The sequence below is a fragment of the Solanum stenotomum genome, chromosome 2 (genome assembly GCF_019186545.1).
Source record: "Solanum stenotomum isolate F172 chromosome 2, ASM1918654v1, whole genome shotgun sequence".
NCBI classification, from domain to species: Eukaryota; Viridiplantae; Streptophyta; class Magnoliopsida; order Solanales; family Solanaceae; genus Solanum; species Solanum stenotomum.
In genome coordinates this window covers 23,526,304-23,598,392 of record NC_064283.1, presented here as the reverse complement: position 1 = coordinate 23,598,392, position 72,089 = coordinate 23,526,304, and the positions used below count along the sequence as shown (strand labels likewise).

The following is a 72,089-nucleotide window of genomic DNA, read 5'->3' as shown; positions in this document are numbered from 1 at the left end:
AAGGGTTGGGATCGTTCCCAAGAGAGTGGCTTTGAGAATTAATAGAAAAATAAAACTTAGTTCTAACTAGTCGTAGCTAAAGACATTAACGATTAAAAACATTGTAAATTAAAGGGTGACGCAAGAGTGTCAATTAACAATGGGGGGTTTTGTCACTAGTAAGTGAAAACAACAAAATAAACGAGGGTTTCTAAGTAACGAGAGGGGATCCTTGGGATGAGACGGGACTACGGGTTAAGCTAGATTATTTTGTACATGCTTTTGATAGAAGATTCTTCGAATAATTGTGACTAGGCTTGACTTTAAGGGGGATAAGCTCTCTCTCGAGCAACTTACCCCGTTTCAAATGCGTTCCTCTCGAACACCCACTTGCCGTGTGAAGACCAGCCTACCCCTTAACCCACTCACTCTCCCGAGCTGAGTGTGTGGACATGGGACTAGGGTTCACTTTTTCGAGTTGAACCTCATGTCAGCCCACTCGCATTGGCCATCAATTTAGTAGTTTTAGTTTTACGACCTCTCTCTCTCGAGCAAGCTGAAAACACAAATAAACTTGTATTTGCAACTACAAATTCATTAATTTCATCCACAACTACTAAACAAAATCACAATTAAACTACGATTAAACTATCAGCAAGCAAGACCCAACAATTATCTTAACCCATATTCGTTAAATCACACCCCAAAAGTTGGGGTTTTTAGCCACACATGTATAAGAGATAGAAATTTATACCAAATTGAGCTTGCATTCAAATGGGTATGAAGATTTAAGTCTTGGTACATGCAAAAAGTGAAGAATCCAAGAGACCCAAACCCAAATCTTGAAGATGAAACCCTTTGGATCTTCAAGTCTTCAAAGCCCTCTCAAGCTTAGAGAAAAAATATCAAAAAGTACTATTCTATATGAAAATTATAATAATTGTTTGACTCTTAAAACTACAACTCTAACTAGTATTTATAGTTTTCACAGATTTGTGCTGTAACGGATCATTCGGCGTCATTAGTAGGAAATGCCGATCATCTTGGTGATTCACTTTTTGGTGTACTTCCCAGTCGTCTTGCACCAGCCTTCAGCATCGTCATGCTCTGGGTCATTGGGAGACATGGTACTGCTTCGCAGAACTTCTCGGTGATGTGCTGACTGCCCATTTTTTTAGTTGACTTGATCCTTTCCTTCAGGGCTCAGCACACTGGAACAAAAGGCGATACAAGACCCTTCGCGGACTCGCCAAGTGGACTCTGCAATCCTCAGGCCTTCATTTCTTCGTTCTTTTCAGCCTTTTCGTTCCTTTTTGCGACGCAGTGTCCATGCTTTCCTTCAAACTTCAAATACCTGAAACTTAAGGGTTTTCATAAGATATTGAGATAAAGTAAGCATTTGAGGACACAATTTCTGTTAAAATATTGCCCTAAATGAGTCCAATTTGTGGACTCATCAACACCCCCCAACTTAAACTTTTGCTTGTCCTCAAGTAAAACTCAAATTCAGCTGTTCAACAAGGATGTCTCAAACAGTGCTACACACAAATCAATTATGAATGTACACAACAAGACTTAGTTTACTTATGCAAGGATCAATTGTGTACTCATAGATTCAAATTGTGACACACCATTACCAAAGATTCTCAAGCTTGCAATACTTGCTTCAAATGCAAGTTCAAGCTCAACAAAAGCCTTCGAATGCCCTCGCACAAATGATGATTCCATTTTCAGACGCAAAGGTATAATCAATTTAAAGTTCAGGAATCAGATACAACGCTCACACTCACAAAGATGAACACAATGCATTTTTTCACCCATAGGTTTGCCTGTATTTTCCAATCAACATTTGTTTCGACTTTCTCAAGATCACAAAGGTCTTAACACGGCCTATAATGGGGCTGAGTGCAAGGGTATGGTCATTTAGGCTCAGTGACTTTTATCCTCATGAAATGTGGTGCTCTCAATACTTCCTTTCTTTTTCCTTCATCATTTTCATTAGTGCATCATAGGTCATCCTATTATTCACTTCCCATGGATTGTTCGGAACACTATTTCTTTGGTACTTTATTCCACAACTTTCTTTTTTATTCTTTTCTTTTATCTTTTTTTTATATATATATGGAGGGGTTCCATTTTTCTCAACACCGTGGGTTAAATGAGACTTTCCTTGCACTTCTTGACTTCTTCTTTTCTTTTCACCACACCCCCAACTTAGGCTTTTGACCTAATCGTAGCCATACATTCATCTTCGTTCGATTGTAAGCACTATTCAAGTTATCTGTATTGATCGAAACCGAGACTCAAATTTACCAAGGAAAAGTCACATTCAATAGCATATAAAGGGTGGAAAAAAATGTGAATTTTTTGGAACGGTCAAAATCATTTTGCAATTTAAAAATAAAAGGAGCCATAAGCTTAATCATCCACAGAAACAAATAAAATACAATTTTAAACAGAACAGCCCAAATATATACATAAAACACGAACAAAAGTAGCACACAAAAGGTGAGGGCCTCACTCCATCACAAATAAAAAGCAATTTGTCCTCAAATGCAAATAACACAGAATCCGAAAGGTAAAATGAAGAAAGACACAGAAGGAGGTAAAGAGGGAATCTTGTCTAAGTAGTCGCTCCATCTGTCTGGGCATCAGTGCCCGTAGTGACCCCAGAAGGAACAGCTTCACTGGATCCAGCAGCAGGAGTCTTTGCCAAGGAAGCCTGCACAACATCATCTATCATGATTTCTTCAGTCTTGGCTATGTCGTCCACTGCAGCTCCCTCAAATATCTCTTCATCAGTCTCTGCCTCTAATTCAGGATCAAATGTATGCTCCATTCCATCCCCATGTCCTGTAGTGGTCTGAGGCATTTCGGGCACATCTAGAATTTCTACTGTTCCAAAGATAATGGACATTTCGATGGACTTTAGGTAGTCCACATCTTTCCTCAGTTCTGCAATAGCGGCCTTTAAGGCTGTCACCTCCTCTGTGGATTCTTGGTCGCGCTCACACACTATTATCCTGGCCGCTAGAGCATCAATAGTAGTGCTCAGTGGTTTCATAGCATCATTGAGGGTAGCCTAAATCATGCCTCGAATGGATCTTTCTATGTTGGCATCCCGACAATCAGCAGATTGGGCAAGCTGTCCCATCCGGATAAAGGATGCCTGAATGATCGGCTCACAGGAGGCAACAACAACAGTAGGTCTGGGTGGTAACACATTAGCAGAGAGACCTGGAGGGTTAGCAGGAGTGGTAATGACGTCAGATATACCTGAAGGCCCAGGGGCCTGAGTAGGCAAAGATGCCTCTACAAGTATAGATCCAGTAGCCACAACTTCCTTTTGCTTATTTTCCGCTTGGTCCTTAAGATATTCGACTTCGATCTTTTGGATATCGATGGAGGCAGTGGAAACTAGTTCCATATCCTTCTTTGCATTTCTAGGTACCCGAGCTCTTTTGCACAATGTAGTGATTAATACTAGGAAAGAGAGAGATGTCTGGCTCTGCTTTGCACGCATATGGATCTTAGAAGCAATGATCATCCCTAGATTTATCCTGGTTTTCTCTATGATGCATCCAGGGCAAGCTGCCTTAGCAAGGCGAAGGATTGATTCATTCTGTGATGGCATAATTGTGTTGTTGATGAACCCAAACCAGTAACTTACAGCTATGTTCAAATCTTTCTTTGCAATCAAAACTTCTTCTGCTAACTATTTCAGAGTGTTATCATTTGAGATCAACGGGGCTAACCACTTTCTCATCTCATCCAGCTTCTCTGTTCTGATCAAGTGCTGGCAATGATCATTAATCTTATTGGACATACCCAAGGCTGTGTTGATAGCCTCACTGTCACAAGCTACCTTCCTTCCTTTGACAACCACATAGTCAACTATTTTGAAAGAAGATGCTAGTCTCTTCCGTTCAGGTACCAATGCACTGTATGCATTGTAAAATTCTCTGAACCAACTTGGTATCTAAGAGTCACGGGGTTTTGTGAAGATTTGAAATTTGTGATATTTTAGGCACTCCATTATCTCAAGATACCTATCGATCACCCTATCTATGGATAACCATTTTTCCTCAGTGATCGTTCTTAGCTCCTTAGACTTTAGTCTATTCGGTAATTTAGGTGGGGGCCCTTGTACTGGAGGTGCCAGTACTATTGCCTGCTCTGGAATTGGAGGAGTCGGAGTGGTGGATCGAGGACTTCTGATCCAAGATGGGTCATTCAGTTGCTTAGATCATAACTCATTTCTCCGTGCCTCAATCAACTCATCTTCATCAGAACCCATACTCTTACTGTCATATGTTGTTGGGTCATTGGTGTTAAAACCAGTACTGTCGGAACTTGCATCTGATAGCTCAACGGTTTTGTCCTTGCCCTTGCCTTTCCCACGAGTTATGGAAATTTTAGTGGCCTTGTTCCTGGATGCAGTTGCATCCTCATTGATTGTGATCCCTTTTTCTTTGCTTCGAGGTGGTGTGTTACTACCTGTTTTGTTAGGTTTAGTCATATCTGCAAAAGATTGGGAAGAGTTAGGGGAAAAAGCAAAGAAGCACATGCAATCTACTGCAGGAAGACTCGCCAAGTGGATTGGCAAGTCGCTGAACCTCTTTGGCGAACTAACTTGGGCTCACCGTAAGGATTGACTTCAAATTATAACAAGTCAGCGATGGGAAGGTCCTTCGGTGAATCGCCGACTACTTTCGGTGAACATGGGTTTGTCCGCCGAAAGTTACAGTGTATTAAGGGGTTAGAATAACATACAAAGGGCGATCAAGAGTGCTTTCGGTGACCCATGACTTCTCGCCGAAAGTTACAGACTTAAATATCCAATTTGACACGATATTAAAGGTGAGATGGATACATTGGGCGAACCGCCGAACGATTAGGCGAGCTCGACCTAGCTTGCCAAATGGCCCAACATGCCTATTTTCAATCAACCTTCTCGAATTCAATCCCATAAACCTCGAAAACAAAATCAAAGCATGCACTAACGAAATTCAAACAAGACCCGCATTACCCATTGCCCCGGGATACTCTGATTTCTCTTAGATTTGCCTAATTTGGCCATTTGATGATATTTATTCTTAAGAGTGGTGTCATCCGCTCTATCTTTGAGCAAATTTTCGACATTTAGCGCAAACGTGAGCTACTCAAACTTCAACCAGTCAATCTAACGACAAGCAATCACAACTTAATTCATTAAAAAGCACAAAAATTACGCACATTCGACAATCAAACAATATGGGCAAGATTTTCAAATTAAAATAGGCATTTAACCATTCTAATCCTATCAGAGAGACCCATCACACATTAATAAGATACGATCATTGCAAAAGAGTACAAACTATTCGAAAGTGGGTTTGGAGAACTAACCTTATGTGTCGATTAAAATGTGATTGAAAAGAGAGGCAACAAAGAAATCCAACTCCGAGCACAAATCAACCAACCAAAATACTAGTGGAATATGAGAATATTGGAAATACTACCTTGGTGTGAGTTTGTGAAGATTAAAAGCTAGGGAAAGTGAAGGATTTCAAATTCTAGGACCTTTGGCCATTATAAATCGTCTAGTTCGCACCCATTCGGCGACATTAGTCGCACTCGCCGATCCAGTCGGCGACATGCCGAATGGTCATTTACCTCACCGAGTTTTATAGACCTTCAGTCAAAGTGAAGGTCTAAACGACGATATTTATCGGGATCGCCAACCTGTTCTGCGATTCGCTGAATGGAACTATTAGCTTGCCAAACGCATTTTTCACATACTCTCCACATTTTAACCTGTACATTCAACACACCATTATTTCTAAAACAATCAATAAAGCAATAAAGGGTTTTGGGTTACCTCCCAAACAGCGCCTTAGTTAACGTTGTGGCACCACGTAGGTTAACACCTAAACTTCACTTTTGGGGTTAGCCAAAACATCACTTGGCAACCCCTTGCTTTGTGGCAGATGGAGATGAGGCATCACAGGACTCGTAAGGTTCTCAAGCAGCTGAATGGAATGAGAACCAGCCATCTGTTTCATCACTTCGATGCTCTCATTCATCTCTTCCAGCACCCTATCATGCTCACTTACCTTGTTGAAAAATATTGAGAGCATTCATTCGACACGCTTACCCTCATTGTCCTTGGGTTTCCTCGCTCATGAAGGGGACATATTTGTCCTTCCTTTTGCATTGGACTTCAATCTCCACTATCTTTTTGTCCAACTCATCCATTTGAGTCATCATCGCGTCTAACATGAAGTCCTTCTCTACTTCTTGGTTTGATTCAGCCATGAGACCAAGCAGGTGGGATGCATCGCATAAGGCTGTTATGTAATATCACCCGGAATGAGTTGGTCAGCCAATGCTTTGTTTTCGGGACCAAGACTTTTGTAGAAGCAGTCCATGAGGACTATATCAGGAATTTCATGTGTGGGGCATCGAATCAGAAATGATTTAAACCTTGCCCATGCTTCATAAATCTGTTCACCTTCTAATTGTTTGAAGGTTAGAATGTGATCCCTAAACATCATTACTTCTAACGGAGGAAACTTCATTTCCTCACGAGTACTGCTTGGCATACTCACCTTCTCTATTTCAAAGCTCAAACAAGAAAAATATAGAACTAAAAATTAAGTGATCTACGACTAAGAAGAACAAAAATTCTACTAATCTAAGAATTCTCAAATAACACCACTCCCCGATAACGGCGCCATTTTGATGTTTAGGTAATCAAGACATAACTTCCGATGCAAGTGTCTACGATCGTACAATAGTTTAATAACCCAACCAAGGGTTGGGATCATTCCCAAGAGAGTGATTTTGAGAATTAATAGAGAAATAAAACTTAGTTCTAACTAGTCGTACCTAAAGACATTAATGATTAAAAAGATTGTAAATTAAATGGGGACACAATAGTGTCAATTAACAATGGGGGGTTTTGTCACAAGTAAGTGAAAACAACAAGATAAACGAGGGTTTCTATGTAATGAGAGGGGATCCTTGGGATGTGACGGGAATACGGGTTAAGCTAGATTATTGGGTACATGCTTTCGATAGAAGATTCATAGAATAATTGTGACTAGGCTAGACTTTAAGGGGGATAAGCTATCTCTCGGGCAACTTACCCCGTTTCAAATGCATTTCTCTCAGACACACACTTGCAGCATGAAGACCAGCCTACACCTTAACCCACTCACTCTCTCAAGCTGAGTGTGTGGACATGGGACTCGGGTTCACTCTCTCGAGCTGAACCTCATGTCGACCCACTTGCACTGGCCATCAATTTAGTAATCTTAGTTTTACAACCTCTCTCTCGAACAAGCTGAAAACACATAAATAAACTTGTATTTGCAACTACAAATTCATTAATTTCATCCACAACTACTAAACAAAATCACAATTAAACTATCAGCAAGCAAGACCCAACAATTATCTCAACCCATATTCGTTAAATCACACCCCAAGAGTTGGTGTTTTTAGCTACACACGTATAAGATATTGAATTTTTTACCAAATTGAGCTTGCATTCAACTGGGTATGAAGATTTAAGTCTTGATACAGGCCAAAAGTGAAGAATCCAAGAGACCCAAACCCAAATCTTGAAGATGAAACCCTTTGGATCTTCAAGTCTTCAAAGCCCTCTCAAGCTTAGAGAAAAAATATCAAAAAGTACTATTCTATATGAAAATTATAATAATTGTTTGACTCTTAAAACTACAACTCTAACTAGTATTTATAGTTTTCACAGATTTGTGCAGCAGCAGATCATTCGGTGTCGTTAGTTGGAATCGCCGATCAACTCGGTGATTCACTTTTTGGTGTACTTCACCACCGTCTTGCACCAACTTTTAGCATCATCGTGCTCTGGGTCATTGGGCAATATAGTACTGCTTCACGAAACTTCTCGGTGATGCGCCAACTGCTTCCTTTTTCTGCTGACTTGATCTTTTCCTTCAGGGCTCAACACACTGGAACAAAAGGCGAACTAAGACCCTTCGACAACTCACCAAGTGGACTCGGCGATCCTCAGGCCTTTATTTCTTCGTTCTTTTCAGCCTTCTTGTTCCTTTTTGCAATGTAGTGTCCATTCTTCCTTCAAATTTCAAATACCTGAAACTTAAGGGTTTTCATCAGACATTGAGATAAAATAAGCATTTGAAAACACAATTTCTATTAAAATATAGCCCTAAATGAGTCGAATTTATGGACTCATCATAAGGCAAATGTGGTGGCAGATGCTCTTTGCCGATTATCAATGGGTAGTGTTTCCCATATAGAAGAGGGTAAAAGAGAATTGGTATGAGATGTACATAGAGTGGCTCGATTGGGTGTTCGGTTAATGGTCTCCACGAAGGGTTGTTGTTATGGTTCATAATTGTCTTTTGTGACACATGTGAAAGCTAAGTAATATCTTCATCCAACCTTAGTAGAATTGAAAAAAGCGGTGCTAAGAAAGTCCGTTGAGGCTTTCTCCCAAGGGGTAGATGGTGTGTTTCGTTATCAAAGTCGTTTGTGTGTCCCCAATGTAGATGAGTTGAGGGAACAAATCTTATCAGAAGCCTATAGTTCTCGGTATTCATTTCACTCGAGAGTCACCAAGATGCACCGTGATTTACGGGAGGTCTATTGGTGGAATGTGATTAAGAAGAATATTGCAAAATTTATGGCCAGGTGTCTTAATTGTCAACAAGTGAAAGTTGAACATAAAAAACTGATAGGTTTATCCCAAGACATTAGTATTCCTACTTGGAAGTGAGAGGATTTGAATATGGACTTCATAGAAGGGTTGCCTCGTACTCGCGACAATATGATTCGATTTGGTAATAGTAGACCGAATGACAAAATTGACTCATTTTATTCCCACCAAATCTTTTTATACGGCTAAAGACTATGCTAAGTTGTATTTCAGGGTAATAGTAAGATTGCATGGAGTGCCCTTGTCCATTATCTCTGATCTAGGTACTCAGTTTACTTCTCAGTTTTGGAAATCTTTCCATAAGGGTCTTGGTACTCATGTTAAGCTTAGCATGACTTTTCATCCACAAACTGATGTTCAAGCGGAGCACACTATCCAAACTTTGAAAGATATGATGAGAGCATTTATCATTGATTTTAAAGGTAATTGGGATGAGCATTTGCCATTGATTGAGTTTGCTTATAACAATAGTTACATTCGAGTATTGGTATGGATCATTTGAGGCTCTCTATGGTAGGAGGTGTAGATCTCCTATAGGTTGGTTTGAGGTGGGTGAAGTTGCATTTATAGGACCCGAGTTAGTTCATGAGGCTATGGAGAAAGTCCGACTTATTAGAGAAAGGTTGAGAACAGTTCAAAGTCGACAAAATTTATATGCCGATGTTAGAAGAAGAGATCTTGAGTTTGATGTTCAGATTGAATTTACTTGAAAATCTCACCTATGAAGGGTGTAATAAGGTTTGGTAAGAAAGGGAAGCTTAGTCCCCGTTATGTGGGTCCATATAAGATTTTCAGATGTATTGGTAAGGTTGCTTATGAACTTGAATTGCCTAATGATTTGGCATCGGTGCATCCGGTTTTCCATGTCTCTATGTTTAAAAAGTGTGTTGGAGATCCGACATTTATAGTTCCCTTAGAAAATTTGAGAGTTAAGGAGAATCTTTCTTATAAGGAAGTTTCGGTTGAGATTTTAGTCCAGCAAGTCAAGAAGTTGAGAAACAAAAAAGTTGCTTCCATGAAAGTGTTGTGAATGAATCATTTAGTTAAGGGCTTTACTTGGGAGGCCGAGGCCGATATGATGTCCCGATATCCTCATCTTTTTCGTTGTACTCCTACTCTAGCATGAGGTAATTAGTTCCACATTATTTACTCTTTGTTTTGGTGTGATGTGTTTTAGATGATTTCCATGATACCTTATTTTATGCATGTTCACAAAAAAAGATGAATTTTAAAAGAAAATGAGTTTATATGATTGATTTCTTCATGTTGATGTGCATTGAGTATGAATTTCCTATAGACTTCATGAGATGTATTGTTGAACATGCTTTAGCTTGGAGTTGATGTTTCCTCCTTGGATATATGCATTTGAGTATGAGTTGCATATGAGTTTCTTGATGTGATGATATGAGCATGCTTTTAGCTTGGAGATGGTAGTTCCTCCACGGATATGAGTAATCTTATAAATGCATGCATATTGGGATGGTAGGTCTAGTTCATATCTTCCTTATAATGTTTTGGATATGTTTAGCTTGGAGTCGAAGTTTCTCCTTGGTTGTGTGCATTTAGATGAAATTGCATGCATGATGGGTTGCTAGTTTAGAGTCCTTTTCGTTTTGTGATGTCTTGAATCTCATTCGAGGGCAAATGATCCCAAGGGGGAGATAATGTAACACCTTGGATTCGAAAACGATCAATATAACAATTTTTCAGGAATTTCAGGTGCCAGCCACATAGGCCAACCACTACCCATGGATGGGACCACGGACCGTAGCTGCGGTTTGTAGATTGGGCAGCCAGTATTTTCAGAAGCCATGAGACCACAGCCCGTGGTTGAGGGTCTGTGGACCATGACCCAAAATTCCAACTTTCTGACCACGAATGACGGTCGTTCAGGACGGACCTTCGTTCTGTCCACGGTCCGTCGATGGTGGGTTCGCCAGTTAATGGTAGGGGTATTTGGGTCTTTCCCTAATTATTTTATATTGATACTATGTCATTTTACCTATGCCTAGGACCCCTATATAAGTGATTTTAACCCAAATTCAACCCATTAGAGTCATTTGTTAAATTCACCAAAAGAAATTGGGTTGATCCTCTCCAAAATATTTCTCTCTCTAGAACTTGAAGAAGAAGAAGGATTGAAGCTAGCGCTCAAGGTCAAGCCTCCATTCCTCAATTGTTTGTGGGCTTTGATAGCAAGGTATGATAACTTTATTCATCCATGGAATCCTTGCATCCATGGAGCCCCTAAGTTTCCCAAATTGAAAAGTAAAAATTCCGTAATTTGAGTTAGGGTTTTCTTCTAAGTTGTGGGTCTTTATGAATGTTGATCCAATTTAGTGGATTGTGATTGTTTATGCGTGAATTGTGAGGATTCTATGCTTTTCATGGTAAATTTCCATGTTCCCATGCTTAACCCATGTTTCTAGGATGAAATTGATGTGAATGGGTTTTAATCTATGAAAGGAGAATTTATGGGTTTAGGTGTATTCTTATAGGATGAATAAGGTACATTATGAATTGCTTTGTTATTGAAACATATATGATGATTATGATATAGATTACTTTGAGAGTGAAGCGTATGTTATGAATTGTTAATTATTGATGATTATGATATAGATTACTTTGAGAGTGGAGATATAAAGGAAGATTGTCACTTTTCAACTAATGGGAGATGCGAAGTTATGGTGGAGAACATATGTGTCACAATCCAAAAGTCGAGGTCATGATGGTACATATTTTGAGAACCCCAAAATGGTGTGTAAGCTGAAAGAAATAACACAATGAGATTCTCGAAGGGAAGTCAGGCCACAAGTGATAAAAAACAACAAAGAATTTCCCAAAACTTGGTAGCATAAGTATAAAGAGCATCTAATACAATTCTAGAATTTGAAATACATTTCAAGTCTTGAAAGGGAAGTTAAAGACTTAAAATGATAGATGGAGACTAATAGCGATCAGAAAAACAAGATCTCATCATAACTTTTAAAGAGAGAAATCTGTTAGATCCAATCAAATGCTATGAGGATCTAGGATTTGTATCAAAGGAATAACAGAAGCAGGGGGTGAGTACAATCCACATGTACTCAATAGGTTAGACCGACTAAGTATAAGCAACTAAACAGACTTAAGAAATAAACTAAGAAACTCTTCCACCTACACGCAAAAAATCCCATTCCAGCATCAGTGCCACCAATTTATATAGAATGAACTGAATAAAGTAAACACATAAGGGTACAAATAATATTTAAATTAATACATAAACAAGTTACACAATAAATCTGGTCAATGTGGTGCAATGAGATGATGTGGTGTACCAAGGTCATCGCACAATCGGTCGTATAGACCTTGTTGGGCATTTAACTTCCAAACAAGGACCCGAGAGGGGGGGGGGGGGGGNGGGGGGGGGGGGACTCACAATCCATATACCAATCTCATAATCTCAATATCTCATCAACTTTCCACCTTGCTCGTGGTCAATGATATAAGTAAGGTGTCACATTTTTTTTTAAAAAAAGATAGTATTTTTCAACTTTGTCATATTTTCATGAACAATGATATGTTTCTTGGGGAAGAATGCATCACAACATGTACAACACAAGGCAAAATTAGTTCATCAACAGTTTCAAATAGTATCAAGTTCCCAAACTTAACAAGTCATGAACCATACTCAAATGAAAGAGACAGTGGAGAAAACTATTTGAATTCAATCTTTACCACTTAGAAAGCATTTATTTCATTTTAAGATGTTCAAAAATCAACTCAAGCCCCTAACTCGGGCAACTCAAATTCAAATATAAGAATAGGTCACACAATCCCTCGCCAGTGCAATTACTCAAATATCACAAAATTCCTGCAGTAATTAGAAATATCATACAAGCCTCTGCAGTAATTAGAAATATCACACAAGCCTCCGCACAGGCAAAGCATCACAAATAGGTATCATACTAAATAAACAAGGAGGTCAACATTTATCAACTTCTAAGGCCCATGCTAGTACTCATTTCACAGTTGACTTCCAACGAATGGTTAATTACTCATCTCATTGTAAAAGAGGAATAGCCAAACCTACCTCAATGCCGAAACTTCACTTGAACAACCCTATCGAAGAACTTCCTCAACCACACAATTACTGAAACGATCCTCAACTATCAAGACCAGAAAGTGTTTATTAAAAGGAGTCCAATGATACCCATATTGGTAGGATTTGAAACTAGAGGTAAATTAATCCAAAAATCACTTTGAAAATTGAAAGGGTGAAATCAAATTTTAAGTTGAACATCAATTTCTACAAGTTAAGAGGAGGTCATGGTTGAAAATACCATTAAAAACAAGCAAGAAATGAGCTCCAAATCATGAAAATACAATTTTTCAACTTAAGGGAAAAAACCCCAAAACTCACATTGAAATAAAGATTTAAAGTGTTTTGGATGATAAAAATTGATGGAATCAACATGGAGTTGGTAAAAGAAGATTATCCACACTAATTTACATAAAAATTCTCCCAAGAATCAACTCTCCAAATCTCCCAAAGATTGAAAAAAGAGAAAACGAGATAAGTGGGAAAATCCCAAAATGGCAGGCCAAAAAGGGGTCTCATATGTCGCAAAAGTGATTCCCTGTTCGCAAAACCCCAAAATACTTTGGCCTTTGCTAATGTGAAGGCCACGATTTCAAACAGGCATTCGCTAACGTAGAGGTCGCGATCGTGAACATGCCTTCACTTTCATGAAAGTGAACCTCCCGTCACAAATGCGACCCTCACACACCCGATCGTATCAAGAACCACACCAACTATTCCCGAAATACAAACCAAGCATGAAAACACTCAAGAAAAGAGAAAAATGGTCATTTCATAATTAACAACAAGTTTATAAGAAATGTGACATTACAATATAGTTGAGTGCAGGACCATCAATTCATTTCCTTTGACTTGGACGTAGTTTTACTCCATCCTTTTGGATAGATATATTCCTCATACTCTATAAGATAGGAGACACGATGAGATCTCCAACATTGAGAAATGAAACCTATTTTGTCAAAACATATAAGTAGGGGTGGGCATTCGATCGTTTCAGTTTTTCGGTGTTTAATTTAATAAAAGTAAGAACAAAAATCGAATTAAAATTACTTCGGTATGGTTTAGTTTATTTTGGTTTGATTTTTCAGTTTACACTTATCATATTAGAAAATTTAGATATCGGCAAATCATGAAAAAATAGAAAAAAATTACGAAAAAAAGATGAAATGAAAAAATACTTTAAGTATGCAACTAAAACTATATGAATCTAAAATAAGCAGCTAAACTCTAAGTAGTACGGAATATATAAAATCTTGTTGTTTATGAAAGAAAATAATATATCTTTTAAAAAATTAAGAAGGTAAAAAAAATAATTAACTGATGATATCATTGATCTTGACTGCGGTAGAAAAACACATTTTGTTTTGGTCTTACCTATGTGGATTTGTTGGACATGAAGGAATTGGTAATGGGGAAAATGAAATTTGTCTTTCCGGTTAACCGATTTTTTTTATTAAAAGCCAAAAACGGAACCGAGTTACTGAAATTTTAAAATTAAAAACTAAAACCAACCAGTTAAATCAAATTCAAAATTTTTTAAAAAAAAATTCGGTCAATTTTTTCGATTTGAGCCAAATTATTCCCAGCCCTACATATAAGGCATGTCTTCACTCCTTATCCGGATATTCTCTGTAGTTATTGCCCATAGAAGATTTTAGGATCAAACGGTTTTCTAAGGGTATGAATGTGGGGCATCAACTTACGACTCTACAGATTGTAACTTTGGGTAAGTAATTTCAAGAAGTGGTTGAGCATGGTTAGACTTTAGAAGGTGTAAAGCGGGATTTTTATGTTGTCATTGGAGAAGAAGGCCGAGTAGGGAGGTGGTTTTAGTGGGTCCTTTATTAAGAGACCAATTCTTTGGCATTAGTTTCTCAGGATTATTCTGGATGCCATATTCAATCGACCATGTAGGTATCATCTAGGGTTCCATTTGGGACCAGTCAATACCATCAAGGAAGAGAGGGCATTCTACTTCGTTTACTTTAGCAAAGAGGCTGACTTTGGACTGAAACTTCTAAGTGTGTGGTTAGCTAGGTCACATTCATAAATGGTGTTCCAAGTTTAGACAGACTAGATAGAGAGTTCCACAGCAGCAACAATCTTCTTAGGCTATTGTTCCAGCAAGAAAAAAAGTGTTTATTCTGCAAGGATCATATTCAACTTGGGTAAGGTGGCCCCACGATTGATACTTGGTAGGGGTGTTATTGAGCCTAACAAGGGTAGTGATTAGGCAGGTAGAGTCAGTATTCAGCCTAGTGGAGGCGATACTTAGACGGGGAAATGACTCATTTCTATGCTTTCTTGGGTAGACATGAGACAGAGACATCCAACGCAACGTGGTTCACAGTCTCTTCCAAACCCTCGATTCTAGTGTGTTCCAACATATTTTTGACCCACGGATGAGCACTTCATTTTAGGCTACCATGGATCTTCATATCAGTCCATCCCTTTTCAGACAATGAGACACTCTATATTTATTTTAGTTTTGGGGATTTCTATTAGATTTGGTTTAGTTAGAAGTTTACATACGATGAATTTCAGTTCTTGGAGTTTTATTTAGATGTTTATTCATTCCGCATTAAATTAAATTATTGGCTTTTATTTATAAATATAAAATTAGTTGAATTTAAATATCGTTTCACCTTTGGATTGTTTTAAATTAGCTAAGTCTTATTTATGTTCAATGGTTCTTCAACCAGAGGATTAGTAAGGGTGCCACCTCATGATCATTGCTAGGTCGCATTAGAAGAAATAATCCATGTATTATGTATGGTATTATTTAGTACTATGTTTTGTAGGAATTTGGGCTTATGTATAACTAATCCACAGATTAGTTATAAATCCTACATGGTATTATAGGATGTATTACTAATATCTTCCATTTGGAGGTATAAGTAATACTTAGGATATAATATCATGGGATAAGTCTATGTAAAGACAAAAATATCCCTCAGATTATTTTAATTATTTTGTTTCCTTTCTTAATTTTAAGTTTTGTACATGCACTAGTAAATTTATTTAAATAAATCAGCTCACAAATTATTTGAGAGAGTTGTTTGTTACTAAATAAATCCAGTGCAAATCAATACAAATTTGAAACATGTTTAGCATTTACTAATTAAAAAGGTGAAAATATCACTCATGACGTTTGTGATCTTAATTGAATGTGTGTGTGTCTTTTTATGTATTTTTATATATATAAATTTATATGTGTGTGTGTGATTTTCTAATTATTTTTGTTTTGAACAATTTAAAAAATTGCCTACATATTAAAGCTACAGCTTGCAATTCTTATGTGTAAATGTAGATGGTTAATTCAATTTTACCATTGTTGACCATTTTTTCGATTTAAAAAAAAGATGGTTTATATTTTTAAATTGAAAATTGGCATTTTGTGAGTGATCAATTTATATGACAATTATTTATCCTCAAATAATTCAAGTGAAAAAATAGCAAACATGAAAACAAAATTGTTCTCATAGCTAGTTAGAAGACCATACAAAAATAACATTATCCAAGGGTATGATTGGATAAAGGCTTTTTATAGTTAATCCAAACATAATATGAGGTGTGAAACAATGAATGTAACACCCCGGATTCGAAAGAGGACAAAATAGCAAAATTTGAGAAGTTGCAGGTGCCAGCCACGAGGGCCAACCACGGCCCGTGGGTAGGACCACAGACCATAGGTGGGGGTCCGTGGACTAGCACCCAAAACTTTTCCAAAGGTCTAGGAACCACGGCCTGACCAACAAATCGTTGGTTAGACCATGGTCAGTGGTCCAAGATCCCAAATTCCAACTTTCTGACCCCAAACGACGAACCACCAAGATGGACCATTGGTTAGACCACGGTCCTTCAACCAGGGTCGTGGGTTAGGGTCGGTAGTTAAGTTTTAGGGGTAGTTGGGTCTTTTCTTAATTATCTTATGTTGATACTACATCATTTTGCTTATGTCTAGGACCCTATATAAGTGATTTTAAGCCCTAAATTAGTTCATTCAATTCATTCTCCTAAAATTCTAAAAGAAGACCGAAGCTCTTCCTCTCCAAATATTCCTCTCTCTAGAATTTGAAGAAGAAAGGTGAAGCTAGGGCTCAAGGTCAAGTATCCATTCTCCAATTGCTAGCGGTCTTTGATGGCAAGGTATGATAGCTTTATTCATCCACGGAGCCCCTAAGAATCCCCAATTGAAAAGGTAGAATTCCCCTATTTGAGTTAGGGTTTTCTTCTAAGTTGTGGGTTTTGATGTATCCAATTGATTGGGTAGTGATTGTTTATGCATTAATTGAAGAGAATACATGTTTTTAGGATGAATTTACATGTACCTAGATTAACCCATGTTTCTAAGATGAATTTGATATAAATGGGTTTCATCCATGAAATGAGAATTTATGGGTTAGATGTATTCTTATAGGATGAATTAGATACATTACTAATTGCTTTGAGAGTGAAGCATGCACGAAGATTATGAGATGTATTGCTTTGAGAGTGAAACATGTGTTATGAATTGTTGATTATTGATGTGATTGTTGTGGAAGGGATAGTTCCCACATGATTTGCTTATATATGAATGTAAAAGGCTTTCTCACATTGAATGATTCTAAGTTGAAATGATTGCTCACCTAAAATGAATCTAGGCTAAAAGACTAAGAAATTGATGAGGCTAGAGGCGATTACCCTTGACCTCTAAATAAGAAAGATATGAGGCGACTACCTATACTCCTTAGAATAGGATAAGAGGCGACCACCCTTATTCCTTAATGTTGAACAAGAGGCAACTACCCATGTTCCTATAATGATGATTGGACATAGAGGCGAGTACCCGTGATCCTTATATAATGATATGTAGGTGAGTACCCGTGCCATGTGATGTTGGGCTTGGAGGCGAGTACCCATGATCCCATAAATTGGACATGGAGGCGAGTACCCATGATCCTTTATGTAAGGCAAGAGGCTACTAACCATGAGCCTTTATAGGAAGGCAAGAGGTGATACCTCATGTCTATAAAAGATACACTAAAAATGTTATGATAGGTGATGAGCTTGGATTGTTGGTTGAGATTGCCATCCATGATGAGTAAGATTAGTGGAGGATTACCCATGTCTTGGCTAAGTATGCTTTAAGGTTACTTCAAGAAGAATTTATTTCATGTTGAAATGATCTATTATGTGCATTGATTATGCTTATGACTTATATTGTCTAACTCTTATGCTTACGTTGATGTTTATGCAAGCTATCATATTTAGTATATTCTTGTACTAATGCATACTCTTGCCTACATTTCTTATCCAAATGTAGTGTCCGGCATTCCCGACTCTTATCCCCGTGGCTAGGATCCATAGTAGAGGCAAGGTTGAAGATTGGTGAGTCGTCATAGCATTCGAGGATTTGGCCACCGTTTATCTTATATTCTTTAATTCTATGCATTATATATTGTTGTATGGGCTGTGTCCCAAGATTCTATTGTACTAGATAGTTTTTAACACAAGATGTAGAGACTTCTACTTCATTTTATGAAACTTTGATACTGTTAAAAATGTTTTAATTCTTACCATTTTTTTTTTTATCTTAAATAGGAAAGCTAAATGGCTTATATGAGGCCTCTCGGGGTCTTGTATGTCATGTTACATCTAGGGGGTACCCCTCGCTCGTGACAAACTTAGTATTAGAGCATAAGATTTAGAATGGTTCTAGGATGTCTAAAAACCACGTCAAATAGAGTCTCGTTCATGGGTGTGTAGCGCACCACATTTATGAAAGAGAGGCTACAAGATGTTTAGGAAACCTCACTTCTTTACTACTCTAAGTCATACGATAGAGTTTAACTCTATAAGGTCTTTCTCCTAATCCTTATCCGATGGTCTACAAGATATGATTACTGAAAGAGTTTTTGCTAGAAGGACTGAGGGAGAAGAAGTTGGTCAAAGAGCTTCTCCTCAAGCTCTGGTTGACCCTTTGGCCGAGAAATTGACTAATGCGGAATTTAGGACTGTTTTCCAGTGTTGGCTCAAGCCATGATGGCCCAAGCCAATAGGGAGGTTGTGATTCTCGTTAACCCAAATGTGGGTACGACGGCATCTAGAGTGAGGGACTTCACCAGGATGAATCATCTGAAATTTCTTGGTTCTAAGGTTGAGGAAGATCCTCAAGAGTTCATTGATGAGGTTTACAATATCTTGACTATTATGGGAGTGCTCCGGTGGAAAAGGCAGAATTGGCCAATTATCAACTAGAGGATGTTGCTCAAATTTGGCTTAACCAATGGAAGGAAGCAAGACCGGTAGATGCAGGTCACTTAGAGTAGGAAAGGTTCAAGTCCGCTTTTCTTGATAGGTTCTTTTCTCTTGAGATGAGGAAGGCAAAAGTGCTTGAGATTATCAATTTCCGACAAGGCAATATGAGTGTGAAAGAATATGCTTTGAGGATCACTCAATTGTTTTAATATGCTCTATCTATAGTTGGCGACTCTAGGTCAATGATGAGCAAGTTCATTTCGGGTATGTTCGAATTAGTAGTGAAAGGGTGTCGTACAACTATGCTTGTCCATGACATGGATATTTCTTGCATTATGGTTCATGCCCAATAGATGGAAGAGGAGAAACTTAAGAAAAGGTCTAGGGAGTTCAAGAGGGCTAGAAACAGTGGTGGTAACTTCTTTTATGCAAGGTCCAATGGACATGGTCGTCCTATATATCGACAAAGGTCTTCCGGGCAAGGTTCCTCCAATGCTCCTAAGTTCAACAAATAGTAGGTGTCTAACCCTAAGCCTCAAGGTGGAAATGGTAGTGAGTCTTCATTGCCAAATTGTGTTAAGTGTGGAAGAAACCATGAAGGTAATTGTCTAGCGGGTTCCAATGCTTGTTTTGGTTGTGGTAAGAGGACCACAAGATAATAAATTGTCCTTCATTTGCTAAGAATGAGGGAGATAGTTGTCGTAGGGATCAACCCTATCCTTCATCTGGTCCAAGTGGTTCGGGTACTAATTCTCCTAAGTAAAACAAGTTCTATGCACTTCAAACTTGTGGCGAACAAGAGGGTTATCCCGATGTGGTTACTGGTATGTTGAAAGTATTTCAACTTGATATTTATAATTTACTTTATCCCGGTGCTACCTTGTCTTTTGTGATGCCATATGTGTCTATGAGGTTTGATGTGCTTCCTGATGTATTGTTAGATCCTTTTTCTGTCTCTACTCCTATTGGTGATTCGGTGACGGCCGAGAAGGTGTATAGAAAGTGTCCCGTCCCTTATCCCATAGAGCTACTCTTGTTGATTTGGTAGACCTTGATATGCTAGATTTTGATGTTATTCTTGGTATGGATTTTCTACAGTCTTGGTATGCTTCTATTGATTGTAGAAACTGTGTAGTCAAGTTTCAGTTCCCGAATGAGCCAATCCTAGAGTGAAAGGGGGGAAATTCTATGCCTAAGAGTCAATTTGTCTCTTGTCTATAAGCTATGAGGATGATTTCTAAGGTTTGCATGTACCATCTAGTTAGGGTGAGGGATATGGATTCCAAAATCCCTATTCTTGAGTTGGTCCCCATTGTTAATGTGTTTCCAAAAGTGTTCCTAGATGATCTACCTGGTATTCCTCCAAAAAGGGAAATAGACTTCGCTATTAACCTTCTTCCAGATACGCAACCTAACTCTATTCCTTCTTATCAAATGGCTCCGTTAAAACTTAAGGAATAAAAGGAGCAATTGAAAGATTTGTTGGATAAGGGTTTCATCCGTCGAGTATCTCTCCATGTGGTACTCCAGTTTTTTTTGTTAAAAAGATGAATAGTTCACTTCGTATGTGTATTGACTACTGGAAATTGAATAAGGTGACCATTAAGAATAAGTATCCTCTTCCAAGAATAGATGATTTGCCTGACCAACTCCAAGGAACGAGTTACTTCTCTAAGATTTACCTTATGTCGAGTTATCACCAATTGAGGGTGAAGTATGATGACATTCTGAAAATGACTTTTAGAACTTGGTATGGTCATTATGAGTTTTTGGTGATGTCGTTTGGTTTGACTAATGCTCCGGCGGTATTTATGGATTTGATGAATAGGGTGTTTAGACAATACCTAGATATGTTCATAATTGTGTTCATTAATGATATATAGATTTATTCAAAAAGTGATAATGAGCATATTGATCATTTGAGGATTGTGTTGAAAATTCTCAACGACCAACAACTCTTTTCCAAGTTTAGTAAGTGTGAGTTCTGGCTAATATCCATAGCTTTTCTTGGCAATATTGCTTCAAGTAAGGGTATTGAGGTAGATTCTAAGAAGATGGATGCGGTCAAGAGTTGGTCTAGACCTCTAACTCCTTCAGATATTAGAAATTTATTGGGTTTGGCTTGTTATTATAGAAGATTTGTTGAGAGGTTTTCTTCGATTGCCTCTCTATTGACAGCTTTGACTCAAAAGAAGGACAAGTTCATATGGTCTGAAACATGTGAAAAGAGTTTTCAAGAATTGAAAGATAGACTTACCTCAGCTCCGATATTGACTTTACCGAAAAGAACGATGGTTTTGTTGTTTATTGTGATGCCTCGATAGTTAGGTTAGGATGTGTGCTTATGCAAAATGGGAAGGTTATTGCTTATGCCTCAAGGCAACTGAAGGTTCATGAGAAGAATTATCCTACCCATCTTGAATTAGCGGCGGTGGTTTTTTGCATTAAAGATATGTAGGCATTATTTGTACGGTGTTCATGTAGATGTGTTCACCGACCACAACAGCCTACAATATGTATTTAATTAGAAGGATCTTAATCTTCACCAAAAAAGGTGGCTTGAGTTACTTAAGGATTATGATATAAGTGTTCTCTATCACCCCGCTAAGGCAAATGTTGTGGCAGATGCCCTTAGCCGACTATGAATGGGTAGTTTTATCCATATAGAGGAAGATAAGAAATAATTGGAATGAGAGGTACATAGATTGGCCCGATTGGGTGTTCGGTTGATGGAATCCACCAAGGGTGGTGTTATGGTTCATAATGGTTCATAATCGTCTTTTGTGACCGATGTGAAAGCTAAGCAATGTCTTGATCCGACCTTAGTAGAATTGAAAGAAGCGGTACTTAGAAAGTCTACTGAGGCTTTCTCCCAAGGGGAGGTGGTGTGTTTCGTTATCAAGGTCCTTTGTGTGTTCCGAATGTTGATGACTTGAAAGAACAAATCTTATCAGAAGCTCATAGTTCTCGGTATTCCATTCACCCGGGAGCCACCAAGATGTACCATGACTTGCGGGATATCTATTGGTAGAATGGGATGAAGAAGGATATTGCAGGATTTGTGGCTAAGTGTCCAAATTGCCAACAAGTGAAAGTTGAGCATCAGAAATTGGAAGGTTTATCCGAAGACATTAGCATTCGTACTTGGAAGTGGGAAGATTTGAATACGGACTTCATAGTTGGGTTACCTCATACACGGCGACAATTTGATTCAATTTAGGTAGTAGTAGACCGAATGACAAAATCAGCCCATTTTATTCTCGTCAAAGTTTTTTACTCGATGGAAGACTATGTTAAGTTATATTTGAGGGAAATGGTAAGGTTGCATGGAGTGCCCTTGTCCATTATCTCCGATAGAAGTACTTAGTTTACTTCTCAATTTTGGAAATCTTTCCAAAAGGGTCTTGGCACTAAAGTTAATCTTAGCACAACTTTCAATCCACAAATCGATGGGCAAGCAAAATGAACTATCCAAACTTTGGAAGACACGTTCAGAGCATGTGTCATCGATTTCAAGGGAAATTGGGATGATCAGTTGCCATTGATTGAATTTGTGTATAACAATAGTTACCATTCGAGTATTGATATGGCTCCATTTGAGGCTCGTTATGCTAGGAGGTGTAGATCTCCTATAGGTTTGTTTGAGGTAGGTGAAGTTGCCTTGATAGGACCCGAGTTAGTTCATGAGGCTATGGAAAAGTTCCAGCTTATTAAAGAGAGGTTGAGAGCATCCCAAAGTCGACATAAGTCCTATGCCAATATTAGAAGAAGGGATCTTGAGTTTGATGTTCATGATTGAGTTTAGTTGAGAGTCTTACCCCTGAAGGGTGTAATTAGATTTGGGAAGAAAGGAAAGCTTACTCCCCGTTGTGTAGGCCCATATCAGATTTTGAGACATGTTGGTAAAGTTACTTATGAGATTGATTTGCCTAATGATTTGGCATCCGTGCATTTGGTTTCCCATGTCTCTATGTTGAAAAAGTGTGTTGGAGATCCGACATCTATAGTCCCCATAGAAGGTTTAGGTATTGATGAAAATCTTTCTTATGAGGAAGTTCCAGTTAAGATTTTAGACTGGCATGTCAAGAAGTTGAGAAACAAGGAAGTTGTTTTCGTGAAAGTATTGTGGAGGAATCATTTAGTTGAGGGTGCTACTTGGGAAGCCAAGGCCGACATGATGTCCCGATATCATCATTTTTTTCCTTCTACTTCTACTCTAGCTTGAGGTAATGAGTTCCTCATAGTTTACTCTTTGTTTTGGTGTCATGTGTTTTTAGATGACTTCCATGATTTCCATATTATGCATGTTCATGAAAAACTTATGTTTTAAAAAGAAAATGAGTTTATATGATTGACTTTCCTCATGTTGTTATGCATTGAGTATGACTTGCCTATAGACTTCATGAGATGAATTATTGAACATGCTTTAGATTGGAGTTGATATATCCTCCTTGAATATATACTTTTGAGTATGAATTACACATAGGCTCCATGAGATTGTGTTGAGCATGCTTTTAGCTTGGAGATGGTAGTTCCTCCTTGAATATGAGTAATCTAGAATGTACATACATATTGGGCTGCTAGGTCTAGTTCCTACCTTCCTTATAATGCATTCAGTATGTTTAGCTTAGAGTCGATGTTTTCTCCTTGGTGGTGTGAATTTTAATGAAATTGCATACATGATGGATTTCTAAATTAAAGTCCTTTTCATTTTGTGGTGTCTTGAATTTCATTCGAGAACAAATGATCCCGGGGGAGATAATGTAACACTACAGATTCGAAAGAGGGCAAAATAGAAAAATTTGAGAAGTTGAAGGTGCCAGCCATAAGAGCCAACCACGACCTATGGGTAGGGCCATGAACCGTAGATGGGGGTCCGTGGACTAGCACCCAAAACATGTCCAAAGGTCTAGGAATGACGGCCTGACCAATAGACCGTCGGTCAGACCACAGTCCGTGGTCTAGGGTCCATGGCCTAAGACCCCAAATTCCAAATTTCTGACCCCAAATGACGGACCACCAGGATGGACCGTCGGTCAGACCACGATCCATCGACCAGGGTTGTGGGTCAGGGTCGGTAGTTAAGTTTTAGGGGTAGTTGGGTCTTTTCCTAAATATTTTATATTGATACTACATCATTTTGCCTATGTCTAGGACCCCTATATATGTCATTTTAACCCCTAAATTTGTTCATTCAATTCATTCTCCTAAAATTCTAAAAGAAGACCAAAGCTCTTCCTCTTTAAATATTTCTCTCTCGAGAAGTTGAAGAAGAAAGGTGAAGCTAGGGCTCAAGGTCATGTCTACATTCTCCAATTTCTTGTGGGATTTGATAACAAGGTATGATAGCTTTATTCATCCATGTAATCCTTTCATCCATGGAGCCCCTAAGAATCCCCAATTGGAAAGGTAGAATTCCCCAATATGAGTTAGGGTTTTCTTATAAGTTGTGAGTATTGATGGATGTTGATCCAATTGATTGGGTAGTGATTGTTTAAGCATGAACTGAGTATAATACATGTTTTTAGGATGAATTTACAAGTACCCATGCTTAACCCATGTTTCTAAGATGAATGTGATATAAATGGGTTAGACCCATGAAAGGAGAATTTATGGGTTAGATGTATTCTTATAGGATGAATAAGATACATTATGAATTGCTTTGAGAGAGAAATATCTATGAAGATTATGAGATGTATTGCTTTGAGAGTGAAGCTTATGTTATGAATTGTTGATTATTGATGTGTTTGTTGTAGAAGGGATAGTTCCCACATGATTTCCTTATATATGAATGTGAAAGGCTTTCTCACATTGAATGATTCTAGGTTGAAAGGATTTCTCACCTAAAATGAATCTAGGCTAAAAGACTAAGAAATTGATGAGGCTAGAGGAGATTACCCCTGACCTCTAAATGGGAAGGATATGAGGCGACTACCCATACTCCTTAGAATAGAATAAGAGGCAATCACCCTTATTCCTTAATGTTGAACAAGAGACGACTGTCCATGTTCCTATAATGATGATTGGACATAGAGGCGAGAACCCGTGATCATTATATAATGATATGTAGGCGAGTACCCGTGTCATGTGATGTTGGGCTTGGAGGCGAGTACCCATGATCCCATAAATTAGACATGGAGGCGAGTACCCATGATCCTTTATGTAAGGCAAGAGGCTACTAACCATGAGCCTTTATAGGAAGGCAAGAGGTGATACCTCATGTCTATAAAAGATACACTAAAAATGTTATGATAGGTGATGAGCTTGGATTGTTGGTTGAGATTGCCATCCATGATGAGTAAGATTAGTGGAGGATTACCCATGTCTTGGCTAAGTATGCTTTGAGGTTACTTCAAGAAGAATTTATTTCATGTTGAAATGATCTATTATGTGCATTGATTATGCTTATAACTTATATTGTCTAACTCTTATGCTTACGTTGATATTTATGCAAGCTATCATATTTTGTACATTCTAGTACTAATGCATACTCTTGCCTACATTTCTTATCCAAATGTAGGGTCCGGCATTCCTGACTCTCATTAGCATTTGAGGATTTGGCCACCATTTCTCTTATGTTCTTTCATTTTATGGTTTGGATATTGTTGTATGGGTTGTGTCCTAAGATTCTATTGTACTAGATGGTTTTTGAGACAAGTTGTATGAGACTTCCGCTTAATTTTATGAAACTTTGATACTGTTAAAAATGTTTTAATTCTTACCATATTTCTAGTATCCTGACTATGAAAGCTAAGTGGTTTATTTGAGGCCTCTCGGGGTCTTGTATGTCATGTTACATCTAGTGGGTACCCCTAGGTCGTGACAATGAACCAAACACTTGATAAAAATAAACCTTCCATTACTAATTCCTGCACTACTAGTCTCTGTGTTACTAATCGCTACGTTTTTAATCTTTATACCAAACGACCCCTTAGTCTCTTAAAGCCTCTTGACCCAATTAAGAGAATATTACCCTTAAGCCTAATTAATTTGTTCATTCATCATATGCCTCAAGTTAGCTATCATATCTCTAGATCAAGCTATTAGATGGAAGTTGGTAGCCCCAAATCTATATTAATGACTTTTTTTTTCTAATCTTTACTTCTTTTGTAAAGCAAGTTAGAATACATGCTAGTTGTTAATGTTTGCAACCATTAAAAATCCAATATTTACAAAAGAATATTAATACACAATGATCACCCCTTCATGAGAAGATTTTAATGTAAAGAATCTTTTATCTTTATCCTTATCCTAAGTTTCATCACCTACTCATAACTAGATGCAAATAATGATAAAAGTACTTTAAACAACTAATGAACATAAATATAAAATAAAATAAATAAACTTTTGATTAATGTAGCTCTTGCAAGAATATCTAGTTCGTTCCACAATAATCTTCTATGAAAGCAGAATTAACCCTAAAAACTAAGAATGATGAGAACTCTATTCTAATGGTAATCCTTAACTTCTATTTAAAATCTGTCACCTCAAAAGGCCGTCTTAATGACCTATTTATAATAGCAAGGTTGAAATCCTAGTTTTGACTGGACTGTGCTTTTACTTGATCAATTTTGGTCCGTCAAACTGGGGGTCACGACATGAGGCCCATCGATAAGGCTGGAGTCCATGTCGCAGGCTTCATCTCGCCTGTCAGTTCTACTTTGCAAGTTCATTACAAGAAAATCTCTCCACTTAATCTGAATCCTCAACAAGTCCGATGCAAGAAAATCACGTGGCATGTGCCCCGCGATGTGGACTCCATTTCTACTGTATTTTTTACTTCGTTTTAGTCTAGGACACTTTGTTTTGCATTTCAATCCATTGTTTGGGTCATTTCTTATTATTTCTAGTCTGAAGTTGATTTTATCATATTTATTAGTTCATCACAACAATTATACATAAAATACCTAAATATACATAAGTTTATCCTCAAAACATAGCTAAATTATGATAAATGGTGATTGAATATGTAAATACGACCTAAATCACTAAGGCACTTGATAGGATACCAGAAGTTGTTCTTATATATAATGCTAAAAAGAATTTAAAAAGGACTTATAAACTTAAATATTAATACCTTAATGAAGTAATATCAAATCACTATAACAACCACCACCGATTGATCAATTAAATACTCAAATTAACAATAAGATGTAGTGAAATTTTCTATAAACACATGTTCATCCATGTTTCAGTTCTAATTCTCCAACAAGCATTATTGAGACCCGAAGTATTTCTCTATCCAAGATCATATTCTAGTGACTCCCATGACTAAAACAAAGTAATATAAAATTAATTCAAACAAAACATTTCCAGTTGCATATTATATACGAAGTGAAGAGAAGCTAACAATGAGGAAATTAAAGGGAAAATGAAAAAAACTTGTATCTTATTACAAATTGAACACTATAATGAAAATAAATTTATAAGAAGAATGATGGACTTTTATAGATTTTTTTCAATAATAGTATGAACCTTACAACTTGTGTGACGGACATGTCGTCGTTATTCGAAGGCACCTCGTGTGGAATTTCAAAAAATTTTAAAATACATTGCCAATTTAAAATTTCGGGGTACAAGAAAAAAATTTAATAATTTGAATCGATTCGGACTGACGTCAGTCCATCATAGTTGAAGTCTTCCCGCCATGGCAGCACTGTTATATCTCTTGCATATTTTCTATAGCACGTGAGTTCTTATATTTTTTCTCCCACTTTTAATTGGTAAAATAGAAAGAAGGTTACCCCCCCCCCCTTAAGCATCTATAAGTTGGGGAACCACGGAGTGGAGGAATTTTAACGCAAGAAAAGCTAAACCCCATGGATTTTGGCCTATGTCTATCAGAATTTGCATCCACGAAGCTAGAAGTTCGTATTCACAGTTCTTCAATAGTTGTTTGGTGCCCACGTAGGTTAGGCCTCCTTACCTGAGTTAGAGTTGTCTTTACTTATATAAGATCTTGTAATTTGTTGAGGGACTTCATGCATAGGCCTTTGGGCATGGAGTCTGGATGGTTGAATATGTGGCTAGTTGTGATTTAGGCCGAGGATAGACTTAATGAGTTAACATTGACCTTATGATAATTGTTGGGTGCTATCCTAGGAAAGGGCATTGTGAGCTAATTGAATTATGATCTAAAACATTCAAAAAAGAATCCTTTCAAGTAGGTGATGGTTATTTGTTTTCCCATTTATGTTATATGTGATTGTCAACTGCGTCATTAGTATTGCATACATAATCAGGGAAACATGACAGCATGATTTGGAATGTTAAAAACTTGTCAATCACATGTATTTACTTGGGTGTATAAGTGTATTTGTTATTCATTTTGTTTGTGATTGTGATTGATGGTTTTCTCGGGTACCACGCATAGTACAAGATATCCCTCGATTAGCTCGGGTACAATGCCTGGTACAAGATATCCCATGGTTGGCTCGGGTACCACGCCTGGTACAAAATATCCCTTGATTGGATCGGGTACCACGCCCGGTACAAGATATCCCATGGTTGTCTCGGGTACCACGCCTGGTACAAGGATATCTATATATGGTTGGCTCGAGTACCACACCGGTACAATTAACTTATGGTTAATTTGGGTACCATATCGGTACACTAACACTTGGTATGTAGATTCCATGAATGAATCTTCTTTATTTACTATGTTATGTCTATCACATGTTGGTCCATGAGTGGCTAAATTGATGTATTTAAATGCTAGAGTGGTTTTTGAGTAGATCAGGGTTGCATGTTAAATACAATAGATGACGTCTTAAGGATCTTTGGTGGTCTGGGTTACATTAAAGGTATAATGAATCAAGTATGACTCATTGTAATGTTGTGGATCATGTGATTTGTGAATGTTAAGTCAGGATGTTGACCGAGAGTTTCGCTTATTCACTAGCTTGCACTGTATTGTCAGTTTGGGTGGTTTGGGACATAACTAGGGATTTGAGTAAAAAATCTCTAGTAGGAATATGGTCAACTAAATTGGTCAAGGGCCAATGTATTGGTATGAGTGCTTGATGGAGAGTAGTAAACCAGTTAACAAAGTTAGTGGTGGACTTGTATTTAGGAATGAAAATAGTAGAGGAATTTTGGTGTTGGTAAAATGAGTGATTCAGAAAGTATTATATGATAGAAATGTTAGTTTATGATATGATATGAGAGTGGAATGTCCTAGATAGTAGAGTTGGCAAGGGTTGGCTTTGGTACACATTTGGTTCAAGGATATCCATATATAGTTGACTAGGATACCACACTAGTACAATTAACTTACGATTGACTCACGTACTATGATGGTTCACTAATAATTTTGGTGTGGGGCTCCCTGAGTAAACCATATTTATTTATTTATTGTGTCGTATTTATTATATGTTGGTCCTTAAGTGACTGAATTAGTGTATTTAAATGCTAGAGTGGTTCTTGAGTAGACCGAAATTACATGTTAAATATTGTAGATGAGTCTTAAGGATCCTTGGTGGTCCGAATTACTTGAAAGGTGTGATGATTCAGGTATGACTTATTGAAATGATATGGATCATGTGATTTGTGAATGTTAAGTCAGGACATTGACTGGGCATTTTGCTTATTCACTAGCTTACACTGTATTGTCAGTCATGGGTGGTCTAGGACATATCTGATAAGGAAAATTTGAGTCAAGAAAGTTTAGTAAGAGTCTCACATGTGGTCAACTAAATTGTTCAAAGGTTATTGTATTGACATGAGAGTCTGAGGGAGAGTAATAGATCAGTTAACAAAGTTAGTGGTGGACTTGTACTTACGAATGGAAAAAGTAGAGGAATTCTGATGTTGATAAAGTGGTGATTGAAGGGCGGGGGTTCTAATCATGTCTCTAAGTTTCACATTTCTTTGGTTAATTGCATGATATTATGTGGTGGATTCAAGTTTATCGATGATACCTACCAGTACGTATTATTTGTACTGATACTACTCTTGCACCTATGCCACTTGGCATAGTCTGGTTGCAAGATCAGTGATGTTTCTTAGGTGAAGACAAAGAGGATCTCCGACAACTTCTACATCTCTTTCCTTATGATGGGAGATGCGTCTTATTATTTTAAACCTTGTAAATTCTTATAAGCTCTTCTACCTATTGTAACATTCCGGAAACTAGTAGGCTAAACTAGAGCTTGAAGTGAAGGTTAGAGCTTTGAATGTACCTCTCTGTACCGTAAAATAAGTATTCACATGTTAGAACATCAAGGTTCAAACCCCAAGGACTAACCATGGGTCCTTGAGAAATGCACCAAAAACATACCCGGGCAGTGACCCACGAGGGGCCACTCACGCCCCGTAGGCCCCCCTACACCTCGTGGGTGAGGGGCCGTAAATGGAACCTGCAGAATCTGGTCTTAGGCCTCGACCCACGCTTTGCTAGCACGGACCGTGGGTCAAACCACGGTCCGTCTGTGAGGGGGCAGTAGGTGATGACTGGAAATCGTTTTTTTGGGATTGGTTAAGAGGTACTTTGGGGTTTTCCATTTTAAGTTCATATTAAGTGAAGTCGTTTTGTATTAATTTAGACTAACTATATATAGTTTTAAGATCCCAAATCAAGTCATCTTCTTCATAATTCCAAATTCCCAAATCACAACCAACTTTTCCCCCAAAACTCTCTCTAGAACTCCAAGGAAGAAGAAGAAGAAGAAAGTTGAAGCTAGGGTTTGAAGGAGCAAGCTTTTCCACTCAATTTCATTGGAATTAAAAGCTAAGGTATGGTAGCTCTTCATCCATGGATAGTATTCATCCATGGAGCCCCTTCAAAACCCCCAATTTCCAAGCTAGAAATCTCAAAAGTTAGGATTTGACTTCAATCTCATAAATTCCTTTCAAATTCATTTTTAATGATTGAATTATGTTTTATTATGGATATAGTGATGATTTTTTTATGGTTTTATGTTGAATCCTCCAAGAATTCATGAATTTCCCTATTTTCCCAATTTGGATCTCAAAGTGTGTGTATTGATTGATCCAAGTAGAATATGATAGAATTATGCATGTAGTAATTCAACCACTTGAATTGTGTTATCATCCATGACTAATGTAGTAATTCTAGATGTATTGATGGATTGTGATTTATGGTCCTTGAAGGGCAAAGTATGAGAATTATGCATGATTATGAAGTTTATGTACATGCTTTTTGAACACTTTGAGAGTAAAGTGATTGCGCTTATGATCTAGTTGTTGTGTTGTTGGATGATTATCCTCATGTACATATTTATGTATGAATATGGTATGATGTGAGAGGTGTTCTCACAATATTATGATTCTAGGGTTGAAAGGCTATTCTTACCTATTGAATCTATGAGCTATAATATGATTTATGTTGGATTGAGTGTCAAAACATTCTTCCATGAATATGAACTTAAGTCAAGACTTAAATATGTAATCTATTGGAATTAATGCTTAGCACCGAGTAGATATGAATATGAGATTGAAGATTTTACACTAGTTGAGTCCGGCTTTCCAAATGGGTTCCTTTTACCTTAGTTAAGTCCGGGTTCCCAAAAGTATGTATCTCATGAGATGGAAACCTTCTACCATAGTTGAGTTCGGGTTTCTAGTAGCAATCTCGTTATCCCATAACTATATGCATCTTTAGCTAATGGATCCACCTAATCTAAGAGTATGGTTCTACCTTAGGCAAGTAGAACAACCCCTTTTCGTTGTGGGGTAGACACCAGATTCCATGTTAGCTCACATGGTCTATGTCGGTTAAAGCTTATTCCCACTAGTAAAATAATATGAACAAGAATATGAAATATGGACTATGGTTACTTAAGAATCTTTACTTAGTATGGGTGAGATTATGGGATCTTACTAATGCATTGCACAAGTATGCTTTGAGGGTATCTATGGTATGTCCCTTTTATGATGTGATGATCTATGAGTTGTATGCTTATGACTTATGCTTTTCTACTATCTTCAAAATGATGCTTTGACTAAGCAAATTGCATGCATTCAACCAAAATGTCCCTTTTAACATGTTTTCATGATTTTTGTGCATGACTATCATACTTAGTGCATTTTTGTACTAACTTATATTTTCCTACATTTTCCCCCAAGTGTAGGGTCTGGTTCTCAAGGTGGTCCCCATTGTGGCTAGAGCTTGGAATTGATCATTCTCCTTGCTTGTTTGGTGAGTCCTCATGATTTGAGGATGAATAATCATTATAGTTTCATTCTTGTATTTTCACTTTCGAATTATGTTGTTTTGGGCTGTGACCCTATTTTGACTTAAGTATTGTAATAGATGACTAATTGAGACAAGTCTAGACTTCAGCTTTCCTTTATGAAAATTTTGGACTTGAAATGCGTTTTTACTTGTTATTGTTCTATGCTTATGTTATGATATGCTAAGTGACTTACATGACGCCTTTCAAGGTTCTATGTGCCTTGTTACGTCTAGGGGGCACCCTTGGGTCGTGATACCTATTTAGCCTAGTTCCTAGGAAGGGTTCAATGTATTTCTTGATAAAAGTACCTTACTTTAATCAAGTTTGAGAGTAATTATGTATTTGAAATAGGGTGTTCATATTTACTAATAGGAGAAGCAGTGCATAGCGACATACACTATCTCTGCTTCACATGTCCAAATCATTAGAATCTTGCTTGTCGTGTTCACCATGGAGCCACTCCTATCTTATCCCCAACAACCTTATTCCTAATCTTATTGCTCTTAGAATGTTCACACATCCATCCCTACATCCTCATTCCCGCAATATGCATTTTCTGAACATGATAGTTTTTATCTGACCATCACTTTGCCCCGTACAACATTGGTCTAACCACCACTATATAGAACTTACTTTTAAGTTGTTGTGATATCCTTTTATCACATAAAACTCCAAACACAAGCCTTCACTTCATCCACACCACACCAATACAATATGTAATATCATCTTCAATGTCCCACTTCCCTGGATTACAACTATTAAGTACTTGAAATTATGGGGATATTATTATTTCCCATTTAAATTTTTGAAAGGTTCAAATTTCAAAAAAAAATATATTTGTGATCTATTTTACTCAAACAAAAGTTTTCAACAAAAATAGATATCATCTTTCTTAAATTTTATAAAATTAAATGCATAAATTCAGCAATTGTACTTTAATTATAATAAATACCTAGTGACAAATATATCTTAGATTTTTCAAATTTGAGTATTTGACACCATAGTAAAATGAAAATATCACCAAGTTAATATTTCATCAAAGTTCAAAGTTAAAAAATTAATATTATTTAGACATACAAAAATTAAATCTTGTTTGATTCTTAATTTTTTATTTATATACTTGGATCTTTTAAACTATCATGACACACTTCAATGGGAAGTGAAGTTCTTCAATTCCTCACTTCCCCTGCTCTTTTCAATCCCTTATCCTCTCCTTTACGCTACAGATTCCCACTGAACAATTCTACTTCATATCCCACACGCTGTGTCTCTACCAGCTCCGGCGGTCGGGGAGGTGCCGGCGGCCGATGGTACAGCAATAGCAAGCGCCCAAAGGACTACCAGGGCTTTAGCTGGGATGATGAAATTAGGGCAAATGATAAGGGAGAAGAGTTTGGTTTTGGAGGCTCCACGAAGCAGCGGATTTGGTGGTCCGGTGATCCATCTACTTGGGGAGATGAGTATGATGTTGAAGATGAAGAAGCTGGAATTGATGGTTTTGGGAATATGGAGGGTTCCATTGGTTTATCCTGGGTGATGAAGGTAATTTTTTTATCATGTTTAAAGGGAAATTTTTTGGTGGTTAAGCGTTTATATTTGTAGAAATTTGATAAGTTAAAGCAATTTCACCACTACAAACAACTACTCAACCTTTCAGGATTGAAAAAACTTAATATGTGTCTGAGGAATTGTGTGATAGTTTGAATTTTGTGGAGTCTCTGTTTATATGAACTTGAAAGGCGACTGTTTGGATGTTTACTGTAATTGATATGGGAATTACTTGAGTTTGGTAAATTTATGTATCAACTACTGGGACCAAGGAACTGAAATGCTACACACTCTATTTGATGCTACATAACTCCTTTATGATCAGTAATCACTTTTAGGGTTTCCACCAAATACTTTAACTCTTTAATTTCTCAAATGTGTCATTTATTTTTTCTTATTAGATAAATACAAGTATCAACATGTTAAAGACTTTTGAGTTGATTATTGTGAGATTATTAGTTAGTGTAGATATGAATTGATATTTTTGGCAATAGAATCCTAATAAAAGACTACAGAGAAATTTATTAAATTAGATTATTGGTGATCTTTAAAGAATCTGCCATTGTTATTTGATATGGATTATAACATGCTAATCTTTAACATAAACCTTCTTGTAATGTAAACCTTCTTGTAATATTGAGTGCAACTAAGTTAATGCCATTTCGCGTTGAAGTTAAAAAGACATAATCATGAGTATGAATAAAGCTTCTACGTAGAGAAGTGGTGAATCAATTTTGACACCTTTATATTGAGAGCAAACTCCCATTCTGATCCAAGTTTGTAATTAACTCAAAATAGTGAGAAAAACTTGTTGCATAATTCTTTTTTCTTTTTTTCCAACTGTTGTTGCATAATTCTTGATTAAGAAAAATATGGTGCAGAATTGGTATCTTCCAGTGCTCTGTGAAGTATAATAATATACTGTGTTTCACTAGGTTGGTATAGCTCCACTCCACCTGCTGACATTCTTTTCAAATTTCTATGTTACTGGGTTCTAAATGGCTGTATCTATACTCACTAAAGTGAGTGCAATTACACTTTGTCCTTAACCCCCACCAATCTTGAACCTTATTTATGGTTTCCTCCTGTGATAACACTGGCTTAAAAGTTATAGAAGTCAATAGAGCATAAGATTAAGCATTTAAGAAGACGAGGGTATAATTTGAAGGTTTCACCGTGAGATCTATGTTGTGACTTGCAACTGTGTTGTGGTTTCTGTAGTGGAAAAGATGTCACAAAATTTAGGCTTTTTCTGGAGTTTCATTTGGGTAAAGCTGACGATAAGGATTTGCTTTTTGCTGCCAGTGCCATTCCCATGATGCTAACATGTAAACAATGATTTATTATTGCATGTGAAACAGAGTTCATCCAACCTTTTATAGGAAAAGAAACTTTGAATGCAAGTGATCATGAGGCTCCACCTACAAATGATAGATGCAACAACGACAATACTTTATTTACAGACTGGAAAAAATTTCTCCACCCTTCTCTTCTTCTCTTATTATCATTATAATTGTAGGTTAAGCTAGTGATTTGTGATACAACTACAGTTTTTAAGTCAACCATTGGTCTCTGTTAGGTTTATGCTATTGGACAAGTCTGACTGCTTGGGAACACAAGGTTCAGGAGGCTGAACTCTGATGCAGAATGGTTGAATATGACTGGTATTTTTCTGAATGGGAAGGGAGGTGCATAGGTTCAAATTATAGAAATTTTGATGAAGGAAGATGAGTGATCTGGTTTGATTTAGGGTGAGTCCTGGCAGTTGACTGCAGTAGATGAGAAATAAGAGAGGAAGAGGATCTGTTATTTTTATACTTCTTGGGAATTGCGAGTGACCAAGACTAAGGGCTTGTCGTTGGCTGCAGGAAACAAAATAATCCCATTATATTATATTGTGCACAACTAACTTAACGTTTGCCTTGCATTGTAAAAATTCCTCATTTCTGATATAGGTAACTAATAAAATATTTGGTTTCCTGTGTAAATTTTGTATAGCTAATTCAATGTTTGTTTAAATTGTTTTCATGTATTAAACTCTGCATGCCGACATAACTTATGTGAGAATTTATTTATTATTTTATGCGGAATAGAATGTGCAAAAATTGTATAGTAGTATACCTTGATTAGAAAATGTATAGACAAAACTCCCTCAGAAGTAGGCTAACTCTGCATAAAAATCTTTGTATTATTTTTCACCAGTAGCAGTACCTACAATGTTATTCACCGTATAGCTATCTCTATTTATAATCTTTTGAGTAACTGGTTATGAACTATACTACTCCTAAGTGTATTAACTTTCTCTGTTGAGAAATTATTTTGTTGAATTCACATAAACTAAGTTTCCTTAGTGCTTGAATATGCAAGGATTGCAATGTTGATAGGGGATGGGTGTCTATGGACATAAAAAACTTAGTTAAACCACTTGGTATTGCTTCTAATGGAATATGAACCTTGGTTCCTAAGGTTGTCACTTTACTTCGTTGATTGCTAGACCAGTAGACCGTCCACTTGAGGTACTCTCTGAATTATTCTGAAAGAAGAAATGAGTCCATTTCTATACCAAGTTGAATATTGCCTTGGTATATCTATTATTCCAAACCAAATAACATGGCTCTTACTTCTGCTAGATGACTACTACCTTTATCCAGAGGAATAACAAAGTCCCTGATCATTTTCTTCTATATCCCTCGGAACTCCGTTCCTGCACAACTGAGAGGTAAAATTTCACTGGATCTGCTTAGGCCTTAGGGTGCTTTTAATCGCGGCAAAAGCTTGCTATTTGCTACCAGTTGGAAGTCATTTGATATCGAGGAAGATGGTCCCAATTGGTATGGGTGGATTGAAAGTAGAAGAGGATTCATGACAAGCATACACATTAGTCATAATATACTTTTGTGGATTGGTCATATTATGTGCTTAGCTTAAGAAGGTACAGGGGAAATCAATGACAAATGGGTGAAGGTGGTCATATGAATACTCCATATATGAGAACAGTCAGGGTAGATACATCAGAATAGTTGTGGTACAAGGAAGAAGGAAGAGACAACTTATTGTTCCTGAGTTCAAGGAGAACAAAGGATGGGATGATATTGCAGGGAAAATCCAAAGGTTTGCAGAGAAACGAAATAATAAACCATTTGGAAAGTCGACAACAAATCCGCAAGGGTTGGTTGAGCAGGTGATCTCCCAAAGGTGGGTCTCAGGTTTGAAGCCCCTGCATGTAGTGTTATCAAAGGCGCGCTTTAAGCGCGCTTAATCCCCGAAGCGAGGCTCAAAACGTGTTGAGTGCTTTGCCTCGCTTTTTGTGCGCTTCAGTGTCGTCATCAAGGTTCTAAGGCAAAAGTTTCCTTGTCAATGAGCCTCTTATGAAGAAGTGAAACTAAATAATTGATATTTCACTTTATTATAAAAAATATTCAACTTCTTTGTTCATATATTTGTCATTCATATTTATAATTATTAGTCTTGGACTAAACATACATATTTGTATTCTTTTCTCCCTTTGGGTCTTTTTTCATTAAAGTCTACGCTTTATTTGCGCTTGAAGCCCCCACGGACCTTAGAGCTTTTTTGCGCTTTTCGCCTTTGATAACACTGCCTGCATGTTTTCTTGGTCAAGTTCGTCGCAGTTTACCTCTCCTGTATGATTTGCAGGTTATTACACTAAAGGACCGGGGTATATCCTGTGTGCACCCAAAGGGTAGCAACTGTGGTTTTCCTTGTCAACAAAAAAAGTTGATAACAAATCATATGCTACCATAATCCAAAATTGATCTAACTCGAAGACTAAATACTAGCTGTGATAAGGGGGTGTTGTGGATATTAGGTCATTAGTACAACAACAAAGTTGTATGAGCAAATGCCTAATATCTAAATAAGATAGGAACATAGAGCTATGTCTAAAATGTTTTACTCCTTTGGTGGAAAGGCAACAATAAAGGAGAGTTCAAAGTGCATTCAGCTTACAGGCTGATGGATCAATCAAGCCAGCAGAGTCCCATCTGGCCCTGGAAACAAATATGGAAGTGTAGAATCCCACACAAAGTCTCATGCTTTATTTGGCTGCTAGCTAAGGAAGCTGCCCTGACTCAGGATAATGTAATGAAAAGGGGGATAACCTTATGCTCTAGGTGTTTCCTATGTGGGGAAACCTTAGAAACTGTAAACCATCTATTTCTACACTGCAAATACACTCGGCAGCTTTGGAGGATTTTCTTGAGTCTTGAAGGCATATCCTGGACTATGCTTAGGAGAGTTACTGAGACATTGTACAGCTGGGAGGAGGCAGGTGCCCTTGCAAAAGACAGAACTAGATGGAGAATTATCCCTGCTTCAATATGGTGGGCAATCTGGAAAGAAAGGAATTCCAGATGTTTTGAAGGCATAGAAAATAGTGTGCAGGATGTTAAACTAAACTGCATTTTGTTGTTATGTTTTTGGTGTAATCAATTATACTCAAATGACACTGCCTCTATAGTTGATGTTTTAGACTCAATATAGAAATAGAGTAGGAGTGTCTAGAGTGCATCTGTATATAATGTTTGAGTACAACCCATGTACTCTTGTGATATAATACATCGTTACCATTTTCAAAAAAAAAAATGTTTTACTCCTTTGTCCTAATTTATGTGATGGTACTTGGCTTGGTCTGAAGTTTAAGAAATAAAGTAAGACTTTTGAAACTTGTGGTCTAAAATAAGCCATAGATATTTGTGTGGCTATAAATGATCTCATTAAAGGTAAAATGGGCATTTTAAAGTTAAATAATTACAAAATATAGAAATGTGTTATTCGTTTTAGAACTGACTAAAAAGGAAAGAGTGTCACATAAAAATTGGGGTAGAGCGTATGATTTAATATATGGGCTACGAAGAACTGGAACTTGGTGGCAGAACCTGGAGTGATGGAGATGGTTGGTAAAAGATTTCTCATTGAATTTCCATCAAATTATGAAGCAACTAGGGCTCTAGTGAGTGTTTTGAGATGAAGGGGTTTTACAACCAATCTTTTTGTTTGGACATTGCCTAATGCTTGAAGAATAATATTGCTGACCACATATGGATTCGATAGAACAACTTCCTGGCACATATTTTGTGGGGAGACACTATCAGAGCTATTGGAAAGCACTGTCGGGGGTTTGTGAGTCTAGATGACGAGACATGTACAAGAGCCCATTTAAAATGGGCGATAATTCAAGTTCGATCCTCATCGGCCAAAACATAGTAGTACATTTTTCTTCAACACGGGGAGTGCAGAATTAAAATTCAGGTGGATTTAGAGAAGGCTGTACAACTATTATGGAAAATCTTTTTCTCGAAGCGATGGTAATGGCCAGAGGTCCTGTGGAAGAATTGATATTGAAAAGGGAGGTGCATCAGTAATTCCACGCACCAGTGAAGTCATTGAGGGTTTCCCAGCGCTACCGCAGCTTTAATTCAAAATTTCAATTGGTGCAAAATCAGTCATGTGGTCCACATGCAAATACAAATGGAAATTAAAAAGCAAAAGCCGAATAATGGTTTGAGTCCAATTGCCTCGAAGTAAAAGGTGATTTAACCATATTTTATTTTGTCCATTGACACCTTTCTCTCGGAATTATCAGCAGTTCAACATAAAGCTCGAAATCGTGATATAATTTCTCCAGAATCGTTGGTGATTGCAGAGAAGCAAAGGATAAAATTACAGAAAAACAAGAATTTTCTGTGAGGCTGGTAATACCTCTTCAATGACCCATTCGGCAGATATTAATGGGCTCAAATCAGACCCTTTTCTCGTGGAATTATCAGCAGCCCAACATAAAACTCGAAATCGTTTCTCCAGAATCTTTGGTGATTGCCGAGCAGCTATCATCCGAAGTCAACCAAATTTCTTCTCTTAGGTAGGAAACATATGCAAAGGTTCGATCTGGGGGCTATGATGGGGCAGAAGAGCTTGAAAGTGGCAGAAGATTAGAAGCTACTTTTGCAGAGGAAGGTTCTCTGTCTTCTTCTGACGAAATTCTGGCATTACCATGAAAGGAGACGACGTCCGACATGTAACAGTGCATACAATTTTCTTGTCCTTCTATTAAATTTGGTTGCGTTTCTAAATGGGTTCAAAGACGTATAACCAAGGTGGGTAAACAAATGGGTTGGGCTTTGAGGGCTGTGAAGAGAAAGCTTTGACTTTATCCATCAGAATCTAATGCAAAATCTTCTGTAAGCTCGACATTGAAGAAGTCGGGGTGCTTAATGAAGAGCAGTTAATAGAGAGGGCTGGTACCATGATGGAATGACATGAGATGATAAAGTTCGAACAAGTTTTATGTAGACAAAGATCTAGATTTTTGTGGATAAGAGTGGGGGACAAAAAATACAGTTTTACACAAACAAAAGGTTTAATGTGATTGAAAAGTTGAAAATCAACGGAGTATCATGATTGAAAAGCCGAAAGTTAGCGGAGTAGAGGTGGATAAACATGGAGTAATTAATGAGGAGATACTTAGTTACATGAACTTGGGCAGGGAAAATGAAAATTGGAGGTCCTCTTTCCAAGCCAATTGTTCCAGATTATCAGCAGAAGATAGTGAATGGCTTCATAGACCATTTCCAGAAGAGAAGTGGAGTATATCATTGAAAGTTGTTAAGTGAGAAGGCTCCTGACCCTAAACATTGTTGGTCCGTGGTGAAAAGCGATGGTATGGCTGCTGTACATTTCTTCTATCACTCTGGCAAATTTGAAAGAAGATTTTATGCCTCTTTTATGTCTGTAATCCCTAAGAAGGCAAAGTGCAGAGGAATTGAAGGACTTCAGGCCAATTAGCTTATTGGAAAGCTACTATAAAATCATTTCCAAGTTGTTGATAGAAAGATAAGAAGGTTTTGAAATGCTTGGTACTTGGTAGTAGATACACAAAAGGCCTTCATATAAAGAAGGCACCCAGTGCTCATTGCAATTGAATGCTTAGTTAGCAGGAAACATGGTGAAGTGGTATTCTATCATCTATGTAAGTTGGACATAGAAAAGGCATTTGATATGTGAATTGGTTTTACCTACTTAATCTGTTAAAATATATGGCATTTGGCAAAAAATGGATTGGGTGTATTAAATGGTGCATTTCCAGTGTTATGTAATCTGTGATTATTAATGGAACTCTAGAAGACTGTAGGGATTAAGACAGGGGGATCCTCTATCCCCTTCTTATTCATTCCTTCTATGGAAGGAATCAGTCTAATGCTACACAGAGTGATGACTTTGAATTGGATTAAATGGTTCAAAACTGGGACAACAAGACTTGATAGAGTGAAGGTTTCCTACGTGCTATATGCCATTGATATTCTTATTTCTTGTGGAGCTAAGGAGAAGTTTAGATATTTAAGAGCCATCTTGCTGTTGTTTGAATCAGTCTCAGTTTGAAGATCAACTTGTGAAAGAGCTCGCTATTTACCGTTAATGACGTGGATGACTTGCACGTACTAGTGAGAATTTGGGGTGTCTAATAGGTGAGCTTCCAACCTTTTTTTGGGCATGTCGTTAGGAGCAACAATATAAGGCAAAGATTGAAGAAATATTTGAAAAGAAACTTGCAACTTGGAAGAGACAATACCTATATCTGGGGGGGGGGGGGGNGGGTAGGGTCCTTGATTCCTTGCCAACTTACCTTATGTTGCTCTTTCCTATGCCTTTCAGTGTGAAGAATATGTTGGACAAGATCAGAAGGAATTTTGTGGAATGATAACAAAGAAAAAAGATCCTTCAATTTGGTAAGGTGGTAAATGGTGATACAAGACAACTACATGGGGGGATTTAATCAGGTATAAGATAAAGTCATCAGGTAAATAAGATCCTTCATAGTGCATCTTATAAGCAGTCAGATATAAGTTAAAGTCATGTTGACGTGATATAAGGTCAAGACTTCCTAAATTAAGAGAATGTATCGGAGTTTCTCTTTGATATTTATGGACAAGATGACTTCTTTATTTCTTGAGAAGTGTTAGACGAATTTGTTAAAAAGCATTAGTCTATTCAGTAAAAAGCCTAAACACTTAATTTATGGTTCTTTCACTTCCTTGCCACTGGCATGCAGATGATGAACGTAAAACAAAATATTCAGGATCAGTTCCTGCTTGGTACAAAAGTTTCTCCAGTTATATATGTGTGAGAATCTGAGCATTCGGATTCACAATCTAAGGCAATAGCTTGAGTAGTTCAAGACCTTTATAAACTGATTTAGAAGCTCTTAAACAACTCATGTGGAACAACCATATGACTTAACACCCCTTCTATACGTGTATCCAGATTTTATGGTTCACACGTGGACTTTTATGTGGTGAAAGAATTTAGCATCCAGCCTAGTGCCGGCAAAATGAGCCCATATTTTGGTAACCCGCCCATATTTTAATGGGTTGGGTGAGTGACTTTTTACATGGGTAAACTATGGGTTGATACCCATAATCAACCCATACAAATATGGGTAAAATATGGATTAGCCAAATGGGTTAAGCTTCTAACTTTTATTCACTCAAAATTTATGATATCACTAAAAATATTGTAACTTCTCTTCCTTTTATGTTCTTCTATAGAACTAAATATTTTTCTCTATAATTGAAAAGGTGAAGTCTTTGGTCCTCCAAAAATATATATTTTAAATCTACATTTCTTTTTTTAATTATAATTATATTTTTTTATTTGTTTAATTTTATATTGGATAATAAATACTATTGACATTGCTTAAAGTGCATTAAGCATGTTTTAGTCCTAAAATGCAAATATTCATTTACTTTGAAATTAAAAATATTTTCCCCTTGTTATTACATAAATTTATTTTATCTTGAAAAGTTATAGGATTTTTTTTTTTGACTTTTATGATACAATAAAACTAAATGAAGTATTTTCAAAAAAATTCATTTAAGAAAAGACTAAAATATTTTCTCCATGTTGAATTCTTAAGTAGAGTACTATTTACTCATGAAAATATGAGTAAATATGGGTAAACTAGTATTTTACCCAACCCATTTGTTACCCAATCCATTTTTACCCATATCAAATATGGGCGGGTTGAATTATTACCCATTTTATATTGACCCATTTTCAACCCATCCATTTGCCACCACTAATCCAACCCAAGACCTTAAGGCAACTGGTGGAGTAATTCAAGACCGTTGAACTGCTGTGGAAGCCCTTAGATAATAACCCATGTGGAACTACTATATAACTCAACATAGGACTCTACATGGGTCCAATTTGTTTCATGGGTTTTTCATCAGTGTTTGTTTCTCCTTTCCGCAATTTTATGTCTAAGTTGAGTTGTTTGCTATTGGGTCTTAAATCTTCCAGACTAAGCCAATTCCATCTAGGTAAGAGGTGTAGTTGCTCCTCGTGCTTCCTAATTGTCCTTGAACTCTTTTTTTCTTTTGGAAAATGCATAACTTGCACCTCAAACTTGCTTGGAGAACTCGGCTACACACTTAAACTTTACGGGCGTTTCTTTACCCCCCCACCCCCACCCCCACCCCCCACATTCTAGTCTAAAATGAAATTTATACCCCCTTAACAGGTGGAATTAAACACAAAATGTCATCAACTTTCGGGAAGCGCATGAAAAGGAAAAAATAACATCTAAAAAATGCTCAAAAGGTACATTTGTCATCTTCTTATTGGATGATATACAATTAGTTATACTTAATTATATATTCTTAGTATTTTTCATTTTAGATTTCCTTTTTCTTTCTTTTTTCTTTTTTCTTTATTATTCTTTTCTCCCTTTTCTCTTTCTTGCTTCCCAGAATTTCCTGACGCGGACCATCTCCCTCATTATCTTTTCCCTCATCTACGTCATTCTCTTTTTCTTTGTAGATAAATTTGATTAATGGGTTTAATATTATACATTATAAATGGGAGTTCAAATTTGTTTCTTAGACAAATTAGATGTGGGTTTGGTTGGCTAGAAAAGTTGTTCGCTGGCACCATTTTTTCCGATAAAGTGGACCATGTTTATGTTTCCTTTCTAAGACACTGATTAAATCACCTTCCTCAAATCTTACCCCTTGTGAATTGGAATCCAAGATCCAAAAGTAGAGATTGAAACCGTACAACCTTCACGGGAAAATTGAATTCCAATGACCTTGATTTCCTATATACAATGGTCTATCTTGTTGAGAAGCCCTTTGAATTGTGGGCAGTGTGTGTGTGTTATGGATTTGATAACTGAAAAAAACTACGCCATGAAAATGCAACTTATAGCCATGGATGTGGAGAAAAAGAGTAGGGAAAGAAGGAAGAAGGAAGAAGGGAAAAACTAAAATAAAAATAAAATAAAATGAACAATAGTAAAAATAATTTTAAAAATGGTGTTATACACGTGGCTCATGTTTCACACGTGTATATCACTCTTGTACATTAATCTGGGTTTGTTTCAAGAAAGGGGTATTAGCTTCACTTCAAATTAGAATATGGGTAAAGAAACAACCGTAAAGTTAAAGCGTGTTAACCGAGTTCTCCAAACAAGATTGAGGTGCAACTTATGTATTTTCCCTTTTTCTTTTGATAAAGCTAGTTTTCATTGAACTCATTTGCAGCCCTGCCACGTGTACCTTATATATTTTCTGCTCTATCTAGATAAGCGTCACTAAAAGAATATGAAACTCTTTTATGTCATATCTACTGGAAAAGATGATGACACTGAGATCACATAACTTAGCATTTTCTATCTACATGCGAGATATTTGACTGGATTAAAGTAGAAATATTTCTGGGGATCACCTGGTAACCGCAAAATTTCAGCCTTTTCTGTTCATTAGGTTTCAAAGATCATCTAAATATGTGAAATATATTGAGTGTTTTAATCTGTTGGCTTGTACTTTTGTGACCGGTGGAAAATTTGGTTTATTAAGGCTTGCTTATAAAACCTCCATTTTTGCAGACTATTGTAAGTATAATTGTCTTATGGTCTGGTGCAGGTGCTCAGAGCCTTTGGTTGGATGTTTCCAGCTATTATTATGTCAGTGGTACTTGGAACAGGTACAAATACTATTATCATGGCATTAGCACTTCCTTTGGCACAGTCTGCTCTTTCATTAGTGATGGATGCCATCTGGGGATGGTCTGATGAAGGTCCACGATCCAATTACAAGAAAAAGAAAAGACGCTATGCTAGAGAAGCGAGCAACCCTGGAACAAGAATGGGAAAAGGAGAAAATACTCGAAATGGCAAGGTTAGAGATTATCAGTCCTCAAATGGTGCACCAGATAGAAAAAAGTCAGGAAGCACTCTAAATTTTGGTGGTTGGGATGAACTAGACAATCATAGGATGGAAGGACAGCAGGAAAAGGCCCTTAATCGAAGACCAGCTGAACCAAAACAATTGACTGATGGTAAATTGAGCAAGAGAATCGGAAGGAGAGAAACTCCATTTGTATTGAGACTGCTAATTGCTGTTTTCCCATTCTTGGGATCCTGGACCAAGCTACTGTAATTTTGTAATGGACTCCGGGTGTTGAAGTCCTTTGTAGAGCCAAAATCCCCTGCTGTTTGGCAGCAAGCAATCTTTTATTTGGTCCTTGTTGTTTTTCTCAAAGCTTGACTTGGAACCCTAATCATATAGCTGTACAGATTAAACATAGTTTAGATGAGCTTGTGTTCATTCTTACTCATCTCGAGCTCACTGTTGTCCCAAACTAATGCCAGACAAAAAGGTATTGCGATAGACCTTGATTGCTTTGTTTTACTATCGTTTCAGAAGGATTTGTCTTTCATTTCTTCTAGCACTCGGGAAATGATATGTATGAAGATATCTATATAGTGTTAAGCAGTACATGAACTGAATTTTTATTTTGGATTGAAGTTAACTGGTGACAAAGGTAATTTAGTGCTTAATTATGATGATCAGTCATTGGTTTTGTTAGAAAAAATGTTCTGGTTAGAGATATGATAATTAAAGAGAGATTTACACTCAGTCATTCATAGACTTTGTCAAACAAATAACTCTCATATTGTCATTGTCACATTTTTGTTTTACTGAAAATGGTCATATTTATCTTTCAATATCACCGATTATTAAAGTAAAAATTATAGGAATCACATAGTGTAAGATCTAAATTATATCCTATCTCCACTCTTTACTATTCTACAAAAAATTCATAAATAAAAGTCATTTGGATACATAAGTTTCGTCTGGATACATTAGGTGTGATACATCATGAAAGTTGACTATTGCGCTTAATAAGGAAAATTAATGTAAAGTTGATTTTAATTCTCACGATTCATGCATAATTGATTGTCAATCTGTAATAGATTCACAAAATTTCAAAATTCAACTTCCCATTATCTCCATCAAGCTGTCATCGTTGCCCCAAATTGTGAAAAATTCAAATTACTCAACAAAATTGGTTGATACAATATGAATATATTGATTTTGTTGAGACATTCAGGAATTTGGGTAAGTGAGGGGAGTTATGAAGGTTATGAAAGTGATGGAATTGTTGTTGGACAATTGATTTCATTTATGAATCTCAAAGCCGCTATTTCAGCCGAGTTGGAGATTGATGTGATTAGGAAATACTTGAAAATCATATACATCATAGAAAGTAGCTCATCTCCATTGAAAATTAAGAACGACATGGTGTAAAACTGTATTTGGAGGTGAAACAAATGAGCCTAAATTTGCAACGTATCCCCTATGTATTGATACAATAGAGAATAATGGTGGAGAGACATAACTTTGATGCTACATCCGGAGAAATTACGTGTGTCGAAGGTGCAGAAAAGGATACCGAAGCTTTTGTTGTGGTTGAATCAAGAATTTGTTATTCATATTATATTTCAGAACTAGAAGTTACAAATTACATAAGTGATTCAAAGAATACAGAGGTGAAGACAAGACAATTGTATAAGGATAAAACAATGCTCATAGTTGTAATAAAGAAATATATAAAGAGATCTGATAGAAAAAGGTATGAGAGTATTTGATCTCTATTTCTAATCTTTTATGATATATTATTATTATTAGCAGATGTATCATGGTGATATATATATTTTTTTATGATTATTTGATATTGATATGATATTCATGATATATTAGTTGTAAATTGTTAATAATGTAAAATTAATTTTGTATCTGGTATCTCTACAATTTTTTTGGCGGTATGACATGAGTTATTATGAGCGAATATGTATCTATCTGTTAAGCATGAAAAAGTAGTAAATAAATGTAATGAATTGTATGTGATACATACAAAAAATGAGTAAGAAGTATCATATATCAAATACATTTTGTATCTCTAATGTGAGAGTATCATTGATTTATATAACGTGTATCAGGCTGGTGCTGTGAATATGACACATACAACAATCTAATAATTAAGATATATCGAATAGTTGTGGTGATCATTGACATGGATGTTACATTAATATATATCATTCTTTGAGATATTGTGAATCACTGTAGCATTATATATTTCAAATGTATCTGGTGTATGCATTAATATGATCAAAACAACTGTATTGCTATGTGTTAGTGTGCTTTTCGAATGACTGTGACTGGAATATGAAGGCCTTGTATAGGAAAAAATAAGATGTATTCAATGTGAGATACTTCAATAGTGAACATACTTGTCCATTGCGGGAGAGGATACTAACCAAAGTCCAAGAAACAGTCGGGTTTGTTAGTAGTGTGACTGCTCCTAAAGGTAAGAGAATTCATACTCCGAAAGATGTTATTAAGGATGTTAGAGAATTCTATGGGATTGAGATACCTTACCAGCAAGCATGACGTGCTAAGGAACATACAATAGGAATGCTAAGGGGCAAACCATCAGATGGATATAGGCAGATGCCTAGATACATATACATGGTAAATATTATATATCCAAATTTATATATAAGGATGCACAAATCGGAGAAATATGAATTCATGTATCTGTTCATAGCCTTGAGACCATTGATGAGGGGGTTCAAGTTCTACAGATCGATAGTTGTTGTCGATGGTGCACATTTTAGTGGAGCTTACAAAGGGACATTTGTATCAGCAAGCACACTGGATGAGACAGGTATGCATTTTTGTAATAGGGAACTTGCTTTTTTTTGTATAATAACTGATACACAGTGTAACTATTATACTAAAAAAATTCATGTGTATTCGTTTGTGATTAGGTTGCATATTGCCATTGACATATGGGGTTGTAGACACAGAAAATGACTATTCATAGACATGGTTCTTTGAACAATTCAAAAATGCATTTGGCAAGAGTGAAAAAAGTTGTGCTGTATTAGATAGAAATTAAAGCATTATGAAGAGTGTAAGCATTGTGTTTCCAAATGTACCTCATTATGCATGCATATGACATCTTTGGAAGAATGTCTATACAAACTTCAACACACTTCAAGAGGAGAAGAACCACCCTAAGTGATATACTATACTGTATGGCCAAGGCTTATCGAGGATTTTGATAAATCAATGGCTAAGGTGGAAAATATTGATCATAGAGTTAAGGAGTACCTTGAGGATGCTAGGTATTAGAAGTGGTTGAGAGCTCATTTAACAATAAACAGAGGTAGAATGATGACTTCGAACATCGTGGAATATATCAATGCCTACCTTGTTGAGGCACGTCTGTTGTCTATATTAGAATTCTTGGAAGAGGCTAGAATTTTATTTGGTTCTTGAAACTGTAAAAACAGAGAAATAGCCTTATATACAAAGGATACACTGGGGACAAGATTTTAGGAGGTATTGATTGTAAACGCATCTAAATGTTAAAAAATGAGGGTATGTATAAAGATACATAACTATATATTTTATGTATCTGATGTGGTGTATCATTTGGCTATTTGATCAACATTACTTGAAAAAAAAATACAAAATAGTGGCCTTTTATGCAATGTATCAGTAACTTTTTAATGTTTACAGGTTGTTCCATTGTCTAAATTTATTTTCTCAGTTTATGAAGCTGGAAGAAATATATTGTTTTCCTTGAGCGGAAAGTATGTACTTGTGGAAGATTTCAACTAGACGAGATACCTTCCGCAGATACAATTGTTGTTTTAAAGAGCAAGAATGTTATATGCATCCCTATTGCTTTGATTACTACATGATGCATTAGCAAAAACCTATGAGGTTTCAATGGTTCCAATGCTAGATAAGGAGGTTTGGTCGGTTCCAAACAATGTTTTAGATACAAAAAGATGTCTGGAAGATCAATGAAGCGAAGAAAAAAAAGCGCAGATGCAAAGATAACAACAAACACAAATTATTGTGGGCGCTGTGGACAAGAAGGTCACAACAGAAGAACTTGTACTTTCTTCCCCAAAGAGAAGTGAAACATATTTTTTATAAGACATTTATGTTCACGTTGAATAATTTTTCACTTATAAATTTTTCACTTTTATATTTACATCAAATATATTGTAATTTTCACATGGGTTATTTTGATATAATATATATGGGTGTTGCTGTTCAATATAAGAATTTGTTAAGATTTATGTGCCAATGTTGTATCTGTTAGACAATTAGTGATACAAACATTGTTATAAATAAAAACAAATTCTGAATGTATCAACTAAAAATAAGAGATATTCAGTATCTACTGCATAACTGCTTAATTATATGATACATAATTTACACTATCAAATGTCTCAAAAGTTTAATTATTACATAAGTGTGAAATATGTATCATATACATTATATCCATTGTATCATATATATTATATGTAGTGTATCAAGCATATAGGTATAAATCATGTATCATATACATTATATACAGTGTATCGTATACATTATTACATCACTAAATCAACTAGTTACAATATGATTTAAGTAAATAAGTTATGTGTCTGAAGCTTAATTTTGTGGAACCAAAATGTATAATGTGAAAGATTTAAGTATCATGTAGTGTGTTGTGTATCAAGAGCAATATATTGAAAACACAAAATATAAGAAATTACAAAATAATGTAATAAGAATTATTTTTAGAGAAATACTCTAAAACTCAAGTAAAATTGTCTTAAAAACAAAAAAAATATCGAAAGGTGTCTATGTATTGATACATAATCACTATGATGTATGAACCAAATCATCTTGGGATGGTGGTGTGAATTCATGCTTAGGATTTGGTGGATCATAATTCTCACTAACGTATCCAAGAATGGCTTTGTCACTAGTGTATCTTCATAATAATGTTGCATATCTATTACAGAGATAATTACATCGAAAACCATCAGATGGAACATAGATTTCGTCACTCAGAAGCTCAGCAAACGCAACTACAAATAGACCGCAGTACCTACAAATTACAGAATATACATTATAAAAATGAATTACGCATATGATTTAGTACAAAAATATACAATACTTACAAGCATTCACTTCGTTGTTGCATAAGATCTTGAACACAATCAACAACAAAAGGATATTGTGGCTCCAAAAAGGTACCAATTTCCTTATCCTTATAAGCATCAAGTTCTGACTAGTTGGTTCGCTATGATTTTCAAAGAATTCACTATCCAGAAGGTAAAAAGGTAGCATTACCGCCAATATTTTTATCTCACCAGAATGGATTTTTTCCCTGAGCTTAATGCAGAGTTATACACATGTATTAACCTCTGTTTCAAATCATAGCCAATACACAATGGAGCTGTCTATCAGAGAATGTAAACATCATCTAAAAGATGTCATGGTAATTCAGATGGGATGAAAAATTCTTTAATGATGTTAGTGATTGACCTTTGTATACATATACAACTACCGCAAGGTCAACGTGATCGTGAATACTAATATTATCTTCAGAATGACTGAAATAGTACCTTGTGTGAGTATTGTTGATGTATATTTTGAACAAACAATTAACTGTTGTGTATCTGTATTGATTCATACGGCAGAGTTTTAATTTTTTACGAAGATAGCAAAAAACAACATCAATGTGCTACCAAAATAAATAAGAAAAAAAATTATACATTAATCATAAAATATGATAAAAACAAGTGATACATGAATACATAATGTCAAACAAATACTACTTTGAGATTTAGATAATTGATTGGAATGTATCTGATACAGTATCTTATGTATCAAAGACATACATGTACGCACACACGCATACGCGCGCGCGTGCACGCGCACACACACACACACACATATATATAGTAATTAACTACTATACCTCATCCGTCCAATATTTATTTAGCTAGGACATAACGTAGAACCAATTTTTATAATTGGAAAATGCAACAAAAAAATCCATCTTCTCAAAAATGAATAAAGAGGCTTTTGCTATGTACTTATCATATTTTGGTTTCCTGCATAATTGTTTGTATTCAAAATAGGTTAATTGAAAATAAATCAACTAGAAAAAGAAAAATAAAAATTGATAGAAAACTTACTTATTTGTATGAGTTTTGAGAAGACCCATGTTGATCCATTGGCAATACCCATCGATTAGATATGATGGAGCTTGATATGTAATAGCACAACCTTCAAATGATTAATTCAGTTGAATATCATCATCCATTTTCTCTTTCCCTTCTTGCTAGACCCAAAAGTAGTCAAATATGGAGATTGCCGTTTTTTTTGAAGGAATCCTATTTCGTGGAACAAGAGTCTTTGCATCGGGATGAGTTACAATCTCTATGATTGAAATATCGATGGGTAATTGACCGTCCGATAATCTATCTTGGCTACCAGTTAACTCCCGTGGAATATTCGCATTCAATGATTTTGCATAAATAGGAGCTGAAAGACCAGATAAGTGCACATATGGCTTCTTGAGTTCCGGATGATATTGAAGCCGATGTGGTAGAATCTTATAATGTGAGATTACAATTTTTTTTCGTAAAATTCAATAAACAAAAGATGTTGTGTTGAACTGTATCAGAGCCATCTTCATTCATTGTTACTTCATTAAAATCTTGAGGGCCTTGATGTGGTGCATCATCCTAAAGAAAAGCATGTGATATGAAATAGGTATACATTAAAATGATAAATGTATCATATACATAATTTTTTAACATACTAATACCTTCTTATGCACACCTACTTCTGTAATAACATGAATATGCTCAACTGTGGGTGGAAGTTCATAAACATCCTCCTTTACTTGTTGATTCTTGAAAGTATCATCAATCTGTGCTTATAGTTTTAAAATAAAAAATAAACAGTTAAAAATTATGTTAATGATACATTGTTAAATTTGATGAATCAATAAAAAATTGAAGTATGTATGTAATTAGTAATGTATCATATAAATATAATTGGTTATTGGATGTGAAGATTCAATGTATCATGTATTATATATATATATATATAATGTTGTTGACTGATACATTTCAGTTTCAGATTGATACAATTATTATGTAATGTATCAAAGAAGTCTGTGTGATAACATTGAATATTTGGTTTTATCTAAAAAATTATGTATCAAATATATAATGAACTATAAAGACTGTTATAATCAATGTATCAGATACATACCTCTACAACTTGTTATTGAGTAGCATGGAACTGATCTTCAACCTCAACAACAGATACATCGATGTTTTGGTCATTATTAGCAAAATCCATTTGTATTGGTAAAGTTGGTTGTTGACCAAACTGATCAGTACTTGATTGAGGATCAAGACGGTCCTTTTAGTCGGAAACTTCAATCGTGAACTACATAGGTTTACCAACAACATCCTTCATCAATGAAAACAAGAACATAACACTCTATGCAACTTAATACACTCTAAAAAAACTACATATGTAACCTACTACCTTATCGGCTTGATTATCTTCATTGAAAATAACTTCCATCAACCGAGAGTGGTTTTCCTTTATTAAAGCCTCAAGATAATCAAAAAATTTGTCAACCTAGAAATAAAAAAAAATATGTAAATCATAATTTAAAGCCAATACATAGAAAAATAAAATATAATGAGTGTAATTACTTACATGATCCTTCCGATATTCTTTAAGTTCTTCAATATTTGGATTTACAGACTTAACTTTTGGAACAAGTGAATAAATAGGGACAAAAGATACATTAGCAGCCGGGGTCAGTGGTTCATTTGGAATTGGAAATGGAAGATTTAGTAGTAAATTCAAATGTTCTAGTTGTCTATATTTCAGAACATTTATTTTAGGTGGGGTGGGCATTCTTTCTTTTTAGTCAAAACTTAATCGATAATGAAGCTTTCAACTCAACTTTGTGCAAAAGGGTTCTTGTGACCTTAATTCATACCCAAAACAATTTCCACACTAAAATATTGGCCTTAACACCTAAGAACAATTTAAGAATCACCCGATACGACTTTACATGTAAATGAAGAATAGTTAAGATTTTAATTTAGAAATATTTTGGGTGTTACAATATCTCTCCCTTGGGATCATTCGTCCTTGAATGATGGTTATACTGAGCATGGAAGTGAAAAGAGTTACTCTTACTATCTTTTTTAACTTCTGAACTTATCTACTAATATAAGCGGAAGTAATTCATACTGAGAATTTCGAAACTGGACTCGATCACGCTTGGTGTGAAACTCACATAAGATTTCAAGATTACAACCATGACATGAAACAAGGTATCAGGGTACGAAGTAAGAATATGACTACTATGCCTTAAGTGATATGACTGGTAGCTTTTAAGCTTAGCAACACTTCTCAACTTTGCTCTCTTTTTTAATTACTACACTTCATTAGCTGCAACACATAGCTCCCAACTAATGTATATGACTACTCTTACAAACATCTATGTCAAATCAATTGCTCCTATTATGCTCAAGCCTAATCTCTAATTTACAAGGTTCTAAACATGAGATGGTAATACTCATCTAAACCATATGATTCAGGTTCTATACCTCTATAGGGAATCTCTCCAAGAATACTTATTCAATCAACCTTGAGCCCATATCAAGAAACACCTAATGCATCATGTATTTGTCCACATGTTAACAACACAACATTTAAGCCTAGTATTATAACTACTACATGGACTCCTACTAACCAATCCTTTTAGTATTTTCTCATTCTCTCATCATTTGTATCAACTGAAATTTCACACATTACTACTAGAAACCGACTTATTGCTATCATTTAACTATTACTCATAGTAAAACACCATCCTATTCCTCCTCCACATTATAACTTTAGAAGAAAACCACCAGTACCACAATAAGAAGCAGCAACCCTCTTCTTCTATCATTGCTCAACCACCATCGATAACATTGTTATCAAAACTGAAAAAGATCACTAAAAGAGCTTAGGGTGAAAGATCATAAATATGATTCATTCAATATACCTGATATAAGAATATGCATGACATAATATTATGTTGCTAGCCATTGAAAGTAAATCATAAACTCATAAGACTAAGCATACTATAAGGTATGAGTATTTATATGAATAGGGTCATATGATGAGGCTGATATCCATAACTTTATGGAGTAAGATCGAGATCAATGGTCTAAAGTCTTTACCCTTCGTTCTATGAACTAAGCATAGATGTAAATCTCTCTGAAGTGTATAAGCACAACTCATCAACACAATTTTGATATTAGAGACATCAAGATGATGTTGTAATGACTAAACTTTAAGGAATACACAAGATTATGAATGGTTTTATATAAAACTATAACTCTTTCTGAACACATCAATATCTGATTCTTAACACTTGACTTGATTTCTCATCTTATCATCTGCCCCTTAGGTCTGAAGCTGATACTTTAAATCTGTGGATCTATTCCATCATCTCTAAACTAGTCAATATTTGCTCTACTCTAATACTCAGAAAATACTAATCCCATGGTTGCTGAACTCTCTATATGCAGGTACTAAGATTCCTTCTAAGACCTCTTTCTAAGATGCTTCTCTTAATCTCTTCTCATTGTCTTATAAGGTCGTTTCATCTAACTGTTAAGGAGAAAATAATAATGCTTACATCAGCCTATTCCTTACTGACAGCTCAAATATACTATCTTGCCACACATGAAAAATCATTAACATAATTGGAACCTCGTCTAACTACATATAATCTCAGGTACACCTTTTAATGCCTTGCTAATCTAATGACTTAGCCACACTCCCTTGCACCTCTCATGTAAGAGTCATAATACCACACTTGTACCACTCACACTTATCAAAATGTAACTCCTTAATTTCTCGCCTAATTTATGTCAAACCTACTAGATCAGATCTCGAACTAACATCATCACCCTTATGTTGCCATCCTTTTGATCACAATACTCATCTCATATTTAAGATTAGTATCTATTACTAAACTAGAATATAAATATAATTTCTCGCTTACTATACTAACTTACAACTACTAGATAATAAGATTAAGAAACACTCACCCACTAAGATCGCATGACAAGTAGTCAATTTTTATCTCTCACTCTACGTACTTACAGATCACCGTCACATTCCTTTCACAACTTAAGTACTATTTACCTATTTACTATACATCATTACTTAATTAGCTCTATAATCCTCTAAATACCATGTGACCCTCATTTAAAAGAAATCATAAGCTTAGCTTAGATCTGTCGTTTCTCGAATACTCGACTCTTCTATTCAACACATATACTTGGTCGATACTAAAGCATTAACACCTCATCATAAACTCATTTCTGGTTAAAGTATACTCTAACTCATCCTGACTAGTAACTATTACTCTACCTTTTATCATGAAATCTACACAAAATCATCACTTCTTGGTTTACCCATAAGGGAAAACTCCTCATTAATAACTTATTGGGTGCATGACTACAACAACATAATTTACCTTATCACTATCTCCCTTTCTTAAATTACTATACCTCTACATGCACTCTTCTAACACTGGGCTTTTCTACTACTACTAACTCATAATATCTCAAATTATACTAGCTTCCGGGTGGAAATACTACCCAATCATTCTAAAACACACTCCCTTCTTATAAAGGGTATCACTTGAAACAAGGCTAAGAGAACACAGTCCTGGAGTACATCTCGCTTTTAGCTCAAACACACTATTCATATGAATAAGAGAGTTCTTTCGAATCTGAACACTTAAGCTCACTCACGGGCTTCTATCAAGCCCCTCCGCAATTTCATGACTTCCTCAATTTTTTTACTGAGAGTAACTCATTGATTAGCATGTGTGTTTTTCTTTTCAACTACCTTGAGTATGAGGGGGGTAGTCAAATGGATTTGAGAAACACATGCGTTAAAATAAGTTCCTTATGAAAAAATTCTATGGCATGATTTAGAGTGAAAGAAAGGAAAGTTTTCTTAAATGTCTGTAGTCCCTCATTTATAGAAGTGGGCCCCTCACAACTATAAATAAAATCACACTGACACAGATTCATATACATCCTAGGAGACTTGAACTCCATTATCTAATACCAAGTTTTTCACGACCCGAGCCTACACCCTAGACGTGGCCAACACTTGAGAGATATTCCTAGCCCCAAGCGAACCCTCATCCTTGTTAACTAAAAGCGAAAGACTAAATCATGAATACTCAAACATCAAACTGATCAAAATGTTAAATCAACAACATAATAAATCTCAAAACTCTCTGAATATATTGTGTATGATACATAAGTTTTAAATAAATCATCTAAAACTGAAAGATTCTCCAAAACTGTCTATTTATAAAGCCTCTATTATACAAAAATGAGTGTTGGGACAAGATTCACGACTCCTCAAGGGAACTACTACTAACAACTCATAAAACATGAGTCCTCCAGAAGCAATGGGGTCTTACTCAATAGTTGATGAGAAGATGAAGTGATCTTAACAAACTCTTGTTGAGGATCCTAAAAACCAATATCTGGATTATTAAAAGATGTATGTCGAATGACATCAGTACATTGAATGTACGAGTATGTAATATAGTTGAATAACAAATAACTGAATGAAATGATTGTAATAAACATGGATATATACTCAACTAAATGTAAAGAAATAAAGAAGTGAAATCATTTTAACTTTACAAGAGTACTTACTCATCTCTAAACTCAACATATTAAGTGATATAATAAAGATACACTTTTAACTCTATTTGGGAGATTCTCTAATCAACAACCATCACTATGAGGTACATGATGATATAACGTCTTGCCTACACCGCCAAAACTGTCATATATCGTGCTGGGGTATAGAACTTTTAACTATGTGGATCCACTAAGAAATAAGGATTCATTTAAAAAGTATGATCTTTTACCCATGTTGGCATACATGATTTATGAGGATTTTCAGTTTTCTGAACTCATCCGCATATCGCTGCTCAATATTACTCCCAATAATGCATATGCTCATGCTCAAATGTATAGAACATACTCTTTCTTTGGTTTGAGATAATTACTCAAACTATCCTCTTAAAAGAGGTATCTGCTCTGAAATATCTCTGAACTCATAAACTCATTTAGAAATCAAAGTTTCTCTTTTCTCAATGTAACTAAATGATACATTTTGGGACTATTTAGTTCCCTTATACTCTTTCTCAAATCATTTTTTTCAAACTCCTTAAGACTCCTCTTTGCTTTCTTATAACTCAGTTTAAGACAAAAATATTGGCTTTAAAAGATTCTCAAAAATTATAATTTCAAAATAGGGTTCAGTTGAAATATAGAAATGAACAAATCAACTAAAGTATCTCAATAACAATATAGAAAAAACTAGATACTTAGAACTCAAGAACTCAAAACTCAACGATACTACTTATCTCTAGGATACTCAAATAATACAACTAAACAAGGATCTCAATGTATAATAATATATACAACAACTCATGATCAAGGACTTAGAACTCAGAATCAATAACATAACTCATATCAAGAATTCTTGAAACTAAGGGTATAACCCTAGATTAGACTTTTACAGTCTGAATTGAGATGTAGGGTGGGAGGACGAACTCAGTCCATCACTATGAATAGCCTTACATACCTAGAAAGAGCAAAGTTCTTGGAGAAATCAATGAAATTTGAAGAACACTTGAAAACCCTAGCTTTTCTCCTCTTGAATCCTTGCTCTAAGTCTTTGAAGTGTTAAAGAATATAAAAGATTGCCTTCACACTATTTAGACCCTTAACTAGGTGAAAAAGGGTCGGCATTTAGACTTAGAAGGGATGGGAAAAGACTAAACTACCCTCCTTAAAACTGACGAAAAACTTTCAAAGGGTCCATCTATGGTTCGTGGTTTATTCTACGGACCCTAGATCCCATCTGTGGAATTTTTATTGAATTTTGAAGGCTCAAAAGCCCATTTACGGTTCCAAACGATGACTCGTAGCAGTTCTTACGGCTCGTAGGATGGATCTGTAGGAATTGGTTCCCAATATTTGACTCCAAGTACTTTTCCGACGACTTGTTAGGATGGGTCATCATTTAACCTTCGGCCCATAGGTAGTATCCGTTGTTCACAAGCTTATCAAACTCTAATATGGTAGTCTCCGGTAAAGTGGCCATAACTTTTTACTCCAAACTCGAACTAAGGTAAACATGGTGACATTGGAAAGAGGACTCAAAGTCCTTTAATTTAAAGGTTATGTGCCACCTAATTCATTATGTGTTGGGAGATATGATCATTTGAAGTTGACCTAAGTAGAATCTTATGTCAAAACTTAATTGATAATGAAGCTTTCAACTCAACTTTGTGCTAGGGGATTCTTGTGACCTTAATTCATACCCAAAACCGTTCCCACACTAAAGATTTGACCTTAACACCTAAGAAAAATTTAAGAATCACCCAATACGACCTTACATGTATATGAAAAATAGTTCAGGTCATAACTTAGAATTTTTTGGGGTGTTACAAAAATAACTCCGCCACAACTATTGTAAACAACAAGGCGGCACCAACAAAAACCTACACGCCTAGTATCAGTGGCAAACATTGTTATGGACTATGGGTGCTTAAGCACCTACTGCCTTTTGTGATAAACATTATTATTTGTGTACATCATCTAATAATTCATTCAAATTTATTAACTAAGCGCCCATTCTATACAACGATTTTAAACAAAAAATAATTGAGCACCCATTATATAAAATTTCTGGATCTGCCATTGCCTAGTATCCCCCCTAAAAGAACCTCTACCTTATCTATTGCAGTAACTCCTATGTCACCATCACAATCTACTAAAGCTACACTTTTACACAATAAAAATCTTTTCAAAATCTTATGAAAAGATAATCTCAAATTATTACTATCCACAATCTCTCCCTCATCAAAAAGTCTTAACCACATGGTCTCTTTTTAACCTCAGCTAATGACAACTGCAACAATTATAAAAACAATCAAAGATAATTTCAAGACTTTCTCTTTTTAGGCCAACAAATATTGAACTCAATGAGACAAACACTCTTTCCCCATATCACACAAACCCAAACGAACAATAATCCTCTATCCACCGTGAACTCACAAATTCCCTTCCCATTTTTATTCCCCCCTCTCCTAACATTTCCAGTCACAATAGGGGAGAACACCTTTTAAACTACCCATGCCCCGACCCCAAAATTCACTCCATAGTCATGAATAGAGTTGGCATTATAGCGTCAAACCCTATCTTTCACTACCCTAGAGAACAATATGAAAGTTGCAATAGTTTTCCAAAACCAAACCTTCCTTGCTCAGGTAGTATCAGAAGGGATGAGGCTAGAAATGGAGACGTACAACAACCAATTAAAGTTGTTGATCATTATTCAACCATTCTCTGAACCTATCCATCCCTCTGGATCCCATTTTACCACTTCCCCACTTGGCAGAACCCACTTTTAAACCCATTAGGCTAGTTTTGAACCAATAATATCTTATTTTCCCACCATTCTTCCCCCCACCCCACAGGTATCCGAGGTGGCCTTTAACTAGGAGAGAAGTTAAATGACTTCTTAAGAAAACACACAAGTGTTCTCCAGAGTAATCCACACCAGCATTGAGGAGGGTCCAAGTGCTCCAACCGCTAGCAGTGTAGCGTCATCATCCTAGGTAGCATTGAGGGCTCTAACTCACTACCCCCCAAGTAGCCCCAAAATTGGAGGAAAATGTAGACATTCAAAACTTAGAAGACAATCTACAAATAATGAGGGAAACTTGGATGAAAATAACTGTCTTAAAGGAAGTAAAGGTGATGATCTCCAAAGAATATTTCATAAATGATATATCCTTATTTTCCTACCGACCTTACTGAAATTCTCTCTTGATATAAGAACTACATCTGCTTCAAACATAGGAAACAACGTAGTCATAATGAATGTGACCTTGGGAAATGGAAACCTTGAGAGCATCAAGTCATTCTCCATTGTCAGTCCCACCCCTCACAATTAGATCAATAAATATAATGATATTGAATTGTTGAGGTAGCAATGGGATGGAGTTTAGAAGAAACTTTCAGGCTATCTTGGACTGGCATTGGCCACCACTTGTTGCCCTTATAAAGACCACAATGCAATACCACCAAGACCTTCTTGACAAATATCCCTTAAATTAAATGGCCCAAGTTCCTGCGAGGGAAAACACTGGTGGTCTAGTTTTCCTATGAGATGACTCTATCTTGGAGTTGGATGACACTGCAAAAACTGATCCAGTAATCCATGCAATTGGCAAGGTATGTACTACTAATAAGTATTGACTTTCTAGTATCATTTATGTTAGTACACATTGTAATGTATGAAAACAATTGAGGGAAAACTTAAAAACACTTAAAAATAATCATTAAGTTGTTTGGCTAATATGGATGATATTAACAAACTACTAATCAATACATATAAAGCTGGAGGTAGGCCAATTATCAATTCTCACGTAAATGACTTTTGGGATGTGATTAGTTACTGTGAGATGATTGATATAGGTTTATAAGGAAGTAAATACACGTGGTTAAATAAGCGCTACAAAAATAGATTGAGTCTAATTTTTGAAAGACTAGACCAATTTTCAGCAAATGAGAAGTGTTTTTGTAGTTATCAAGATGCGCAAGCACACCACCTACCTCGTAGGCATTCAGATCACTGTCCCATTCTAATATCATTATTCCCACACAAAATTAAGCATAAAAATAAAATATTTACATGTGGAAATCACACCCCGAGTTACCAAATCTACTCTCCTTCAATTAGCTTAATTGACCAAACATATCTAACATATTCTCTTCTTTTGAATGAAATGTTACCATCTGGAATAAGCAAACTTTTGGCAACATTTGTTATTTAAAAAAATAAAAGATTCCTCTAAAGAATTGAGGGTATCCAAAATCATCAAATTATAGCTCCAACTCCTTCCTATCAAAATTGGAGGTTGACCTAATTGAAGAATACAACCTTATACTTAGATTAAAGGAAGATTTCTGGAAACTAAAATCTAGAGTTAATAGGTCTAGTGAGGGTGACTCCAACACTAAGTTCTTCCATACAATACTCTCAATCAAAGTAAAAGAAATAAAATTGACTAAACACGGACGGATCATTCAATATAGAATCAGGAAAATGAGTCATATGTGGAGTCATTCGGGACGCAGAAGGGAATTAGATAGCTGGATTCATGGGAATATCTTCAAAGCTAGAACGATCCAAACAAGCTATGTGGCCTATTACAGGGGCTAAAAATGTACTAGACAATATGTTAATGACATTACAGATTGATATATATATATATATATGTGTGTGTGTGTGTGTGTGTGTGTGTTCCTGCTCTATCTAGCATCTTAAATGATTGCAGGGCACTACTTTTCTAGCCAGGGAACCCCCTTAGCCAGCGTAGATATCGAGAAGAGAACCAAGTGGCATACACTCTAGCTAAGGAGGCGGTCTAATATATCAACAATCATTTTCTCTTGTGCATTGGATAGTTCCACTTTTGTTTGTGTCCAAGAAATTGGAAGCAGACAAAGAGGGAACTTTGTTTTAGGCTAACTAAGTCATGTACTACTTGTGTCTTTTGTAATACGTATTGTACTACCCCCTCTACCCACATACTAAACAATGGTTCCACCGCAATCCATGTTATGATGCATATTAATATAATATTTTGTTTTTACAAACAAATAGAAAAGAAAGAAACTCTCATATAATAGAATATATGATTAGTTTAAATAATACTAGGTGTCTCGTTATAATTTAATTATTTTATTATTACCCAAATAGTAGTATAGCTTTATATATATATCAAGTGGATGATTACTCATGACAATGAAGTTAGTTTTTTTCTAAATATATTGATTTGTGTTGAAAATGAAGTTAAATTCTCTAAATTCTAATTTTCTCCTTAGATCTAAGAAAGCCCTTTTAATTTAAAGTAAATGCTAAATTTATTAATTAGTAATAGAAATATGATCTAGTCTTCCTAATCTGCAAAGAGGTATCTATTCATCTTTAGTAAAATATTTATTTTTAAATCATCTATATCTTAAGAAATAATAGGAGGTAGCATCACACTATGTATAATCAATAGATTGAATATGTTTTTAAATGTAAAACTATATATTTTAAAATTATAAATGCACATGATTTTAAACTTATAAATGCATAAAAATACTAGTCCCAAACTTATAAAGTAGAGGCATTAGTCTAATGTTCTTTAAATAGCATCCTCTCTTACCCAACTCTTGTGATTGTGATTTTTTTGTACTGAATTATCATTGTTTTCATTTCAACTTTTGATAGATTATTATACTCCTTCACCTCTGAAGAAGTGCAACAATGTTTTCCATCTTGTGTAACCATAAACAGGGTAACACAAATCTAGATAATCCAAATGATATGCTTATGTGAAATTCTTTCATATGAATCTTTGATTCATTTTATGAAAGTATTTTTTAAGCCTCTTAACGAACAAATTCCACATAAGCTTAGCCTTTGGGTTGGCCGGATTTCTGTTATCCTTTTATGGTGACATGGGATTGAAAATGTTGTCGGTAATCTACGTAAAACTAAAATAAAAAGAATAAAATGATAATTGTACAAAATGTTTTTTATAAGATATAGGTGAGAGAAGGTTTCTGTGAGGAATATTAAACTTATGTCTTCAAATTTAGTTGGAATGTTAGCAACAATGACATCTTTTCTTGCTCTACTGCATTCGATGACTTTAGAAATAAAGGTACCACCTCTCCTATCCTTAATTATATATGGTTCAAGGAGTTTTGTTTTGACACATCCTTTCTTATGTAAAATTTCTTGGCAAAAAATATTTGCCTCTGAATAATTCTAGATTTAACTCTTTTTTAAAGTTGTTTTTGTCGCATGAATACACAATAGAAAAATACAAAAGAAACTTACTTTATATCTCTCTGCTTCTTTTAAATAATCTTCTACTTACAAGAGTAAAAAATTACAAATGCTTGGACTAGTAATATTATAATTTGTGAATATATATGATGATAATAATGTCTTAAATTCCAACAACTAGGTTTTACGTTTGATTTCTCATCCAAAGCTTAGTACCTTAGTTATCAATGTAAATTTTCACCTGGTGAGAATTCAATCTCTCACGATGTAATCGCTTCCCCATTTCTTATTCCCTTACCCTAAAAAAAAACATGAACTAGGTGACCAATGGATTTGGTTAAAAATAGACTGCCCATATTGATACATATTTCATGAATATATCACAATCTATTTTAGAAGTTCATATTATAAAACACTTAGGTTGTTTTTTTTTTTTGGAAGAGGAATGTGATTTGATTAAAAAACATGAGACAATATACTCATTCTATTCCACATTAATTGAATTTTTGAACCTTTTTTCTTTGTTTAAAATAGTTGAATTATTCAAAATTTAAGATAGATGCTTGAAACTTTTTCCATATTTGCCCTTTCCTTTATTGAAGTTTAATATTTTCTAGGAGATGAGTTCATTACTTACAAAGTTATATTTATAATTTCATAAAGGGCAATAGTGGAAATTATGATTTAAAGTATGTCCTTAAATAATTTTCTTAATAGGTGCATATTGCATAAAAAATTACACTTAATAGGGAATATAGGAAGTATCATGAAAAGATTATAGAATAATATTATGTGTATGAATAATATAACTCTTTATGTTTACTCTTTTTTCTTTTCTACTTGAGACGGTGTTTTCACTATATAGTCATGCTTTCATTAATTAGATTGAGATTAGATTCTACAATCCAATCTTATAGAAATATAACTATTCTTAAGCTACGTCAGTGTTTAAATGCTAATCTTAAGCTTAAGGCTCCACCCCCTACATGTTCTTTTTAACATGAAGTTCAATTATTTTTGTCTGACTTGAATTATCTTTATTTTAACTTCGGTGATATCTGCATGAATTTTGGAAAACAATTTTGAAAGACCATATTATAAGGAAAGGTTGTCATTAAGAAAATATTTTGTTTGAGAATTTTGGTTATTCTTGACATGATTGAGATGCTTCATCACAAATTAAGGTTCGTTGAACAATGTCATCCAAGACTTCAAAACACATTTGAATCGAAAGAGAGCCTACCGAGGATTTCCGTAATTATCTCTTCATCCAAGTTAATTTGACCGTAGCGCAAGGGAAGATGCGCTCTAGTCCTATAACCAAGCGAAAGAGCATTCATGGGCAGAAGAATCCCTAGTGCAAGAGAATCCCCTCTTTCGCTTGGTTATAGGACTAGATCAATCTATGTGTCAAAGAGCAAATTCTCTTGCAGCGGATACGGGGCATGCCCCTTAGCCTATTGATTCAATTCCTAGCAAGTCCTGTTTCTCTCCTTCACTTAAAACACAATTTATGATGATTCAAGTCTGACAAAAGTAACTAAAATTTATGATTAAAAGATGATGTAGGGTGTAGAGCCTAAAGTTTAGGATTAGTATTTAAACATTGATGTAGCTTAAGAATGATTATATTATAACTATAAGATTGTATTGTAGTCTATAATCTCAATCTGACTAAAGAAAGCATGCTATATATATATATACACTAATTTTCTGACACGTGCGTTGCACGTGATTTCCAATTTCAAAAATATATGTTATAGTAAATAGTATTGCTTATTTAAGTGAAGATTTGAATAATAAGATTGGCAAAAAAATAATATTGCAGATTCTTTTGTGAATGTTCAATGTGGATCATCATATATATCTCTTATTCATGCAAACCTATGAAGATGGTCAATGAAAACTTTTATTAGTTAAATGCAATTATGTATATATTTATTTTAATTTGATGAGGTTCAATCATGTAATTAGTCTTACCTCACTAATATTACCTTATAGACAATATTTGTTTTGTATTTTTCTTGTCATCTAACCAGATGTGCTTTGCATGTGTATTGTTAAATTGTTTAGATGTCATATGAAAATGTGAAGAGAACAACTAGATTTTATATATTCACATATTTTCATATTTGTTGTGATTTTTTTTTTTAAAAAAAAAAACTCGGAACATTTTAAAATAATATATTTTCTAGTTAGAAGATGTTGTTAACTTGATAATACATTGTGACATATATAATACTTTAGTTTAAATACAAATACCTACCTAAATATAAATATATATTTGCATTAATTAAAATATTTATCTCATAAAATTAGCTATTAAATAAATAATAAAAATTAAACTAATACAAACTTCAACTGGAGTTATTACAAGTCATATGAACTTTTCTTCGTCTAAAATACTAAAATATTAAGAAATAGTAAATAAGTAAAACAAAAGCGCAATGTTTATTTAGTAATAACTATTTTGAAGCAAACTTTCTGGGAGTCTAAATCACATAAGTAACATTGATAAATAAAGTCATTCTTTTGTCTTGAGCATCAAAAATAAATCGTGAAAACTCTCTAAATTTTGGAAAAAGTTATTCAGAGGCATATATTTACATCACAAAAGAAATTGTTAACAAAAACAAATTAATTTAGACTACATCATGTTAACTTCGTATATTGGAACATTACATACTAATGTGTATATTAAGCAAAAAAATAATTATTATATTATTAAAATTAAATTATTTTCCTCAAGTACTCGAGGTTATGAAATATACCCCCTTAGGATAGAACGACTTACTTCATCAGAATAGTGGTACCTCATATTTCGCTAAACTTCGAACTCACTCAACAACAATAAATTACACAAAAAAATTTAAAATGCATGAAGAAGAAGAGTAGAAGATTAGAAAAAATTATGGTTGGAAAATGAGAGGAAGTCCCTCTATTTATAGTAACAAAGGGTAGTATGAACAAATATTTTTTGTGTTTTATCTGAAAAATCACGACCTTTCCGAGAAGTCACAACACTTTGGAAAAGTCACAACTTAATGAAAAAATCACAACTCTTTGGAAAAGTCACAACTTATTGATAAAGTCACAACACTTAGGAAAAGTTACAACTTATTGAAAAAGTCACAACTCTTTGGAAAAGTCACAAGTTATCGAAAAATCACAACCCTTTGAAAAAGGTCACTACTTATCGGAAAAGTCACAACTCATCGAAAAAAGTCAATACCTAAGTTAGGGATATTATTGTAATTTAACATTCAAGTTAGGAGTTCATGCTTTTAAAGTAATATATAAATATATATATATATATATATAATGTAGAGTGAAAATTTAAAGCTGGATTTTTGGACAACATGACTTTTGTGTTAGTAAATTAAGTGGATATTTTCTGATTACTTTTAATGAATTAGCCATAGTTAGGTGATTTTAGTGGGAAAAGTCATATTTATATGACTATTTATGAAATTAACCACATCTTTATTTTTTTAAAGTTATGTATTGATCTTAAAGTTGCCGTTCATCCTTGATTAGCTATGTCTGGTCTAAAAGTACATTAGTCTACCAAAAAACATGGAATTACGAAGGATTAAATTTCATAGCTAAAAAATAAAGTTTCATGCTAATTCCATTTAGCTACAGATTAGTGCGACAAATTATAAGAAAATTTATGAATTAGCTAAGAACTTTTTAGTGACAAATTAGTTAGGAATTACTGATAAATTCCATAGCTAATTTCATATTTTAAGTAATATCGATCACTCAATTTTTATTTATTTTTAGTTTTTTTCCTAAAAGCAATTTTTGGCCCAAGGCCCAAAATAACATTTAAGTTCCTAAAATCAACTTATGTCTATCTCTATTAGGAAAGTATTAGTTCAGTGAGCTCTCCACCTCCTTTTCCTCAAGTGACGTTCTTTTGCCTAAAACCCTTTTTTTTTTCTCCTTCTTCTCTTCAAGCTCGATCTTGTCTTGCCACGGTAGAAGCTGATATCTGATATCTCTTTTCCCCTCATTTTTAAGTTGTTGTCATTTTGTTTTCCCCTAATCAATTCTTCTTCTGATAGATGATCTGGGTTTACTCGCAATGGATCACTCAATTAATGATCTCTATTTGGTTTTTTCTCAAAATAATTTCATAAAGGCCTTTCATCTGAGTATAAACAAGAAATATTAGGATTTACCAATTTTATTCATGCTTCTTTTTGTGTGTTGATGAAACATGTGCTTGTGCTGAAGTTAATATTTTCCATAAAACCGTGTGATGATTACATTTGTCAAATCTTATCAGCGGAAGAAATTAATATATAGATATATGAAACTCTAATTAAGATAAAATCACTTTTTAGAATGTGACATCTTTTTTTTTTACCGATATTAACCTAAATGTTCAATACTTAAAATTGTGACATTGAATTAAATGTCTGTAAATAAATTGTGATATTTAAGAGGCATGGTACGATATTTCTATAATTAATGTTGTTATATTTTTATTATTTTGTAGTGATAGATATTTATAATGAACAATAATTTATATGTTTTGATAAAACAAAAACACAATAAATAATCATCATATCATATTATACTAAAAGTGGGAAGGTTATAAATTTAAAGTTGAATTACGAAAATATCCTTCACTAACTTTTATAGTTTATAATTAAATAAATAATGACATCTTAAGCAGACCAAGTGCATAATTAGATGATACAACTTACCATTTTATATTTCTTAATGAGCTATAATTGTTGGTCCTCTTAACTTCTGTCCGCTAAACTCATTCCAGCAACACTTTAATGCTTCACTCTAAATTCAATATATTAAGGTTGAACATGGACATTCATAATCTCCTTAATTACAATCCAAAACGTTTCTAAATATAATTTCCTTATTTATTGTTGATTAATGTTAATATTTTTCTGCATTAATAATTTTCTCCCACAACCTTTCCTATTCTTTACGTTACAATACTGTATAAAGTATATAATAAGTGATCTTTTCCCTATCTTCCAGCCATTTTTGTTCCATATATATATATATATATATGTTTGACCCAATTGCATTTTAGGTACTGGTCAAAAAATGATATATGTACCAACATGGGTTATGGTGTACTGGTGAGAGTGTTTAACCCTTAACTAGAGGTTTCGTGTTCAAGCCCTGGGTATGAAGAAAATCGTGTTGGGAGCACCACCCCCGAATGGGCCCTGTAGAGTGCGATCCGAAATTAGTTGGAGCTCTAATGTGGACTCCGGATACAAGGTGGGAAACCAAAAAAACTGATATATGTATGGCCAACGTGGTATTGGAAATTATTGACCAGCGAGATTAATGTTCATCAAAATCTTTCTTTTTTTTCATTTAAAATAATAGTATTATTAAAAGAGCAATGTAATTTATTAAGCTCAAATTTTGAAAAATATTTTTATATTTGTTATTTCATCAATTACTAGAATTAAATCAAATTTGGTATTCGTAAATATTCAAAATTTAAATAAGTTATCCTACCTTTGAATGTTTGGGGCTGAGATAAATATATATTTAATGTGCTTTATTTACAGGTTTTACAAAAATATATTTATTTCTTCATCATGTCTTTGCTAATTTCATCAAAGGCTTACATGTATTTATTAGTTTTTCAAGTAGAAAATTCATCGACATATTCATACCATTAGATACTATATTATCTTAACTAGCTTCATATATTTATTGTTTGATGGAAAATGCAATGTTTTTTCGAAGCGGAACTAGTAGTTAGTGAATTCATGAAAGTGATAGTGTGGTAGATGGTAGTGTGGTAGGTGAGTAACTTATTTTTAAGATTTTATTATAATATCTTTTTACTAAGTGTCTTAATCTTGATATCTCTTTAATATTATTTTTTGGTAGTGCTAAATTCATAGTAATATGTAATAATGTTTATTGTAATATTCTTCCGATATTTGTTTTAATCTGAATATTTCTTTAATATTATTTATGATATACATTTTCTATATTATAGTTGAACTTTTTTTAAATAAAACAAAATTTTATAAAAATGACAAGGGACAAACGTGCAACGCACGTTCCTTGAGACAAGTTATAAAAAATCTTTATATTATCGGTGCATGTATTTTAAATCTTTTAAATGTCATACAAAACTGACAATATGGTGAGAATTGATAGGTATTTCAGTACTTCTCTAGGATGGTAGTGAGAGAAGGACATTGTGGTCCAATATAATTTTTATCATATCATTTTTCGCTAAAAGATGTTTGGATGAACTTCCTCCCTATCGCATAAAAAATAAATCTTATTCAAATATCCAAAAAGGAGACGACCCTATCACGTCTTATTTATTTAAATAACTAGAAAGGAGAAGGAAAAAAAAGAGCTCAGTAGCACTATTTTTTTCAAATAACCAGAAAGGAGAAGGAAAAAAAGGAGCTCGGTAGCACATTTGTAATCCTGTTAATCAAATGAATGTGACGACTCATTGTTCACAATTTAGTGCATATAGCAACATTGTTCTACAATGAGCTAGGAGGGAATTGAATCTAGGTTTGTACAGCGGCAAGGTTGCCGAGCCTACACCTTGGATGTGATTGACACTTGAGAACCATTTCTGATCCCCAAGTGAACCTTGGCCTGGCTAACTATAACTCACATGACTTTAAAAGATGCGGGGGAAGCTTAAATAAATAAGCATTTAGACATTCAAGGAAGTTTTTAAAACACAGTCTTGAAATACTTAACATAGTTCATAAGTTAAATAAACATCCTGAGAAAACAATAGAAAACATCTACTTCTATCTATCTATGAAGCCTATAACTATTTCAAGATAAATGTCGGGACAAGACCCACGACACTTCAAATTCTACTAAAAACTGAAATGAAATTAGAGTCTCTCGGGAGCAAGGAGGCCTCACAAAATACTGTCTACAAGTGTAAGATGATCTCAACAAATCGCCTGTTTATGACCCTGAACACTTGTATCTGCATCATAAAAGATGCATATCGAATGACATTAGTACATTGAATTTACGATTATGTAATATGGCTGAATGAATAATTAACTGAATTGAATGACTGAAAGCAATTCAAATGAATTAATACATGAGCATGAAGTGTAAACCAATTTAAGCTTTACAATAAGATAAGCAATAAAAGCAATATGAAAATAATATACTTTACTTGTGGGGAGTTTGTCTAATCGACAACCATTATAATGAGCCTAGCAATGATACAACGTTTTCCCCATGTTGCAAGGGCCACCCTATACTTTGTCGGGGTATAGGATGATATGATAGTGTAATTATGGATCCATTTAATAGGCCCTTCTCAGAGGCAGTGAGGATTCACACGACGAATCAATGCTATCATATCCTACGCTGGCTACGTAGTTTTATGAGACTTTTGAGTTATAAAAGATTCTAACCCAATTCGGTGCTTGATACTACTCCCAAAATAATAAATATCAATTATACTCAATTCACCCTTTACAAAGAAAGGGACCATTACTTTACTGAAGTACTTTTCAAAAACAAACCTCATACTTGTAGTTAAATGTACACTTATGGACTTATCTTTCAAGCCCAGGATCGATATGCATAGCACTGAAAACTCTTATATTAAATAAAGCCTTTAAGATTTTCATGTAAACTCAATTTAGTTTTGAATGCACACCAAGACACGTGATAAGAATATGTAAGGATTTTAAAAGGTAAATGGAACCTATATGAGCTAATATATATAGAGGGGAAATATCGCTACAACTTAAAGGAACACGCCCTGGATGAAACAAGGATGAATTGACCCAGCGATCCCCGACGTATTGATGGCACAGGGCGCCAGGACCCAAAATACTGGGACTGGGTTTGGGCGCATTGCTGACGCACTACCCTAGGCCCTAAAGTAATAGGATTGGGTTTGGGCGCACTGCTAGTGCAGTGCCCCAGCCCCTCCTAGCGACCCCGACAATTTATTTTGTTGAAATTAAGGCTTCAAATTAGTTTAGAATTGGGAAGTTTCTCCTAAACTTTTATTATTTCTCAAACCCAAAACTAATACATGGAAACTTCATACAATTCCTATGGAAGACATAATTACCCAACTCCATAGGGTTCATGTGATACTAAGCATGAACATTATTAAAAGATTCACAAACAAAAGGATCAAAACTTCAAGTGTTAAAGACACGAATTCAATATCAAGAAACTACAAATGGATTCTTTAGATGTAATAATTTCTTGATTAAATTGAGATGTAGGGCGTGAGGAAGAACGAGTCCAACACTGTGAGAAAACTTACATATATGGAAAGAACGAAGGTTCTTGGCGAAAACCGTTGGAATCTTAAGAACGCTTGAAACCTAGCTTTTTCTTCTCTTGGAACCTTGCTGTAATTTCCCTAAGTGTTAAAGAACGTGAAATATTGAATAAATGCTGTTTCATACCTAATTGGGTGAAGAAACACGTTGATAGGCTTAGAAGGTATGGGAAAAAACCAAACTACACTTCTGAAAACGATTGAGGTGCCTTAAAAGAGAGGTCTTTACTAAAACGTGTATAACTTTTTACTCTGAGCTCAGAACTAAGCAAACTTGGCGACGTTGGAAAGAGGACTCAAAGGACTTTAATTTAATAGGTCATGAGCCACCTAATTTTTTAATTTTGAGAGATATGGTCGTTTTAAGTTGACCAAAAACTAAAAAGTGATGGGTGACTTGCATGAACCTCTTTTAGTCTTTTCAAAGTTCGAGGTGTTACAATATCTCTCCCTTGGAAACATTCGTCCTCAAATGATATCACAAAGAATAATGGGGTGGGGGGGGGGTGGTGGTGGTGGAAAGTTTCTAACAATCTAACTCAAGAACAAAACACGCAATTAGCATAAACTCAACATATCAACTTAAAGAGTGCTTTACAAAGAGTTAGTATCAGGAATTGATTCAGAAGGAAAAAAGTGAGGGTATCTAGTCTTCATATCCTCCTCAACTTCTCATGTTGCTTCTTCGACAAACTGATTCCTCCATAAGACCTTGACAGATACAACCTTTTTGGTTCTCAACTTGCAAACCTAACGATCAAGAATCTAAATGGGAACTCCTCATAAGATAGACTTTTCTTGATACCAATGTTCTCTGTAGGTATAATAAGTGAAGGATCACCCAAACACTTCTTTAACATAGAGATGTGAAATAACGGTTGAACTG

General features: G+C 35.2%; 1 protein-coding gene across 1 annotated transcript; it reads left to right on the top strand.

Moving 5' to 3' along the window:
• The first annotated feature begins 33,338 nt into the window (after positions 1–33,338).
• On the top strand, positions 33,339–45,372 carry LOC125854214 (uncharacterized). The gene is made up of 2 exons (XM_049533694.1): positions 33,339–33,736; positions 44,683–45,372. The coding sequence occupies exons 1-2, from the start codon at positions 33,347–33,349 to the stop codon at positions 45,196–45,198; spliced, it is 906 nt and encodes a 301-aa protein (XP_049389651.1). The 5' UTR covers positions 33,339–33,346; the 3' UTR covers positions 45,199–45,372.
• Positions 45,373–72,089: the final 26,717 nt, after the last annotated feature.

Excerpts from the sequence above, each read along its gene's own strand:
- LOC125854214 (XM_049533694.1), top strand. The coding sequence starts at position 33,347 with ATGGGAAGTGAAGTTCTTCAATTCCTCACTTCCCCTGCTCTTTTCAAT. Across the intron at positions 33,737-44,682 it reads GTTTATCCTGGGTGATGAAG|GTGCTCAGAGCCTTTGGTTG; the intron begins GTAATTTTTTTA and ends GGTCTGGTGCAG.